The sequence below is a fragment of the Ranitomeya imitator genome, chromosome 1 (assembly GCF_032444005.1).
Source record: "Ranitomeya imitator isolate aRanImi1 chromosome 1, aRanImi1.pri, whole genome shotgun sequence".
In the NCBI taxonomy this organism is placed as follows: domain Eukaryota; kingdom Metazoa; phylum Chordata; class Amphibia; order Anura; family Dendrobatidae; genus Ranitomeya; species Ranitomeya imitator.
In genome coordinates this window covers 848,808,260-848,880,348 of record NC_091282.1, presented here as the reverse complement: position 1 = coordinate 848,880,348, position 72,089 = coordinate 848,808,260, and positions in this window count along the sequence as shown.

Sequence of the window (72,089 nt, the reverse complement as noted above, 5' to 3'; positions counted from 1 at the left end):
GATTTCTGCAATATGAACAGCGTTCAAGATCTTGCTCAACGTCTGCAAGTGTTAACTTTGGAAGTTGCCAGCTTACAACAGCACGTGAGTAATTGCCCTGGAATCCGCTCTGAAGAACCTAAGGTGGGTTTGCCTTAATGTTTTAATGGTAAACAACAGGAATTTTTTTCATTTAAAAATGCATGTTCACTTTATTTTCGGCTTAGATCCAGGTCTTCAGGGGCTGAATTACTGCGTGTGGGGATTATTATGTCATTATTGCGAGGTGACCCACAAGTTTGGGCATTTTCATTGTGTCCGGATGATCCTTGTTTGATGTCAGTAGAAGCGTTTTTTTCTGCTATGAGGGTATTATATGATGATCCTGATTGGGTCACTACAGCTGAGGCAGAACTCAGACGACTGAAACAGGGTTCCAGCAATGCTGAGACAGTTCAGAAGATGGTCTGCAGAAGTCAGCTGTAATGATCCAGCACACAAGAGTCAATTTTTAGCAGGTTTGAATGACAGGGTTAAAGATTTACTCATTGCATATCCTGCACCTGCTACGCTTGAGGCTGCTATGCAGTTAGCTATCTGGGTGGATAGAAGATTGAGAGATAGAATCAGGAGAAGTTTTCAATTTTTCTGGATCCAGTCTCTCAGGAGAGTCCCATTGACTGTGGGAAACCGATGTAACTTGGGGCAATGTCCTCTCATTCCCAGTGTGGCACCCCAGGATTTCACGTACCACAGTAGTGCTGTCTTCCTCACGGGGAGGATAGTGCTATGTCTGGAGACAAATTAGATTTCCTTTGGTAGGTTTACACACACATACAACACCTTCCACTTTCAGGCCAGGACAGGGAGCTCCAAGCCCTGTTTTAGGGCAGCTTACCTGAATAAAAATCTTGGTTTGAAGGTGGAGAGAGCTCAGTTGGAAGTAGAAGTCTGTGTGCGAGGACAGACAGGAGTGGAGCACAGAGGAAAGTGAGAGTTCTAAGGGGCCACAAGCAGGCCTCTGAAGAGCTACAGCGCAAGAATCCAGGAACCGGGAGCCCGAGGCTCACGTGGACTCTACGACACGGAGCAGAACCAGAGGACATTGCATTACCAAAACTCTGCCCACAATTTTCTGTGGCATAGCAGCACTTAGGTGACCAGAGTCACAGAGAACGGACCCCAAAACCTATGGCCCGAGCTGCCTGCCATACAGGTACCTATCCTAGGACAGCAGAATGATTAAAGACCTTGTTGAGACAATTAGTGGCAGCAGGGACTTAGAGACAGAAAGCGCAGAGTGGTAGGCTCCCACCTGACTTACCCAGGGGAGCTTGCTTGTCTCTGGACTGCTTGGACTTCTCTGCCTGCCCTGTGGTCTGGTGCTCTGGACTGTGGATGCTGAAGTCTTCAGTAAAGGTAAAGAGATTGCAATCTTGTGTCCTTGTTCTTCTCTGCACCTCTCACCATTCCACCATCTACACACCGGGAGCCCTGGGGATACACTTCACCTTTGGTAAGTTATACCATCTACCCGTCATAACATCACCCCAGTGGACCCCTTAAAGCAGTCGTTCTCCACTGACCGAAAAGCACAGGTGGCGTCATGAACACAAACTTTATCCCTTTAAAGACCTTTCCCTTTTATACGGACGTCCCAGGGCCATGGACCAGGTCAGCCACCGTGGCATTCCCACTGTGAACCGCAGGACCCGGTACCGAGTACCCCCTTGCCCTGATGGGGCGCTCCAAACTTGGCATCACGAACAGGATGGACTGACCCCGCAAATTGGGTTAAGTGAGCCTACAAGACTGTGCCAGAACTGTGCCTGAATCGTGCTTTATTGTGAGACTGTTACACTTTGCTGCCAAAATCCGCCATTGCCGCACCGCGTGGAGCGCGAGGGGAGGAGGAGACATACAGTACCTCTGTGGGCGGAGTCAGCCGTAAAGAGCGCAAAGCAGAAAAACAGGTGCCGCGCTGCTGCCTGGAGCGCCGGATGTGAAGACGTCGTACAGCAACGCCGGAAGAAAAGACTCTGCAAAGTGCCGAATGGAGCACCGGAGGAGCCACCGCAGATTCTGGAGAAGAAATCCGACTTCTATCAGGTTAGCGAGGGAAAAGAGCCATGTCTAACCCAGGAGGGGAGTTGGCGGCAGCCGCAGACCTCATAGTGCCCCCAGGCCTAGCAGCGGACGCACCTGCAAGCCTAGTGATGCCCCTGGGCCCCACGGAGAATGCTACCGCAGTCCCAGAACCGCTAGTCGAGGCCGCAGCTCCCATAAGGCGGCCGGACACCACCACAGCTTCAGCGGCCATCATGCCCTTGTCCATGCCGTACATACCTGGAGCAGCCTGGCTACGGCAATATTCTGTCGAATTACATATGTTCACCGATTTTAAAGAAAGACTTTGTAGCCTGTTTGAAGTGTATCCCAAGATTCAAATACTAACTGGCCAACTGATTGGAGCGGCCCTGAGGGAGGTAAAATCCTGGCCAGATGTGGATAAAGGGACTGTGCAGCAGATCTTTGCTAAGCTCAAAGGTACTTTTGAGACCTGCACCGCTGCAGAGATAAAAATGAAGTTCTTCGGTTGTAAGCAAAAAGCCCAAGACAGTATACGGTACTATGCACTTAATTTGCAGGAGGCACTCCGGGTAGTTAAACAAGTAGATCCTAACAGCATACAGGATGCATATAAACTTTTGAAAGAGCAATTCATTGAGGGGCTTCTATCTCATACTCACAAGGCTCAATAACGCATTCTGGCTTTGCAAAACCCCGACTTAGACTTGGCGTTGTTCTTAAATTGCGCAATCAGAGTGTTGCACGAACCTCCACCCAGCCGTGCAGTACCTCCTAAGCAGCCATCCCTCACGTACCACCAGGAGGTGGCATCATATCCTCAATTCCCTTCAGAGGCCGATGTCCAGGTCCTTGATGATGATGATTCTCTCGCAGGACTACGCCTCCAGATGCAATAGCTGACCAAGAACTTTGCTGCATTAGTCCGGACCGTGCAGTTCCTACAGGAGGCCCCCAAGGAAAAGATCAAGCTGGCTTCCAGACCAGAGGACGTCCCCTGGGGACGACAGAAGAGGATCCCGACGACCAGAGGAAGAGATGATGACCGCTATCACCAGGATGAGCGACCCATCTGCCATCGTTGTGATCAAGCAGGACACATTGCAAGGTACTGTCATTTAAACGGGCAACCCCTGGGGCAGAGGGCCAATTCCCAGGAGTAGGATGACCACGCCCAAACAACTGGAGAGCCAAATATGTTGGAGGATGACCTGTTCTCCCCATTGTGATCGACGGCATCCCCATGAACGCTTTGTTGGACACTGGTTCACAAGTTACAACTATACTTTATAATCGTTATTGGGCTGACACAGACATTACTCGTGGCCCCGATGATGCTTTCACTATAGTAGCCAGTAACAGTCAGCCGTTGCCACAAGTGGGATACAAAGAGGTCACCATTAAAGTGGGGTGGGTAGAATTAAAAGCCCAAGGGATGGTGATTGTTGACATTGATCGACGTGAATGTAATCCCATGATGACCATTGGTACTAATGTTATTGAAAATTGTTTGTCTGAGGTTATTGTCTTGTTGCAGCAGGTGGCAGAAACAGCTGATTCCAGTGAACAGAGAGTCCTACAGAAGGAAATCCGGGCTCTGGTACAAAGACAACAGGTAGAACTCTCTGGTGGAGAAATTGGCAGAGTCAAAGTGAGCGATCCAATCTCTATTGCCATACCCCCCAGAAGTGAAATGTTGATATGGTGTCGGGCATCAATGGGTATCAGAGGTAAAGACTCCCAGGCACTGGTAGAACCTGTGTATTCTGACAGTAGGCCTACAATCCTGACAGCCAGAGGGGTAGTTGAAGTCCACAAAGGGAGAGTACCAGTACGTGTTCTCAACTGCGGAGAGAAAGAAGTTCACTTAACCAGATATGCCACAATTGCCAAACTGTTTACTGTCCACAACGATAATACAGGTGGCAGAACCCTTGGTCCCGTCCACCCAGGCGGAGGACAATGGCTCTGCAGATCGAATGGAAGATTGGTGTCAAAAATTGCACGTGGGCACTGACTCTACACCTGCACACCAAAAACAAGGGGCTTACAGGGTGGTCCAAGAGTATGAACGAGTCTTCAGTAAACACCCCCTAGATTTTGGGCAGGTAAAAGGGGTACAACATCACATCCCCACGGGTAGTCATCCACCCATTAAAGAGAGGTACTGGCCTGTACCTCCAGCTCACTACCAGTGTGCAAAAAGTATGTTGCGAGAGATGAAGGAGGCTGGGGTAATCAGAGATAGTTGTAGCCCCTGGCCAGCTCTATTAGTCCTCGTCAGAAAGACGGCACCGTGAGGATGTGTTTAGATTTTAGGCAGATAAACCGCATTACACACAAGGATGCATATCCGCTACCCAGAATAGAAGGTTCATTGGCTGCATTAAAATCTGCTAATTACTTTTCTACCTTGGATCTCACCAGTGGGTACTGGCTGGTTCCCGTAGCAGAGGCGGACAAGGAGAAGACAGCCTTCACAACACCAATGGGTCTCTCTGAGTTCAATTACATGCCGTTTGGACTGTGCAACGCCCCAGGAACATTTCAGAGGATGATGGAGTGCTGTCTCGGGCACAAGAACTTCAACCATCTTGTTGTACCTGGACAATGCCATCGTCTTCTCCAAGACATGTGAGGACCATCTGAAGCACCTAGTCGAGGTGTTCGAAGCTCTGTCTAACTTTGGCTTAAAAGTAAATCCATCCAAATGCCATCTGCTAAAGCCCAAAGGGCAGTACCTGGGCCATGTGGTGAGCTCTGAGGGAGTGGCCCCAGACCCAGACAAGGTCACTGGTTGAAGATGGCTGTCATGGGAGAAGAGGTATTGGCCTACCCAGAATACGACCAACCATTTATACTGTACACTAATGCCAGCAATGTAGGATTAGGAGCGGTACTGTCCCAGGTACAAAGAGGCAAAGAGAGGGTGATCGCATACGCCAGCAGGATAGGAACCCCGAGAACTACAGTTCCGTCAAGCTGGAGTTCCTCACCATCGTCTGGGCAGTGACAGAAAGATTCAAGCACTACTTGGCCTCTGCAAGATTCACAGTCTACACGGATAAAAACCCGCTGACCAACTTAGATACTGCAAAACTCGGGGCTTTGGAGCAGCGATGGATGGATCGGTTAGTCAATTACGACTTCACTATCAAATACCGTGCAGGGCACAAGAATGCTAACACGGATGCATTATCCAGAATGCCCAACCTACTAGATGTGGGAGAGGATTCAGAGGAACTTGAAGAGGTGGAACTGCCAGGATTCCATCGCTCTGGAGCAACTCAAAACTCTCATTATGTGAGGAACCGGCGGAAAAACAAACACGAAACCATGCTGAATCCGTTGCCCCACCATGAATGGGCAGAAACGCAAGATAGCGACCCCACAATCGGTCTGGTGATGGAACTGCTGACACAGGCAGACTCGAACCCTGTTCCAGATCATCCACAAGAAACACAGCGACTCTGGAAGGAAAATGGCAAACTATTCATCTACGATGGTAAGCTGTGCAGAAGAAACATTGATCCATGCACACACGAGCTAATCTGGCAGATAGTGGTCCCAAGACGAGATGCGCCCATGGTTCTAGACGCGTACCACGACGACGGCCACCAGGACACTTTGGATGGAAGAAGTTGGAGATCCTGCTACGTGGAAGATTCTACTTGCCTGGCATGAGGAAAACCATCAAAGTGGTGCCGTGAGTGTGGCCCATGTAACCTACGCAGAAAGGACCGTGACAGCCAAAGGGCTCCCCTACAGCCCTTAGTCACCAAAATGCCACTTGAACTGGTGGCCTTAGACCATGTGAAGCTAACCCCAATCCGGTCAGGCTATGTCTACGCTTTATAGACAAAAAAAAACACCAGTACACAGGCAAAAGGTACTTTACCTGTCACGGCCACTGACCAATTGCACTATCAAATGTAGGCTGGCTGCCTCATCGGTAATAACGCACCTGTGATATTGCCATCTGAACTTGGGTCCGCTGCACCTTGATAGTGCAATTGGTCAGTGGCCGTGACAGGTAAAGTACCTTTTGCCTGTGTACTGGTGACTTTTTTTTTTTTGTCTATAGTTAGTGGAGGTTTTTCCTCTTATGGTGTTTTTTTTTTAGATTAGGACTGGCAAGTTGTAAGGACCCTTGACGTGGGTTGCCAGCTTAAGTATTGTGGCCATAATATCAACCAATGCCTTGCATATATTGTTATGTTTTTGTGCACTCTATATTTTTCGGGGTGCAGCTGGGCCCTAGATGGCTCTGTAAACTGTGGTCTCTGTTCAAACAGGATGCATTAGTCAGCACTGGTTAGCCCGCCACATGGCGTTAATAATAGGCTTTGAGCCATATGCTCTGCATTTTCTGTGTGAACATTCCACATACAGATTATCTTTTTTCACTGGTGTACCAAGCGGCCAATCCCTCATTGTAGGCTGGCTGCCTCATCGGTATTAATGCACCTGTGATATTGCCATCTGAACTTGGGTCCGCTGCACCTTGATAGTGCAATTGGTCAGTGGCCGTTACAGGTAAAGTACCTTTTGCCTGTGTATTGGTGTTTTTTTTTAATCTATAGTTAATGGAGGTTTTTCCTCTTATGGTGTTATTTTTTAGATTAGGACTGGTATGTCTACGCTGTGACTATTGTGGATCACTACTTCAGATTCCTGGTGGTTGTATCTGTCAAGGATCTGACAGCAAGAACAGCAGCCAGAGCTTTCCAACAGCACTTCTGTAGACCTCATGGTTATCCTGAAAAAGTGCTTACTGATCAAAGACCAGCCTTTGAAGCGGAGGTATTTGAAGAATTCTGCAACCTGTACGGATGCAAAAAGATTAGAACCACTGCTTATCATCCGCAAACCAATGGAATGAACCAAATAGTGACTGATCTACTAAAGACATTGCCTGTACTTGAAAGGAACTCATGGCCAGAAATGTTACCAGATTTGGTAGACTTGTACAACCATGTCCAAGTAAATTCCACCAACTGTACTCCAGCATACTTAATGAGGGGAAGATCGAGTCAACTACTTGTCGATCTAGACATGGGAGTCTTAACCCCAGAATATAGCTCACTAGATACAGATAGGGAAACTGAGAGAAAAGTATCGCCAGGTGCAAGAATGCGTAGAGAGAAGTTAATAATAATAATAATCTTTATATAGCGCTAACATATTCCGCAGCGCTTTACACACCTTATCATCACTGTCCCTGATGGGACTCACAATCTAAAATCCCTATCAGTATGTCTTTGGAATGTGGGAGGAAACCAGAGTGCCCGGAGGAAACCCACGCAAACACGGAGAGAACATACAAACTCTTTGCAGATGTTGTCCTGGGTGGGATTAGAACCCAGGACCCCAGCGCTGCAAGGCTGCTGTGCTAACCACTGCGCCACCGTGCTGCCCATAGTTTAGTTTAGCACAAGCCAGGCAAATGCAAGAAAGAGACTTTAATCAACATGCTCCTGCAAGTCCCTTGTCACCAGGTGAACAAGTGCTGAAACGTAAAAGATTACACAAACTTGATGACCAGTGGGAAGCAGAAGCTTACACTATTCTACCTTCCAACTTTGACAACACTCTGCCTTATCAGCAAAGATGGAGTAGAAACATCGATGGCAGTGTTCAGAGACCATCTCAAAATATTCCCTGATAAATTGAGAAACAGACCCAGGAACATCTCCACCCATTGAACCAGAGGAAAAGAAGATTTGCACTGTTCTTGGAGATTTTCCCCAGTCTTGGACTCAAGTACATCAGGTCATCATGATACCTGTCTTGACTTTTCCCCTGATGGAAATACCAGAACAAAATGTGATTCCAGACCATCCTGAACCAGGAGAGACTCTGCATCAACAGGTTCAAGCAGCAAATGTCACCCCAGCAGTGGAACCAGAAAATCCACCCTCTGCTATTGGTGAATCTGTTAGACCTATGGCGAATCTAAGAAGATGCAGACTCTTGCCCAATTTACCTACACAATGCAGGCCTACAGATAGTGTACACACTAGCGGGTCCAGTACTGTAGCAGCAGACATGTTAGATCAGGAACTACGCAAGTCTACTCATAGTACCAAAGGTCAAATCCCAGCTCGTTACAGGAACTAAAAAATGTTAATAATTGCTGTTATTTGGTTGAATTTCTTGCTTATCTTTGTTACAGGTTTAAAATGGACGTTGAGATAATGGACAATGCTTACCCAAAAACTTTCATTGTAAATAGTTTGGCAGTTGGCACCCTCATGGTGCACACTGGTACTGCCCATTTGCGGCGTGGGTAGAGCCTTTGTTTGTTTCATCTGACCAAAGACAATACCAGATGAACTTTTATAGACTTGTTTTTGCAACGTTCAAGTGTGCTTACCTCCCATAAAGGGATGCCAAAGTTTATTATTGTTAAAATGTTTGTAAAAATTGTTTGCATTATTTAACTTGTATTTTTGTTATTCTCTTTTCCCAGTCCAGGAGTACTGGATTAAATGGGGGGGGGGGGAGGGGGTAATGTGGCACCCCAGGAGTTCGAGTACAACAGTAGTCCTGTCTTCCTCACGGGGAGGATAGTGCTATGTCTGGAGACAAGTGGGATTTCCTTTGGTAGGTTTACACACACACAACACCTTCCACTTCCAGGCCAGGAGTTGGAGCTCCAAGCCCTGTTTTAGGGCAGCTTCCCTGAATAAAGATCTTGGTTTGGAGGCAGAGAGAGCTCAGTTGGTAGAAGAAGTCTGTGTGCGAGGACAGACAGGAGTGGAGCACAGAGGAAAGTGAGAGTTCTAAGGGGCCACAAGCAGGCCTCTGAAGAGCTACAGCGCAAGAATCCAGGAACCGGGAGCCCGAGGCTCACGTGGACTCTACGACACGGAGCAGAACCAGAGGACATTGCATTACCAAAACTCTGCCCACAATTTTCTGTGGCATAGCAGCACTTAGGTGACCAGAGTCACAGAGAACGGACCCCAAAACCTATGGCCCGAGCTGCCTGCCATACAGGTACCTATCCTAGGACAGCAGAATGATTAAAGACCTTGTTGAGACAATTAGTGGCAGCAGGGACTTAGAGACAGAAAGCGCAGAGTGGTAGGCTCCCACCTGACTTACCCAGGGGAGCTTGCTTGTCTCTGGACTGCTTGGACTTCTCTGCCTGCCCTGTGGTCTGGTGCTCTGGACTGTGGATGCTGAAGTCTTCAGTAAGTGAAAAGAGACTGCAACCTTGTGTCCTCGTTCTTCTTTGCACCTCTCACTATTCCACCATCTACACACCCGGAGCCCTGGGAATACACTTCACCTGTGGGAAGTTATACCATCTAGCTGCCATAACATCACCCAAGTGGACCCCTTAAAGCAGCGTCAGTCACCACTGACCGAATACCACAGGTCGCATCACGAACACAAACTTTATCCCTTTAAAGACCTTTCCCTTTTATACAGATGTCCCAGGGCCACGGACCTGGTCAGCCACCGTGACACTCCACCTGTGAACCGCAGGACCCGGTACCGAGTACCCTCTTGCCCTGACGGGGCGATCCACCAGGAAAGGGAAAGAAGGTTCTCTGAGGGGCTATGCCTTTATTGTGGTAAGGTTGACCATTTTATTAAGCAATGTGAAGGACGCATAAGCAAGGAAAAGAGAAAAAAAAGGTCAATCAGAGTAACCCTCCTGTCTGCATTGCATTTTTATGGTCCGCAGGAGTTTCTTCTTCTGATAGTTCTACCTGTTGTGGTCATTTGACTGATTTTCAAGTGATGGTAGACTGTGGTTCTGCATTTAATTTGATTGATCAACAATTTCTAGACAAATATGATATTGATTCTGTACCTTTATCATGCCCTTTTTCTTTAGTGGCGATTGATAACACTCCTCTAGAGCATGGGTGCGTTTCTTGGAAGGTTACTGGGTTTCCACTCACTGTGAATATGGTACACCAGGAATCTTTAGATTTGTTTGTACTTGATAAATTGCCTTTTCGAGTTGTCCTGGGGTTACCCTGGTTAAAAATGCACAATCTTGTACTGGACTGGTCATCAAGTACAATAAGATCCTGGGGTCAGGAGTGTTATGGGAAATGTTGTGATGTACACATTGCTGCTGTTGTGAAAAGTGAGTTACCTGAAGCCATTCAGGAATTCTGTAAAGTATTTTCAGAAGTGGAGTCACAAGCTCTACCACTTCATAGAGATTACGATTGCGCTATTGAGTTCGTCCCAGGTGCTACTCTCCCTAAGAGTCGTTTATTTAATCTGACGATTCCCAAGAGGGAGGCCTTAAAGGAATACCTGCAAACTAGTCTTGCTGCAGGTCATATATGACCCTCTAAGTCCCCTGTGGCTGTGGGATTCTTTTTTGCAAAAAAAAAAGATGGGGGTCTTAGGCTGTGTCTGGATTTCAGGGAGATTAATAAGATCACTGTGCGCAATCCTTACCCCTTGTTGCTATTTCCGGATTTCTTTAACCAATTAGTTGGAGCCAAGTGGTTCTCTAAGATCGATCTCCATTGGGCATATAATTTTCTGCGGGTAAAAGAAGGCGGTGAATGGAAGACAGCTTTTAATACCCCGGAAGGTCATTTTGAGTGTCTAGTAATGCCTATCAGCCTTACAAATGCTCCGGCGTTCTTTCAAAATGTCATTAATAACATTCTGAGGCCGTTGATCGGTAGAAGTATTATTGTTTATTTGGATGATATTTTGATATACTCGCCTGATCTGGAGATGCATTGGCAGAGAGTCCGCGAGGTTCTGCAGATTCTGAGAGAAAACACGCTTTTTTGTCAAACTGGAGAAATTCAAATTTGCGGTACAGAAAATTAGTTTTTTTGGGTACTTTATTTCCAGTAATGGTTTTGAGATGGACCCGGTGAAGGTTCAGGCGGTATTGAAGTGGCCTAGACCTGAATGCTTGAAGTCGATTCAGAGATTCTTGGGGTGTTCTAATTATTATAGAAAATTCATACAGAATTTTTCTGATATCGCAAAACCCCTTACTGATCTTACTAAGAAGGGTTCCAATACTGTCCAATGGTCCCCTGAGGCTGTTAAGGCTTTTGAGCATCTCAAGGAGAGGTTTAGCTCTGCTCCTGTTTTTGATCCAGACAGATGAGACTAAGCCATTTCTGGTAGAGGTGGATGCCTCATCAGTAGGAGTGGGGGCTGTTCTGTCTCAGGAAGGAGAGGATGGGGTTCATCCCTGTGCATTCTTTTCTAAGAAATTTTTGGAGGCGGAGATCAGCTACGATTCAGGGGAGCTTCCCTAAGAGTGTGAGAGGAGAAGGATCAAAGGATGAGTGAGGAGCTGGAGGGGGACTGCGGCTGAGCTCCCTCCAAGCTGAAGCGCAGGAAGCGGACACCGGGAGTCCGAGGCTGTGTGGGACTGTATGCTCCATAGCAGAAACCAGAGGACAGGAGATTTCAAGTTTCATGTTCACAAATACACCCGAAGGCACAGCAGCATATAGAGCCCGGAATCGCCGCAAGTAGGGACACCTGTAAAAAGGCTTGTGTTGCCTGCCATGTGGGTACTGTCCTGCTTGTAGGACAGACAGAGAGAGGACCTTGTGTGAAGCATCAGGTAGCAAGGGACACACACTTCAGAGCAGTAAGGAAGGCTTCCAACCCCACTTGGCTAAGGGGACTCCAAATCGCTTCCAGGCAGCCCTGATCCCAAGATAACCTGTGTCTTGGACCGTGAATGCATCAGTAAAAGGTAAAGAGACTGCAAAACCTGTGTCTTGCAATTCATTTCTGCACCCTAACACCCAACATCCTTTACCTGGGGACTAAGCTTCACCAGTGGGAAGCCATTCCAACTTTGCTGAAATTCCATCATCCCCCAGTGAACCCCCCTTCTGAGCAGCGTCGGTCATCCCTGACCGAGTACCACAGGTGGCGTCACGAACATTTTCCATTTTTCACAAAACTTCTCCTTTAAAGACGTTCCCTTTAACTTGGACGCCCAGGGCCACAGACCGGGTCACTGCCACCGTGACTACCTCTTTATTGACCACCAGACCCAGCCCGAGTACCCCAAGGTCCTAGCGGGTGCTCCATATGCAAGTACTCCTATAGCAATATTATTAAACCCTGACTATATCCCTGCTCTAAATAACAACTCTCCCTTAACTGTTTCCTGAACACACTGTGCCGAGCTTTGCATCACTGGGTCTTATATAAGACCCCATGATGCGATGCGGCAGGCCAATCACAATAATGCCAGTAGAAAAAAAGGATAAGTCATCACGGTGAGTGGTGTGCAATCACTGCATGTTTACTGGCTGTCTAACAGGCGCCAAACATGCGGGGTAGGAACTCGAGCATGGCGCTCAAGCAGTAGCGATACTTGATCAAGTGTTTAACATGCCCGAGCACCTCAATGCTCGATCGAGTACTGAGCAGTGGTGAGCATGCTCGCTGATCACTAATAATAATATTTTACCAGTAAAATGTTGTTTTAGACCCAAATTTTTAATTAAAAAATAGACCTCACAGTTTGTTGTGCAATTTCTCTTGAGCAGGCAATACCCTACATGTAATCAGGAACTACTTTTCAGACACAGTGGAAAGCTCAGAAGGGAAGGAGCATATTGTAGTGCAGATTTTAATGATATGATTTGCGAGTGCCATGACCCACGAGAAGAGCCCCTGAGCTGCCAGAACAGCAAAACCCTGACGTAAGAGACCCCTATTTTACAAACTACATAGCCCAAGGAATTCATCTAAGGGTTCAGTAATCACATTGACACCACGGGTGTGTCACGGAATTTTATACCATTGAACAGTGAAGAAAAAATAATTAGTTTTACCACAAAATTTTTGTTTTAGCCCAAGATTCTACGTTTTTCCACAGGAAAATGGGTGAAAATGGCACCAAAATTGTCACACAATTTCTGTACAGTACTATTTAGCCACATGGCGAGACTCGGGAGACTCTATGGGACTTTAACTTTTAGCTCCCTGATCGCTGGTATAATGCATTGCAATGCATTATACTTGTCAGTACTGCACAGAATCTGAGCATGGTCTAACAGGCTTTCTGTAGCAGGATGAGCCAGGTTTTGTCATGACGACCTTGGGTTGCCATGGCAAAGATCGGCCATCGCGATGATGTCCCGGGGCGCCGATTGGAGGGAACAGGGAGCCCCCTCTCTCTCCCAGCCTCCTAAATGTGTTGATCGATATTCATCATATATATTCATATATAACATATGTAAAAAGTGGTGAAAGGTCTTTTCTAACTTTCGCACTATGGCTATGAACGTGAATGTGAACATATTCAGCCAACAGCTAGCTAAGGTTCATGGCCAGCATTAGGTTTGAATGTAATTTTTTCTTGAGAACTGCCTCTTAACAGGTGGCAGCTGCGATTCTGCTTTTAATGAGCCAGCTTGGTGCAAGGACATGATGGTGCACACACATGATGTCGCCAGAGGCCGACTAATTAAAAAAGTCGGTAATATGCTGTCAAGTAAGAAGCTCCTTATGGCTCCCGTCCAGCGACCACCAATTACTGACGTGGCTAATGGACCAGGTCCTACAAATCGATTCACACCAACTCTAGCTGACCTAGATACAAGGTTATATAGATACAATAATGTGAAAATTTTAGGCAGAGATCACAAAATAATATTTTTGCTTGAATTAAATACATGAACATCACCAGAAATCCTTATTTGTCTGTTACAGATAATTTACTAAAATGTTTTAATATATAAGATAAACTTGCAGTAAATTTAGCTAATTGCCTGTCTGGATAAAATTACGGCAAATTCTGAGCTGTAATTTTACTTGTGCATCAGGATTCACCTCTAGAGTAAATGCTCAGATTAAGTGCTCATGCCCACTTGCGATGAAATCGACGAATGCAATTCGATAAAAAAATCGGATTGAATTTGGACCAATGTTTTTCTATAATTTTGTATTCATCTGCGTTTTTTTTTTCCAGCTCAGATCGCATAATGATCAGACTGGAAAACAAATCGCAGCATGCTGCGATTGTAATCATAAATTGGATCGCATCCTGAAATAGAAGTCAATGGGTGCGAGAAAAACCTTGCACAGCACTCGCACCATGCACCGGTGTCCTTTGAAAAGCCGGCAATTAATATGCGGGTACAATAAAATCACACTGACAGGTTAGAATAGAATAGATAGAATAGATATATATATACACATAGAATAGATATAGATACTGCTCAAAAAAATAAAGGGAACACTAAAATCCCACATCCTAGATATCACTGAATGAAATATTCCAGTTGTAAATCTTTATTCATTACATAGTGGAATGTTTTGAGAACAATAAAACCCAAAAATTATCAATGTAAATCACAACTAATATCCCACGGAGGTCTGAAGTTGGAATGATGCTCAAAATCACAGTGGAAAATGAAGTTACAGGCTGATCCAACTTCAGTGGAAATGCCTCAAGACAATGAAGTTATGCTCAGTAGTGTGTGTGGCCTCCATGTGCCTGTATGACCTCCCTACAACACCTCGGCATGCTCCTGATGAGGCGGCAGATGGTCTCCTGAGGGATCTTCTCCCAGACCTGGACTAAGGGTACCGTCACACAGTGGCATTTTGATCGCTACGACGGCACGATTTGTGACGTTCCAGCGATCTCGCAGTGTCTGACACGCTCCTGCGATCAGGGACCCCGCTGAGAATCGTACGTCGTAGCAGATCGTTTGAAACTTTCTTTCGTCGTCTAGTGTCCCGCTGTGGCGGCATGATTGCATGTTGTAATAAAGGTGTTCACGATATTGTATACGATGTGCGCATAGTAACCAACGGCTTCTACATCGCACATACGTCATGAAATTATCGCTCCAGCGTCGTACATTGCAAAGTGTGACAGCAGTCTACCACGCTGGAGCGATATTGTTACGATGCTGGAGCGTCACGGATCGTGCCGTCGTAGCGATCAAAATGCCACTGTGTGACGGTACCCTAAAACATCTGTCAACTCCTGGACAGTCTGTGGTGCAACGTGAGATTGGTGGATGGTGCGAGACATGATGTCCCAGATGTGGTCAATCGGATTCAGGTCTGGGGAACGGTCCATAGCTTCAATGCCTTCATCTTGCAGGAACTGTTGATACACTCCAGCCACATGAGGTCTGGCATTGTCCTGCATTAGGAGGAACCCAGGGCCAACCGCACCAACATATGGTCTCACAAGGGGTCTGAGGATCTCATCTCGGTACCTAATGGCAGTCAGGCTACCTCTGGCAAGCACATGGAGGGCTGTGTGGCCCTCCAAAGAAATGCCATCCCACACCATTACTGATCCACTGCCAAACCGGTCATGCTAAAGGATGTTGCAGGCAGCAGATCGCTCTCCATGGCGTCTCCAGACTCTGTCACGTCTGTCACAAGTACTCAGTGTGAACCTGCTTTCATCTGTGAATTATGAAAGCAGCATAAACCGGGTCATGCACAGTTCATTATATACATTTTATACGGCTTCAACTCAAAGACACTAAACATGCCGGACTTCTCAATTCGTCCAGTTATCATGGGTGACCATACGCCGAACAGTTCATCAGTTTCCATGGAACACGACAAGCAGCAACAGTCTGCTCCACTGACAGATACTTCTCTGCTGTTATGATAGCCCCCTTCCCGGGTGTTACCTTTCTGGAGCTCCTGCTCCACACGCTGACCTTCTGTCAGTCCTCTCTCCTCCAGGGAAAATGCCGAACTGGGATCACCAACTTGCCTGGGAGGCACACATCAGTCAGTCCAGATCCTCAGAGGGGCTGTAGCTCCCCCAATGCAGTGCCATGACAGACTTTGCATACACTCCTTCCCATGTGCTATTCAGGAAGTCCTACTCCCAGGACTTCCAACACAGGCCATTGCGTGTGCTGTTCAGGACGTCTGTCCCCACCTGGGACCATCCAACACACAAGTCTCCCAGTGTGTTTATCAGGGATCCGATCCTACTCCCAGGATCTCCCAACACACCAGTCTTCCAGATCCATGGCCTCTCAGTGCACTGTTCAGGGATCCGGTCCACACACAGGACCTCCCAACACACAAGCCGTCCAGGATCTACGCACTCTCCATTACAGAGAGCACAGAGACCATTTCAGACTCCATTGCAGAGACTATGGTCACATTATATAGTTGTAACCACTCCATAGATGGGAGGTGTGTGTGGCTAGTTCGACCCGCCCAGCTCTCAAACTAGCCCAGTAAGCCTCCCTTCACAACTATACAAACACTTGTGGGACTACAGATCCCAGAACAACAACATTACTTCAGGCTTACAGCGCAGACTCCCTCTGCGACACATATCGGTCATTTACAATCCTGCCGGTCACTGTTTCATTACCACTATTATAACCACAGATACGCCTCCATACATATCCTGGGCACACACAGCACCCCCTAGCTGTAACAGGGGTCACTGCATCACAGGGATTAACAGGAGACTTACTACACCGATCACAGAGACGATTCACTTTAGCCGAAGGAGTGCTTCGATTTGGCCGTCAATAACGGGGTCCCTATATACATGACATGTAACTCTCTTGTACGAACGCTGATGATAATTGGGATTGATCTTTTATCAGACCATGAGTCCCGCCCACACACCCATCTACGATGACCTCACAAGGGCCCGGTCGTGGGCTGGACTGAGTCCTTCATAATTTTAGGAAATCCCAATTTATGTAATAACTCCTCATAGAGTGATCACAGAAGGTTGAGACTGATGTCATATTTTGTATTGGGATCTACGCTTAGTATCCAAACATGGACTAGCTACTGGTGGTTATATGGCCCCTATGGATTTGGGGCTTTTTGGTGGGGGTTATAATTCTAAGAAAGTTTGTGTATATTTGCCCTAGTTATCCCGGTGCCAATAATGTACGTCTCATTAATATTGGATGTATAGAAAATCCAATATTCCATATTTTCTCCCGGAGCCATACTGTCTGCTCTCTCATTGTATTAGCTTGACCATGGCTAGGTGAAAATGGTGTCATATTTTCTTTGATCCACTTCAGACCCTAATAAGGCCTTTTTCCTGTCTCTCTGTGGGGATAATAGACATCCTCTGCAGTCACCTGAGCATAAAGAGAATCCTCACATTTTAATTAAACTTCTTCACATAGCTGTATCACTGCAATTTTACATAAAGACAGGGTTTATGAAAGGAAAAAGGGAGGGGAACAAGAGGGACCTCAAGGATTTTTAATATTTTCTATGACATGATATTGTTTCAAACTATGAGGATCCTTGAATGTGGGGCTGAAAGATTTTTGAGTGACCAAAAAGAGACTATGGTCTATGATTAATAAGGGATCCCATTAGGTGTGTTCCTTTACATGTGGTGAAGAGAAAAATTGGTCCTTAGCAAGATCAGAGAAGTGTGACTGTTCTTAACAGAGGACTTATTCACAGTAAGGTAGTCCTCTGAGTGTATTAATTGTCTCCTATAAATTGATAAGGGCACCCTCTTGAAAAAGGCGCTGAATGCAGCCTTAGGCCGGGATCACACATGCGAGAAATACGTCCGAGTCTCGCATGTAATAATAATCTTTATTTTTAATTATCTTTATTTTTATATAGCGCTAACATATTCTGCAGCGCTTTACAGGTTGCACACATTATCATAACTGTCCCCGATGGGGCTCACAATCTAAATTCCATATCAGTATGTCTTTGGAATGTGGGAAAAAACCGGAGTGCCCGGAGGAAACCCACACAAACACGGAGAGAACATACAAACTCTTTGCAGATGTTGTCCTTGGTGGGGTTTGAACCCAGGACTCCAGCGCTGCAAGGCTGCAGTGCTAACCACTGCGCCAACGTACTGCCCTTGTTAATGCCCTGCATTGCCGCCGTCACTCAGCAATACATGCAGCCGCACGCTCCACTCCTGAGTGACGGTGGCAATGCCAGGTATTAACATGTGAGACTCAGCCATATTTCTCACATGTGTGATCCCAGCCTTAGCCCGAATACAGCATGAGGATTTTATACCAGCAATTGTGGAGCATGGATTCAGTGACTGACGTATTGTAAAATTGTGTTGATGAATCAGAATAGTTGTTCTCCGTGCCTGTGCTTTGTTCTCTGTGAACTCAAGAGAGAAAATGTCATGCTAGGAGCAGTAGTCCATCCAGCCAGTATATCCAGACTGCAAAATAATAGCAAGAGAGGGGAGACCAGGGCCGTATTTGCCATTAGGCACTTGAGGGCACATGCCTAGGGCGGGACGAAGCCGGGGGGGGCAGCACCTGAGCAAGTTTTTTGTTTTTTTAACTAAAGTCCGGGATCACTTCCCGAGCCATGCATACGGGAGGGGAGGTGAGATGAGCCATGCATACAGGATGGGGGGGGGGTGAGATGAGCCATGCATACAGGATGGGAGGAGGGGGGTGAGAAAAGCCATGCATACAGGATGGGAAGGGGGTGAGATGAGCCATGCATACAGGATGGGAGGAGGGGGGTGAGATAAGCCATACATGCAGGATGGGAGGGGGGATGAGATGAGCCATGCACACAGGATGGGAGGGGGGAGATGAGCCATGCATACAGGATGGGAGGGGGGAGATGAGCCATGCATACAGGATGGGAAGGGGGAGATGAGCCATGCATACAGGATGGGAGGGGGATGAGCCATGCATACAAGATGGGAGGGGGCATTATACAGTATGGTGCATCATGTGTGGCCATTATACAGTATTGAGCATCATGTGTGGCCATTATACAGTATAGAGCACTGTGTGGCCATTATACAGTATGGGGCATCATGTGTGGCCATTATACAGTATAGAGCACTGTGTGGTCATTATAAAGTATGGAGCACTGTGTGGTCATTATACAGTATGGAGCATCATGTGTGGCTATTATACAGTATAGAGCACTGTGTGGTCATTATACAGTATGGAGCACTGTGTGGCCATTATACAGTATGGAGCATCATGTGTGGCTATTATACAGTATGGAGCACTGTGTGGCCATTATACAGTATGGTGCACTGTGTGGCCATTATACAGTATGGAATATCATGTGTGGCCATTATACAGCATTGAGCATCATGTGTGGCCATTATACAGTATGGAGCATCATGTGTGGCCATTATACAGTATGGAGCATCACTTTTAAGGGGTCCTTCTACCTGCAGCTCCAGGGGAAAACCATTGGTGCGGCCTTGGCGCCGGCCTATGCTAATCTGTTTCTGGGGCTGTGGGAGAGGGACCTCTTCCTGTCAGACAGGCTGTCATCGATAAACCGTGTCCCTTCTTGGATACGGTATATCGATGACATACTTTTGTCTGGCTGGGTACGGCCATCGACCTGGATCGGTTCATTGAATGTCTCAATGGCAGTGATCTCAACATTACCCTTACATGTGAGTGGGATGAGTCCAAAATTAGTTTTTTGGACGTTTTAATTAGGAAGGACCATGGTGAGAATATTCAGACAGATATTTTCCGCAATGCAATGAATACATTGTTACATGCCTCTTCTTGTCATCCACGTCATATGGTCTCATCTATACCCGTGGGGCAGTTCCTCCGCCTCCGCTGTATTTGTTCTATTGATGCTGATTTTGAGAGATGGGCGGGTGAGCTTTCCACACGTTTTTTTGAACGGGGTATAGTAGACGTACCATCAAAAAGGCATATCATAGAGCTAAATATTCCACCCGTAATCGATTGTTATATAAATCATAAGAAAGTGGGGTCAATAATGGAGAGGGCCAACTTAGATTTATTACTACTTTTCATCCACATGCTGATAAAGTGAGACTAGCGTTAATCAAGGCTTGGCCTATTTTACAAGTGGATCCCATTATTGGCAAATTCCTCCCTAAGAGACCATTAATTACATTTAGACATGCTAAGAACTTGCGGGACCACTTGACAAGAAGTCATTATACGGGACAGGGACCAAGGACATTCCTGGATAGGATACCAGTAGTGGGTGGCTGCACTTCATGTGGCCGCTGTGTTGCATGCCCAAATGTGGATAGATGTGACTCGTTCTTGAGTTCTGATGGCACGAAAACCTTTGCTATCAGAAGACGAATCACATGTACACCCAGATATATTATTTATTATGCCACATGCCCATGCGGTTATATCTATATTGGTATGACCACAAGACAATTAAAAGTTAGGATTAGGGAGCATGTTTTGGGGATCCAGGCAGCGACAACTCATGAGGATGTAGCCACCCTCAAAACCATCCCGAGATACTTCAAGTTTTTCCACCAGTCTGATAGCACTCTTCTTAGAGTACGTGGTATCGATGCATTGGACATTAATATCAGGGGGGGTAACCTTTTTAAACGGTTGGGTAAGTTGGAAACACGCTGGATTTGGACTCTTAACACTGTTCATCCAGCAGGCTAAATGAGAATATTAGTTTTGCACTGTTTCTCTAGTTATCCCACTGCTGTTCATGGATGTAATCCTGCATCATTGCTTTTATTCTAGTTTTTATTTCTTGTTTCTTATATTTAGGGTATCTTATAGTTACGAGATGAACCTTGAGCCTATTCAGCGGATGTCCGGATTACTGTTGAAGTGGAAGACAACTATTTATACATACTACTTTCAAATATTTGTGTTGCATTGGTTATGTCTATGATGTCGCTATGTCATATGGGGACTGTATTGTATACACATGGATATATGTATTTTATAGTATTGGTGGGTGAGAGTGGTATGTTTGTGTATATTCTTTGTATATCTGTGTTCATATGGGCTGGTAATATCTTTATTCCAGTTAATGTTGAGTGAGGGGTTGAAACTATAATACAACAACAACCTGGGCATTTATTGATTTTTACATGATATTTATGCATTATTTGATGTTTTTGTATCTATTCTGATATGCTTGTGTCCATTTTGTTTATGTACAGTACAGACCAAAAGTTTGGACACACCTTCTCATTTAAAGATTTTTCTGTATTTTCATGACTATGAAAATTGTACATTCACACTGAAGACATCAAAACTATGAATTAACACATGTGGAATTATATACTTAACAAAAAAGTGTGAAACAACTGAAATTATGTATTATATTCTAGGTTCTTCAAAGTAGCCACCTTTTGCTTTGATGACTGCTTTGCACACTCTTGGCATTCTCTTGATGAGCTTCAAGAGGTAGTCACCGGGAATGGTCTACCAACAATCTTGAAGGAGTTCCCAGAGATGCTTAGCACTTGTTGGCCCTTTGGCCTTCACTCTGCTGTCCAGCTCACCCTAAACCATCTCGATTGGGTTCAGGTCTGGTGACTTTGGAGGCCAGGTCATCTGGCGTAGCACCCCATCACTCTCCTTCTTGGTCAAATAGCCCTTGCACAGCCTGGAGGTGTGTTTGGGGTCATTGTCCTGTTGAAAAATAAATGATGGTCCAATTAAACGCAACTTGGATGGAATAGCATGCCGCTGCAAGATGCTCTGGCAGTCATGCTGGTTAAGTATGCCTCCAGTTTTGAATAAATCCCTAACAGTGTCACCAGCAAAGCACTCCCACACCATCACACCTCCTCCTCCATGCTTCACGGTGGGAACCAGGCATGTAGAGTCAATCCATTCACCTTTTCTGTGTCGCACAAAGACACGGTGATCGAACCAAAGATCTGAAATTTGGACTCATCAGACCAAAGCGCAGATTTCCACTGATCTAATGTCCATTCCTTGTGTTTTTTAGCCCAAACAAGTCTCTTCTGCTTGTTGCCTGTCCTTAGCAGTGGTTTCCTAGCAGCTATTTTACAATGAAGGCCTGCTGCACAAAGTCTCCTCTTAACAGTTGTTGTAGAGATGTGTCTGCTGCTAGAACTCTGTGTGGCATTGACCTGGTCTCTAATCTGAGCTGCTGTTAACCTGCGATTTCTGAGGCTGGTAACTCGGATAAGCTTATCCTCAGAAGCAGAGGTGACTCTTGGTCTTCCTTTCCTGGGGCGGTCCTCATGTGAGCCAGTTTCTTTGTAGCGCTTGATGGTTTTTGCCACTGCACTTGGGGACATTTTCAAAGTTTTCCCAATTTTTCGGACTGACTGACCTTCATTTCTTAAAGTAATGATGGCCACTCATTTTTCTTTACTCAGCTGCTTTTTTCTTGCATAATACAGATTCTAACAGTCTATTCAGCAGGACTATCAGCTGTGTATCCACCAGACTTCTACACAACACAACTGATGGCCCCAACACCATGTATAAGGCAAGAAATCCCACTTATTAAACCTGACAGGGCACACCTGTGAAGTGACAATTCCCGGTGACTACCTCTTGAAGCTCATCAAGAGAATGCCAAGAGTGTACAAAGTACTCATCAAAGCAAAAGGTGGCTACTTTGAAGAACCTAGAATATAAGACATAATTTCAGTTGTTTCACACTTTTTTGTTAAGTATATAATTCCACATGTGTTAATTCATAGTTTTGATGCCTTCAGTGTGAATGTACAATTTTCGTAGTCATGAAAATACAGAAAAACCTTTAAATGAGAAGGTGTGTCCAAACTTTTGGTCTGTACTGTATGTTACTGACATTTTGGGGTAATGGGGATATTTGTGGTATGGGTATGCTATATGATTGGGGTATATTGCGGCAGCAATTATGTATTGGTACCATTGTTTTCTATGTATCCTCGCCAGCCCTTATTATGTATATGGGGAAATTGTTCGGCTTTGCTCAATAATGCCCTATTACCTTGTATAGAGATGGATGCCCAGTACTTTGCCAAGTGACTGTTATGGCCCCTTGATATGTTATGTTGCATGTGCGGTGCTTTACCTTACTCGGCCGATGTCAGTGTCAGCGGTGTGCCAGCTTCCTGATCACGTGGGGCCCCACGTGTTCCCAGTTTTCGGCTGCCCGTTATGGCGCGTTTCGTCGGATGTGAGGTGAGACGCTTTGATGTGATGCTGCGTAGCTAATCTTGGATCCCCATTTAAACTTCATGCCCACATACATTCTTGTGCCCCTTGAGGAAGGTATCATTACCGAAATGCGCGTCGGGGTGAGCGGGTGTCCCTGTGTGATAGTTCCATCTTTTCTAAGGTAATATATGGAGTCATGAGTTTATGTTCGACTTATGCTTTGTTAGCAGGTACTTAGTAAAGAAAACATGTATATACTTTTATCCCCATTGATCTATGTATACTATTGAAACTTATATACATCTGTATATACCTTTTTCCAGGGATACACCTGACCTTGGGCTTTTTGTTTGATGTAGATAGCATCTGGTTGCCATCTTTTAGCCCCACACATTCGTTTGTCTGATATGATATGTTTTTATAGTATCTAATAAAGTTGTTATTTTGGATTCTAGGACTGCTTGGTGGTCTTTTGTATATTTATGTGATGTGGGCAGTTATCCATATATATACCGTATTTTCCGCTTTGTAAGACGCACTTTATTTCCCCCAAATTTGGGGGGGAAATGTGGGTGCGTCTAACAAAGCGGATATACCGCTTACCATTACAGGCTGGGAGGAGGGGGTGTCCGCCGCCGCTACCGCCTGCCGCCGCTGTCGTCCGCCGCCACTGCCGGGGTTGTCCGCTGCTGCCCCGGGTGATGCTGAAGGCTCCGGTGCTGCGGGGGGCTCTGGCGACATATTGTGAAAGACCAGAGCCCCCCGGCAGTTCTTCCATGCGTTCCAGTATGACTAATTCCGGGAAAATGGCCGCCGGAATCTCGGGAGATGAGATTTCAGCGCTGAGATCTCATCTCTCGAGATTCCGGCGGCCATTTTCCCGGAGTTAGTTCCAGTATGACTGACTCCGGGAAAATGGCCGCCGGAATCTCGGGAGATGAGATTTCAGCGCTGAGATCTCATCTCTCGAGATTCCGGCGGCCATTTTCCCGGAATTAGTCATACTGGAACGCATGGAAGAACTGCCGGGGGGCTCTGGTCTTTCACAAAATGTCGCCAGAGCCCCCCGCAGCACCGGAGACAGCCCTACAGCACAGGAGCCCCCTGCAGACCCCTCATCCCAGCCTGCAGCAAAGGAGCCCCCTGCAGACCCCTCATCCCAGCCTGCAGCAAAGGAGCCCCCTGCAGACCCCTCATCCCAGGCTGCAGCACAGGAGCCCCCCTGCAGCACAGGAGCCCCCTGCAGACCCCCTCATCCCAGCCTGCAGCAATGCTCCACTCCTGCCTCCGGCAACGAGCCTGGGACCCTGATCCACCACAACCACAACCCCTGGTAAGTAATAAGACGCATGGATTATAAGACGCCCCACCAATTTATTAAAAAATAGTTTTTTCCTATTTTTCTCCTCAAAATTTGGGGTGCGTCTTATAATCCGGAGCGTCTTACAAAGCGAAAAATACGGTATATATATATATATATATATATATATCCATACTTTAATGGTAGTGAAACAGGAACACTTTTTTGATGGTGTTTTTCTATATTTGACATCATATACCACATATAATGTTCATCGAAATTTGGTTTTGTATGGAGCATCATGTGTGGCCATTATACAGTATGGAGAATCATGTGTGGTCATCATACAGTATAGAGCACTGTGTGGCCATTATACAGTATTGAGCATCATATGGGGCCATTATACAGTATGGAGCACCGTGTGGCCATTATACAGTATAGAGCACTGTGTGGCCATTATACTGTACGCAGCATCATGTGGGGCCATTATACAGTATTGAGCATCATGTGGGGTTGTTATACAGTATGGAGCACTGTGGTCATATTTCTTTTTGTTTATAATTGTTTATGAAACAGTGTGATCAGCAGTGCTAAATGGGTGTGGTTGGGGCATGGATATGGGTGTGACAAGTTGTGAAATGGGTGTGGTCAGAGGCATGGCCTAAAATTTGCCACGTCGCTCATAGCGCCCGCAAACTTTGTCCCTCTTTCCCTTCTTCAAAAGTTGTGAGGTATGATACCGCATTTGCCAGATCGCAGCAAGTGCCGCAAATGTCCGCAAATCCCATAGGGAATGAATGAGGCCGAACAGTGTTGCCGTAAGTGATCTGTTACGCGGCAGATGTGGAAAAACTGCCTGATCTGCTGCAAAAGGCTACTTTCACATCAGCAATTTTTCACAAAGTCACTGCCGATAGTTTCATACTCACCAAAGGTGGAGGCAGCACTAAAAGTGCCTAGGGAAGCAGAAACTCTAAATATGGCCCTGGGGGAGACGTAACACAGACTTAATTGTCACGCTTTGCCCCCTGCAGGATGTTGAAGTTAACTTCTTGATTAAGTAGTTGAACTCTGCCATTATGCTCTGATTTAGGTAACCCCTCCACTTTTGTGCTAGATGTAATCTGTTTGAATCAGAGCAGGTGAAAAAAGGTTTTGTAGAAAAAGTACTTATTCTCCCATGACATGTTATATTGACTAGTGGAAGTAACTGCAATAACTGTTGGTTGTATAGTTTTTGGATTATTTTTTGTTTGTTTATTCAAAGTTGCACGGGTGCAAAGGCCTGGTTACCTGATGTTGATATTTCCTAGAAATTCCTCTCTTGCGAGAACAGTGGTTCTGGGGGTTGAAATCCTTCTCTTGCAAGCAAATTGGTGCTGTAGAAGGGTAGAAGAGTAGAGTCTTCTGCAGTTAGGACTATAAGATACCAGTCAGTTCTCTGGATAACTGTGGTCATTAAAGTTTCAGTGAGAGGACTGGCAACTGCAAGGAAATAAGTAACCTCAGAGGTACCTCCCTTGTCTCTGCATGTGATATAATAGAAAGACTGTGTATTTGCAATTGGGAAGGATTACTGGATTACTGCTGAGTATTTTGTAGATGGCTCCAAAGTTTGGTAAAATGATCAAGGATGATTCATCACCGGGTATACAGTAGTCCACAATGGTAAGGCAGTAATACATAAACCACTCCCCTCCAGCTTCTCTGCGTCAGAGGCTGAGCTGAAGGGTCTTGCTGCAGCATGCAATCTGGAAAAAGGTAAAGAGAATAATGTATTTTTGGACTCGAGATATATCTTAAAAGATTGCACATGACTTTGGTGCCATTTGGCGGAGCTATAATTTTTCTGGACTCTGATGGCAAACCTATCAGACGGTAGAGCAGCTACTCACCGCACTCACCCTTCCCTGAAGGGCAGTTATTGGCACACACAGGAACAAACTCCCCTTGTAGTAGAAATTGTCTTGGCCGACCAGCCAGCTATGGAAGCAGCATGAATACCCCATATTTCTCAAATTATCAATAACCCCTTGCCACACAGACGTAATTGATGATGAAAATCATTCTTCTTCAGGTATTCCAGAAGAACGATTCCTATTAACTGAGCTGAACTGAGGATGAAAAATGGGGACTTAAAAGTAGACTCATGACAACGATTATTTACCACAAATTAATCTAGATGTAAGTAGGTAACACAATCCTCCTGACTCTCAGACACAAAACACCAAAGATAAGTCTCAAGATTCTGGTTAACCCATTCAGTTTGCGGATTAGACTGCAGGTGAAATGCTGAAGAGAACGGCAGATGGATCCCCAAATAAGTGCAAAACACCTTCCAAAATTTGTAAATAAACTGCACCCCCCCCCCCCCCCGGTCAGAAACAATATCGGTAAAGATCCCATGTAATTTTACAATTTTTCTTATGAAAATTTGAGCCAAAGGTCTTAGCGTTACGTAAAGCAGGTAGCGCAATAAAATGTGACATTTTACTGAATCTGTCCACCAATCTGTCCACCACCACTAAAATTACAGAATTACCTGCCACAACAGGTAGATCAGTGATAAAATCAACCGATAAATGAGTCCAAGGTCTACTGGGAATCACCAATAGTTGGTGAGACCCAGACAGACGAGTATGAGAGGTTTTAGAACGCGCAGACACTGCTGGCGGCTACATACTCCCGGACATCCTGAAGTACCCACGACCACCAAAAGCACAGAGTAAGAAGATTTGTGGTGGTTTTACTACCGGCATGTCGGGCCAAGACCGAATCATGATGTTCACTAAGAACTGTCAAATTTAGATTCACAGATACGAACAGTTTCACTAATGGACAGGCAGCAGAGGCGTCCCCCTGAGCCTCAACAACCTTTTTCTCAAGATTGGAGCACATAGACACAATAACTGTTGTGAATTCTGTGGCAGAGCTCCCTCCTGTGGTCACAAGTGGTACTTCGGCTGATTCTCTCTGGGAGCTTCCGTTTGTGGAGGAAAGTGGTACTGCGGCTTCTGAGTTTCCTCCCTCAGGTGATCTTGTGAGGTCGTTAGGTGCTTCTCTACTTAACTCCACCTAATGCTTTGATCCTGGCTTCCTGTCAATGTTCCAGTGTTGGACTTGTTTTTCCCTGGATCATTCCTGTGGCCTGCTGCTCTGCATAGCTAAGTGCTTCTTTGCTATTTGTTTGCTATTTTTTCTGTCCAGCTTGTCTATTTGTTTTGCTGGAAGCTCTGGGACGCAAAGGGTGTACCTCCGTGCCGTTAGTTCGGTACAGAGGGTCTTTTTGCCCCCTTTTGCGTGGTTTTCTTTAGGGTTTTGTGTAGACCGCAAAGTTATCTTTCCTATCCTCGCTCTGTTTAGAAAGTCGGGCCTCACATTGCTGAATCTATTTCATCCCTACGTTTGTCTTTTCATCTTACTCACAGTCATTATATGTGGGGGGCTGCCTTTTCCTTTGGGGTATTTCTCTGAGGCAAGGTAGGCTTATTTTCTATCTTCAGGCTAGTTAGTTTCTCAGGCTGTGCCGAGTTGCATAGGCAGAGTTAGGCGCAATCCACGGCTGCCTCTAGTGTTGTTTGGAGAGGATTAGGGATTGCGGTCTGCAGAGTTCCCACGTCTCAGAGCTCGTTCTATGATTTTGGGTTATTGTCAGATCACTGTATGTGCTCTGACCGCTATGTCCATTGTGGTACTGAATTGCCTTTCATAACAGTACAGGAAGCCCAAAGTACTAATGATTCTCAATAGAGGGAAAAAAGAACTTCTGAGACCATTTTTTTTTTCTTTGCACTGTGTTTTGCCTTTTTTTTCCCCTAGACATTTGGGTGGTTCAGGACACAGGTGTGGACATGGAGATTCAGGGTCTGTGCTCTTCAATGGATAATCTCGTTATAAATGTACAAAAGATTCAAGATTTGGTGGTTCAGAAGCCTATGTTTGTACCAAGAATTCCTATTCCTGATTTGTTTTATGGTGATAGAGTCAAGTTTGTGAATTTCAAAAATAATTGCAAACTGTTTCTGGCCTTGAAACCTCACTCCTCTGGTGACCCAGCTCAACAAGTGAGAATTATTATTTCTTTTTTGCGTGGCGACTCTCAACACTGGGCATTTTCCCTTGCGCCAGGAGATCCTGTATTAAGTAATGTTGATGAGTTTTTCCTGGCGCTCGGATTGCTGTACGATGAGCCTAATTCAGTGGATCAGGCAGAGAAAAATTTGCTGGCTTTGTGTCAGGGTCAGGATGAGATAGAGGTACATTGTCAGAAATTTAGAAAGTGGTCTGTACTCACTCAATGGAATGAAGCTGCGCTCGCAGCGATTTTCAGAAAGGGTCTCTCTGAAGCCCTTAAAGATGTCATGGTGGGATTTCCTATGCCTGATGGTCTGAATGAATCTATGTCTTTGGCCATTCAGATCGGTCGACGCTTGCGTGAGCGTAAAGCTGTGCACCATTTGGCGGTATTACCTGAGATTAAACCTAAGCTTATGCAGTGCGATAGGACTTTGTCCAGAGTTGAACGGCAAGAACACAGACGTCTGAATGGTCTGTGTTTCTACTGTGGTGATTCCACTCATGTCATCTCTGATTGTCCTAAGCGCTCTAAGCGGTTCGCTAGGTCTGCCACCATTGGTACGGTACAGTCAAAATTTCTTCTGTCCGTTACCTTGATCTGCTCTTTGTCATCGTATTCTGTCATGGCATTTGTGGATTCAGGCGCTGCCCTGAATTTGATGGACTTGGAGTATGCTAAGCGTTGTGGGTTTTTCTTGGAGCCCTTGCAGTGTCCTATTCCATTGAGAGGAATTGATGCTACACCTTTGGCCAAGAATAAGCCTCAGTACTGGACCCAGCTGACCATGTGCATGGCTCCTGCACATCAGGAGGATATTCGCTTTCTGGTGTTGCATAATCTGCATGATGTGGTCGTGTTGGGGTTGCCATGGCTACAAGTCCATAATCCAGTATTAGATTGGAAATCCATGTTGGTGTCCAGCTGGGGTTGTCAGGGGGTACATGGTGATGTTCCATTTCTGTCAATTTCGTCATCCACCCCTTCTGAGGTCCCAGAGTTCTTGTCTGATTACCGTGATGTATTTGATGAGCCCAAGTCCGATACCCTACCTCCGCATAGGGATTGTGATTGTGCTATCAATTTGATTCCTGGTAGTAAATTCCCTAAAGGTCGACTGTTTAATTTATCCGTGCCTGAGCACACCGCTATGCGCAGTTATGTGAAGGAATCCCTGGAGAAGGGGCATATTCGCCCGTCATCGTCGCCATTAGGAGCAGGGTTCTTTTTTGTAGCCAAGAAGGATGGTTCGCTGAGACCTTGTATAGATTACCGCCTTCTTAATAAGATCACGGTTAAATTTCAGTACCCCTTGCCATTGTTATCTGATCTGTTTGCTCGGATTAAGGGGGCTAGTTGGTTCACAAAGATAGATCTTCGTGGTGCGTATAATCTGGTGCGAATTAAGCAAGGCGATGAATGGAAAACTGCATTTAATACGCCCGAGGGTCATTTTGAGTATCTAGTGATGCCGTTCGGACTTGCCAATGCTCCATCAGTGTTTCAGTCCTTTATGCATGACATCTTCCGAGAGTACGTGGATAAATTCCTGATTGTGTACTTGGATGACATTTTGATCTTCTCGGATGATTGGGAGTCTCATGTGAAGCAGGTCAGAACGGTTTTTCAGGTCCTGCGTGCTAATTCTTTGTTTGTGAAGGGATCAAAGTGTCTCTTTGGTGTGCAGAAGGTTTCATTTTTGGGGTTCATCTTTTCCCCTTCTACTATCGAGATGGATCCTGTTAAGGTCCAAGCCATCCATGATTGGACTCAGCCGACATCTCTGAAAAGTCTGCAAAAGTTCCTGGGCTTTGCTAATTTTTATCGTCGCTTCATCTGCAATTTTTCTAGTATTGCTAAACCATTGACCGATTTGACCAAGAAGGGTGCTGATGTGGTCAATTGGTCTTCTGCTGCTGTGGAAGCCTTTCAAGAGTTGAAGCGTCGTTTTTCTTCTGCCCCTGTGTTGTCAACCAGATGTTTCTCTTCCGTTCCAGGTCGAGGTTGATGCTTCTGAGATTGGAGCAGGGGCTGTTTTGTCGCAGAGAGGTTCTGATTGCTCAGTGATGAAACCATGCGCTTTCTTTTCCAGGAAGTTTTCGCCTGCTGAGCGAAATTATGATGTGGGCAACCGAGAGTTGCTGGCCATGAAGTGGGCGTTCGAGGAGTGGCGTCATTGGCTTGAAGGAGCTAAGCATCGCGTGGTGGTATTGACTGATCATAAGAACTTGACTTATCTCGAGTCTGCCAAGCGGTTGAATCCTAGACAGGCTCGTTGGTCGCTGTTTTTTGCCCGTTTTGACTTTGTGATTTCGTACCTTCCGGGCTCTAAAAATGTGAAGGCGGATGCTCTGTCTAGGAGTTTTGTGCCCGACTCTCCGGGTTTGTCTGAGCCGGCGGGTATCCTCAAGGAAGGAGTAATTGTGTCTGCCATCTCCCCTGATTTGCGGCGGGTGTTGCAAAAATTTCAGGCTAATAAACCTGATCGTTGTCCAGCGGAGAGACTGTTTGTCCCTGATAGGTGGACGAATAAAGTTATCTCTGAGGTTCATTGTTCGGTGTTGGCTGGTCATCCTGGAATCTTTGGTACCAGAGAGTTAGTGGCTAGATCCTTTTGGTGGCCATCTCTGTCGCGGGATGTGCGTACTTTTGTGCAGTCCTGTGGGATTTGTGCTCGGGCTAAGCCCTGCTGTTCTCGTGCCAGTGGGTTGCTTTTGCCCTTGCCGGTCCCGAAGAGGCCTTGGACACATATCTCTATGGATTTTATTTCAGATCTTCCCGTTTCTCAAAAGATGTCAGTCATTTGGGTGGTCTGTGATCGCTTTTCTAAGATGGTCCATCTGGTACCCTTGTCTAAATTGCCTTCCTCCTCTGATTTGGTGCCATTGTTCTTCCAGCATGTGGTTCGTTTACATGGCATTCCTGAGAATATCGTTTCTGACAGAGGTTCCTAGTTTGTTTCGAGGTTTTGGCGAGCCTTTTGTGGTAGGATGGGCATTGACTTGTCTTTTTCCTCGGCTTTCCATCCTTAGACTAATGGCCAGACCGAACGAACCAATCAGACCTTGGAAACATATCTGAGATGTTTTGTTTCTGCTGATCAGGATGACTGGGTGTCCTTTTTGCCTTTGGCTGAGTTCGCCCTTAATAACCGGGCCAGCTCGGCTACCTTGGTTTCGCCATTTTTCTGCAACTCTGGGTTCCATCCTCGTTTCTCTTCAGGACAGGTTGAGTCTTCGGACTGTCCTGGTGTGGATACTGTGGTGGACAGGTTGCAGCAGATTTGGACTCATGTAGTGGACAATTTGACCTTGTCCCAGGAGAGGGCTCAACGTTTTGCTAATCGCAGACGCCATGTGGGTCCCCGACTTCGTGTTGGGGATCTGGTTTGGTTATCTTCTCGTCATATTCCTATGAAGGTGTCCTCTCCTAAGTTTAAACCTCGTTTCATTGGTCCGTATAGGATTTCTGAGGTTCTTAATCCTGTGTCTTTTCGTCTGACCCTTCCAGATTCTTTTTCCATACATAACGTATTCCATAGGTCATTGTTGCGGAGATACGTGGCACCTATGGTTCCATCTGTTGACCCTCCTGCCCCGGTTTTGGTGGAGGTGGAGTTGGAGTATATTGTGGAGAAGATTTTGGATTCTCGTGTTTCAAGACGGAAACTCCAGTATCTGGTTAAATGGAAGGGTTATGCTCAGGAAGATAATTCCTGGGTTTTTGCCTCTGATGTCCATGCTCCCGATCTTGTTCGTGCCTTTCATGTGGCTCATCCTGGTCGGCCTGGGGGCTCTGGTGAGGGTTCGGTGACCCCTCCTCAAGGGGGGGGGTACTGTTGTGAATTCTGTGGCAGAGCTCCCTCCTGTGGTCACAAGTGGTACTTCGGCTGATTCTCTCTGGGAGCTTCCGTTTGTGGAGGAAAGTGGTACTGCGGCTTCTGAGTTTCCTCCCTCAGGTGATCTTGTGAGGTCGTTAGGTGCTTCTCTACTTAACTCCACCTAATGCTTTGATCCTGGCTTCCTGTCAATGTTCCAGTGTTGGACTTGTTTTTCCCTGGATCATTCCTGTGGCCTGCTGCTCTGCATAGCTAAGTGCTTCTTTGCTATTTGTTTGCTATTTTTTCTGTCCAGCTTGTCTATTTGTTTTGCTGGAAGCTCTGGGACGCAAAGGGTGTACCTCCATGCCGTTAGTTCGGTACGGAGGGTCTTTTTGCCCCCTTTTGCGTGGTTTTCTTTAGGGTTTTGTGTAGACCGCAAAGTTATCTTTCCTATCCTCGCTCTATTTAGAAAGTCAGGCCTCACTTTGCTGAATCTATTTCATCCCTACGTTTGTCTTTTCATCTTACTCACAGTCATTATATGTGGGGGGCTGCCTTTTCCTTTGGGGTATTTCTCTGAGGCAAGGTAGGCTTATTTTCTATCTTCAGGCTAGTTAGTTTCTCAGGCTGTGCCGAGTTGCATAGGCAGAGTTAGGCGCAATCCACGGCTGCCTCTAGTGTTGTTTGGAGAGGATTAGGGATTGCAGTCTGCAGAGTTCCCACGTCTCAGAGCTCGTTCTATGATTTTGGGTTATTGTCAGATCACTGTATGTGCTCTGACCGCTATGTCCATTGTGGTACTGAATTGCCTTTCATAACAAATAACCACCCCTTTTTTTGTAGTATAGGAACCAGTTCACAATTATCTCCACCCCCAGGAAAACAAAGAGATAAGGCATCCGCCTTAATGTTCTTGTTCCAAAAGCAGCAAAAAAGGATTTTGGGGTATGTCAAAAGCAAAAGAAAAGTCAAAGACAATATAGGATTTTTACAGGATGAAAAGGGTTGAAGTGGTCAAAAATGACGTTGAGAAGGCCGAACTTTTAAATTCCTATTTTGCATCCGTGTTCTCTAAGAAGGCAAATGCAATATCAACTGATCTTCACAATGCCATTGAAGGAATAAAATAATCCACTCGATCCATAAACAGAGAGATGGTGAGAGAACACTTTAAATCTCCTGATCCAGATGAATTACATCCTTTGATTCTGAAAGAGTTAGCAGCAGAAAATTGCAGAACCACTAGCCAGGATCTTTGAAAAATCCTGGAAAACAGGAGAAGTCCCAGAAGATTGGAGAATGGCAAATGTTGTCCATATCTTCAAAAAATTAAAGAAAACGGAGCACGGATATTACAGGCCCAGTGAGCTTTACTTCTATACCAGGAAAGATATTTGAACAAATTATTAAACAGCATGTATGTAAGTACTTAGATAAGAATACAGTAATTAACCAGAGCCAGCATGGGTTTCTAGCAAACAAGTCATGCCAGACTAATCTAATTTAATTCTATGATAGAATCACTGAGTGGGTGGATCAGGGAAATGCGTTAGCTATAGTATATCTTGACTTCAGCAAATAATTTGATAAAGTATCTCATACTATCCTTATTGAAAAAATGACCAAGTATGTAATTGACAAGGCTACGGTTAGGTGGATTCATAACTGGCTCAGTGATCATACTAAGAGTTGTAATAAATGGTTGCACATCCAATTGGAAAAGTGTTTCAAGTGGGGTACCACAATTCTCTGTCCTGGCCCCAGTGTTGTTCAACATTTTTATAAATGATCTAGATAAGGGAAGTGAAGCTAAAGTAAGCAAATTTGCTGACGATGCAAAGCTAGGAGGGATAGCTAACACTAGAGAGGACAGAGAAAGGATTCAGAAGGATCTAGATAAGCTTGGACAATGGGCAACGACTAATAGAATGGTATTTAATAGGGAGAAATGCAAAATTATACATCTGGGCAAGAAAAACTAAAATTACATATATAGAATGGGAGGAATAGAACTAAGCAACAGCACTTGAGAAAAAGACTTGGGTATACTAATAGATGACAGACAGCACATGTGTCAACAGTGTGATGCAGCATCAAAAAAGGCAAACACAGTTCTAGGATGTGTTAAGAGAAGCATAGAGTCTAGATCATTTGAAGTAATTATCCCCTCTTCTCCTCCTTGATCAGGCTTCATCTGGAATACTGTGTCCAGTTCTGTGCACCACGTTTAACCACTTCATGACCCAGCCTATTTTGACCTTAATGACCTGGCCATTTTTTGCAATTCTGACCAGGGTCCCTTTATGAGGTAATAACTCAGGAAAGCTTCAACGGATCCTAGCGATTCTGAGACAGTTTTTTCGTGACATATTGGGCTTTATGTTAGTGCTAAAATTTGTGAAAAAAACTGAAATTTGGCAAAAATTTTGTAAATTGCGCAATTTTCAAATTTTGAATTTATATTCTGTTAAACCAGAGAGATATATCACACAAAATAGATAATAAATAACATTTCCCACATGTCTACTTTACATCAGCGCAATTTTGTAAACAAAAAACTTTTTTGCTAGGAAGTTATAAGGGTTAAAATTTGACCAGCGATTTCTCATTTTTACAACAAAATTTACAAAACCATTTTTTTTAGGGACCACCTCACATTTGAAGTCAGTTTGAGGGGTGTATATGGCTGAAAATTCCCAAAAGTGACACCATTCTAAAAACTGCACCCCTCAAGGTGCTAAAAACCACATTCAAGAAGTTTATTAACCCTTCAGGTGTTTCACAGCAGCAGAAGCAACATGGAAGGAAAAAATGAACATTTAACTTTTAAGTTACAAAAATGATCTTTTATCAACATTTTTTTTATTTTCCCAAAGGTAAAAGGAGAAACTGGACAATGAAAGTTGTTGTACAATTTGTCCTGAGTATGCTGATACCTCATATGTTGGGGGAACTACTGTTTGGGCACCCGACAGGGCTCGGAAGGGAAGGAGCGCCATTTGACTTTTTGAATGAAAAATTGGCTCCAATGTTTAGCGGACACCATGTCACGTTTGGAGAGTCTGTGTGCCTAAACATTGGAGCTCCCCCACAAATGACCCCATTTTGGAAACTAGACCCCCCAAGGAACTTATCTAGATCCATAGTGAGCACTTTGAACCCCCAGGTGCTTCACAAATTGATCTGTAAAAATTAAAAAGTACTTTTTTTTCACAAAAAAATTCTTTTAGCCTCAATTTTTTCATTTTCACATGGGCAACAGTATAAAATGGATCCTAAAATTTGTTGCGCAATTTCTCCTGAGTACACCAATACCTCATATGTGGGGTAAACCACCGTTTGGGCACACGGCAAGGCTCGGAAGGGAAGGAGCGCCATTTGACTTTTTGAATGAAAAATTAGCTCCAATCTTTAGTGGATACCATGTCGCGTTTGGAGAGCCCCTGTGTGCCTAAACATTGGAGCTCTGCCACAAGTGACCCCATTTTGGAAACTAGACCTCCCAAGGAAATAATCTAGATGTGCAGTGAGCGCTTTAAATCCACTAGTGCTTCACAGAAGTTTATAACGCAGAGCCATGAAAATTTAAAAAAAAAAATTTCTTTCCTCAAAAAATTTTTAGGCCGAAATTTTTTATTTTCACAAGGATAACAGGAGAAATTGGACCCCAAAAGTTGTTGTCCAGTTTGTGCTGATTACACTGATACCCCATATGTGGGGATAAACCACTGTTTGGGCACACGTCGGGGGCTCGGAAGGGAAGTAGTGACGTTTTGAAATGCAGACTTTGATTAAATCACGTCGCGTTTGCAAAGACCCTGATGTGCCTAAACAGTAGAAACCCCCCACAAGTGACCCCATATTGGAAACTAGACCCCCCAAGTAACTTATCTAGAAGTGTGGTGAGCACTTTGAATCCCAAAGTGTTTCACAGAATTTTATAACGCAGGTCCGTGAAAATAAAAAATAATTTTTTCCCACAAAAATAATTTTTTAGCCCCCATTTTTTTTATTTTCCTAAGAGTAACAGGAGAAATTAGACTTTTGAACGAAAGATTGGCTGGAATCAATGGTGGCACCATGTCGCGTTTGGAGACCCCCTGGTGTGCCTAAACAGTGGAAACCCCTAAATTCTAAATCCAATACTAACTCCCACACACCCCTAACCCTAATCCCAACTCTAACCATAAACCTAATCACAACCCTAACCCCAACACACCCCTAACCCTAATCCCAACCCTAACCATAACCCTAACCACAAGCCTAACCCTAACCCCATCACACCCCTAACCTTAATCTTAAAGCTAATTACAACCATAACCCTAATTCCAACCCTAACTCAAATTCTAACCCTAAACTTAAGGCTATGTGCCCACGTTGTGGATTCGTATGCGGATTTTTCTGCACCGTTTTTGAAAGATACGCAGGTAAAATGCATTGCGTTTTACCTGCGGATTTCCAGTGTTTTTTGCGTGGATTTCACCTGCGGATTCCTATTGAGGAACAGATGTAAAATGCTGTGGAATTGGCACAAAGAATTGGCATGCTGCAGAAAAAACAACGCAGCATTTCCGTGCCGTATTTTCTGCACCATGAGCACAGCGGATTTGGTTTTCCATAGGTTTACATGGTACTGTAAACGTGATGGAAAACTGCTACGAATCTGCACCGTGTGCATATAGCCAAATTCTAACCCTAATTGCAGCCCTATCCCTAATTGCAACCCTAACCCTAATTGCAACCCTAACTCTAATCCTAATTCTAGCCCTAACCCTAGTGGAAAAATAAAAATAAGTATATTTTCTTTTTTTCATTATTTTCCCTACCTATGGGGGTGATAATGGGGGGATATATTTACTATTTTTTTAATTTTGATCACTGTAATAGGTTCTATCACACTGATCAAAATGTACCTGGAATGAATCTGCCGTCGGTAGGTACAGGGGGGGATGAGATCGGACCGCAGGGGGGAGAGGAGGGGAGGATGGAGTGCAGAGGAGGGCAGCGGAGGACAGGACAGGGGGAGGAAAGACTGACAGTGGCGGCAGACCGCCGCCGTCAGTCGGTGGCAGATCATGGTCTCCAGCCATGGCCGATAATATTGCAGCATCTGCCATGGCTGGATTTTAATATTTCCCCAATTTGCCAGGATGGTAAGCGGACTGCAAAGTATATCCTACGAGGAACGGTTAAAGGATCTGGGAATATTTATGTTCTGTCCTCACTAAACAAGGCAGGCTCATGTAGCTATACAGGCAGCTAAACTGCTATACTGGAGTCCAATAAGAAGACTGTGGTTGAGTCTGTGCTTTTATTGAACGTGATAGTATATGGAGTGGTGAAACTGGGAACAATCAGAATACATACAATTAGTGCATGATACAGCAGAAATACATATTACACATTAAACATTGTGCGTGAACATTTACAAACCTAGTAACTGAACTAGGGATACAATTGACTAAGCTAGGCTAATATTAGAGCAGAAATTGCCTATAGAAAGCATGAATACCTACTGGAAATGCAATCGCAAGGGGACAGCAATGGATGAGCTCCTTTCTGGATACAGGATGAAGGAAAATGGAGGGAGATGGAGGTTGAGCTACCATAATGCATTGCAAAAAGAGGAGCGGAGAATCAGACATAGAAAAAAAACAAAAAAACAGAAAATAGGACCGTGAACATGACTGATCGCTAGAGGGAGCCAAAACACTACAGACAAATAAAGTTTATGAATATGTGAGTTTCTCTATTTTCATACTAATGAATAACTGCAATATTATGCAAACAGATAATCAGATGTAACAAATTATATGTCGGAGACAGAACAGTTAACTTGCAAAAAAAGAAGGCTAAGAGGAGAAGCAATGGCATGAAACTGAAAGGGAGAAGATATTGATTAGATATTAGAAAAAACTTTTTCTCAGTGAGGGTGATCAATAAGTGGAACAGGCTGCCACGAGAGGTGGCGAGTTCTCATTCAATGGAAGCCTTCAAACAGAGGCTGGACAGACAGTGAATCCTGCATTGAGCAGGGGGTTCGACACGATGACCCTTGAGGTCTCTTCCAAGTCTAACATTCTATGACTATGATTCCTCGACCTATATGCAGCAAAAAAATTAAGCCTGGTGAAGAACAATGCCCATCTTGCCTGTCGAGGCATTAGACATTTTGCAGACTCTAGATATACAAGATTCCTATGATTTGTGATTACCATAACCGGATGAACTGCCCACTCCAAAAAATTACGCCACTCTTCAAAGGCCTACTTGATTGCCAAGAGTTCCCTGTTACCAATGTCATAATTTCTCTTTGCAGATTAGTTTTTTAGAAAAATATGCACATGGACGCCATTTACCAGGAGATGCACTTTGCGACAATACAGCCCCCATTCAGACACGTCAACTAATACAATAAAAGGCTGAATGATGTCAGACGGTATGAGAATCGGTGCAGAAGCAAAATACTCCTTCAAGTTATCGAATGCCTCCCTGGCTGGACTGGACCACTTGGAAAAGTCTGTCCATTTCCTGTTCATATCCATTAGAGGTTTGGCCACTACCAAAAAGTTTTTGTTGAAGATACGGTATTAGTTTTTGAACTACAAAAACCTTTGTAACATCTCCAAATCCTCAGGATGATCCCAATTCAGTATTACCCAGACTTTTGCCGGATCCATGCAAAAACCATTGGACAATAAAACATATCCTAGAAAAGGGATCTCCTGAACAGAGAACCTACATTTCTCTAGTTTGACAAATAATTTGTTGTCTCTGAGTATTTGTAAGACCTGACTGGCATGTACCTGATGTGACTCAAGGTCAGGTGAATGAATGACTACAACATATCTACCTACCAGGTGACTAAAAATGTCATTTACAAAGTGCTGAAAGATGGCAGAAGCATTATTCAACCCAAATGGCATCACAAGATTCTCATAGTGATAGTGTCCCTCAGGCATATTAAAAGTTGTTTTCCACTCATCCCCCTCTTTAATACAAAAGAGATTATACGCCCCCCTAAAATTCAGGTGAGAAAACCATTTTGCTCCTACAATCTGATTAAAGAGGTCTGGGATGAGAGAGGGGGGAGGTGGATCCCGGACCGTGATCTGATTGAGTTAGTGGAAATCTAAGCAGGGGCCCCCCTGTTGTGAGTTCTGTTGTCGGGCTCCCTCCTGTGGTCATGAATGGTACTTCGGCTGGTTCTGTCCATGGACTTTCTCTGGTGGCTGTGGGTGTTTCTGAGTTTCCTTCCTCAGGTGACGAGGTTAATTCGTTAGCTGCTGCTCTATTTAACTCCACTTAGATCTTTGCTCCAGGCCACCTGTCAATGTTCCAGTATTGGTCTAGTTCACTCCTGGATCGTTCTTGTGACCTGTCTTCCCAGCTGAAGCTAAGTGACTGCTTGTTTTTCTCTGGTTTGCTATTTTTCTATCCAGCTTGCCATTTCGATTGTTCTTGCTTGCTGGAAGCTCTGGGACGCAGAGGGAGCGCCTCCACACCGTGAGTCGGTGCGGAGGGTCTTTTTGCACCCTCTGCGTGGTCTTTTTGTAGGTTTTTGTGCTGACCGCAAAGTAACCTTTCCTATCCTCGGTCTGTTCAGTAAGTCGGGCCTCACTTTGCTAAATCTATTTCATCTCTGTGTTTGTATTTTCATCTTTACTCACAGTCATTATATGTGGGGGGCTGCCTTTTCCTTTGAGGAATTTCTCTGAGGCAAGGTAGGCTTTATTTTTCTATCTTCAGGGCTAGCTAGTTTCTTAGGCTGTGCCGAGTTGCATAGGGAGCGTTAGGCGCAATCCACGGCTAATTCTAGTGTGGTTGATAGGATTAGGGATTGCGGTCAGCAGAGTTCCCATGTCCCAGAACTCGTCCTATATTATCAGTAACTATCAGGTCATTCCGTGTGCTCTTATCCACCAGGTCTATTATTGTCCTGACCACCAGGTCATAACAGTACAGGTGGACAAAGTACTAATGCATCTCAGTAGAGGGATAAGAGAAGTTCTGAGACCACTTTCTTTGTAGTGTGTTTTGTCTCTCTTTTCCCCTTTACATCTGGGTGGTTCAGAACACAGGTGTAGACATGGACATTCAAGGTCTGTCCTCTTTGATGGATAATCTCACTATAAGTGTACAAAACATTCAAGATTTTGTGGTTCAGAATCCGATGTCAGAGCCTAGGATTCCAATTCCTGATTTGTTTTTTTGGTGATAGATCTAAGTTCTTGAAATTCAAAAATAATTGTAAATTGTTTATTGCCTTGAAACCTCGCTCCTCAGGTGACCCTGTTCAACAAGTAAAGATCATTATTTCTTTGTTACGCGGTGACCCTCAAGACTGGGCATTTTCCCTTGCGCCAGGAGATCCGGCATTGCGTGATGTTGATGCATTTTTCCTGGCGCTTGGATTGCTTTGACGAACCTAATTCAGTGGATCAGGCAGAGAAAATCTTGCTGGCTCTGTGTCAGGATGAAGCGGAGATATATTGTCAGAAGTTTAGAAAGTGGTCTGTGCTCACTCAGTGGAATGAATGTGCCCTGGCAGCAATCTTCAGAAAGGGTCTCTCTGAAGCCCTTAAGGATGTCATGGTGGGATTTCCCATGCCTGCTGGTCTGAATGAGTCTATGTCTTTGGCCATTCAGATCGATCGACGCTTGTGTGAGCGTAAAGCTGTGCACCATTTGGCGGTACTATCTGAGCATGGACCTGAGCCTATGCAATGTGATAGGACTTTGACCAGAGCTGAACGGCAAGAACACAGACGTCGGAATGGGCTATGTTTTTACTGTGGTGATGCCACTCATGCTATCTCCAATTGTCCTAAGCGCACTAAGCGGTTCGCTAGGTCTGACACCATTGGTACGGTACAGTCTAAATTTCTATTGTCCGTTACTCTGATTTGTTCTTTGTCATCCTATTCTGTTATGGCATTTGTGGATTCAGGCGCTGCCCTGAATTTGATGGACTTGGAGTATGCTAGGCGCTGTGGTTTTTTCTTGGAGCCCTTGCAGTATCCTATTCCATTGAGAGGAATTGATGCTACGCCTTTGGCCAAGAATAAGCCTCAGTACTGGACCCAATTGACCATGTGCATGGCTCCTGCACATCAGGAGCATATCCGCTTTCTGGTGTTGCATAATCTGCATGATGTGGTCGTTTTGGGGTTGCCATGGCTACAGGTTCATAATCCAGTATTGGACTGGAAATCTATGTCTGTGTCCAGCTGGGGTTGCCAGGGGGTACATGGTGATGTTCCATTTTTGTCTATTTCGTCTTCCACTCCTTCTGAAGTTCCAGAGTTTTTGTCGGATTATCGGGATGTATTTGATGAGCCCAAAGCCAGTGCCCTACCTCCTCATAGGGATTGCGATTGTGCAATTAATTTGATTCCTGGTAGTAAGTTTCCTAAGGGCCGATTGTTCAATTTATCTGTGCCAGAACACGCCGATATGCGGAGTTATATAAAGGAATCCTTGGAGAAGGGTAATATTCGCCCGTCGTCGTCACCATTGGGAGCAGGGTTCTTTTTTGTGGCCAAGAAGGATGGTTCTTTGAGACCTTGTATTGATTACCGCCTTCTCAATAAAATTACAGTCAAATTTCAGTATCCTTTGCCGTTGCTGTCTGATTTGTTTGCTCGTATTAAAGGGGCTAGTTGGTTCACCAAGATAGATCTTCGAGGGGCGTATAATCTTGTGCGTATTAAACAAAGCGATGAATGGAAAACAGCATTTAATACGCCCGAGGGCCATTTTGAGTACCTGGTTATGCCATTCGGGCTTTCCAATGCTCCATCAGTATTTCAATCCTTTATGCATGACATCTTACGAGAGTACCTGGATAAATTCCTGATTGTATATTTGGATGACATTTTGGTCTTTTCGGATGATTGGGAGTCTCATGTGAAGCAGGTCAGAATGGTGTTCCAGGTCCTTCGTGCGAATTCCTTGTTTGTGAAGGGGTCAAAGTGTCTCTTTGGAGTTCAGAAGGTTTCATTTTTGGGGTTCATTTTTTCCCCTTCTACTATCGAGATGGACCCTGTTAAAGTCCAGGCCATTTACGATTGGACTCAGCCGACATCTGTGAAGAGCCTGCAAAAGTTCCTGGGCTTTGCTAATTTTTATCGGCGCTTCATTGCTAATCTTTCTAGTGTTGCTAAACCTTTGACTGATTTGACCAAGAAGGGTGCTGATGTGGTCAATTGGTCTTCTGCAGCTGTAGAGGCTTTTCAGGAGTTGAAGCGTCGTTTTTCTTCTGCCCCTGTGCTGTGCCAGCCAGATGTTTCGCTCCCGTTTCAGGTTGAGGTTGATGCTTCTGAGATTGGAGCTGGGGCTGTTTTGTCGCAAAGAAGTTCTGATGGCTCGGTGATGAAGCCATGTGCTTTCTTTTCTAGAAAGTTTTCGCCTGCTGAGCGCAATTATGATGTTGGTAATTGAGAGTTGTTGGTCATGAAGTGGGCATTCGAGGAGTGGCGTCATTGGCTTGAAGGAGCCAAGCATCGCGTGGTGGTCTTGACAGATCACAAGAATTTGACTTATCTTGAGTCTGCCAAACGGTTGAATCCGAGACAGGCTCGATGGTCGTTATTTTTCTCCCGTTTTGATTTTGTGGTTTTGTACCTTCCGGGCTCTAAGAATGTGAAGGCTGATGCCCTGTCAAGGAGTTTTGTGCCTGACTCTCCGGGTGTTCCTGAGCCAGCGGGTATTCTCAAAGAGGGGGTAATTTTGTCTGCCATCTCCCCTGATTTGCGGCGGGTGCTGCAAAAATTTCAGGCTGATAGACCTGACCGTTGCCCAGCAGAGAAACTGTTTGTCCCTGATAGATGGACTAGTAGAGTTATCTCTGAGATTCATTGTTCAGTGTTGGCTGGGCATCCTGGAATCTTTGGTACCAGAGATTTGGTGGCTAGATCCTTTTGTCACGGGATGTGCGTTCTTTTGTGCAGTCCTGTGGGACTTGTGCTCGGGCTAAGCCCTGCTGTTCTCATGCCAGTGGGTTGCTTTTGCCCTTGCCGGTCCCGAAGAGGCCCTGGACGCATATTTCTATGGATTTTATTTCGGATCTCCCCGTCTCTCAAAAGATGTCGGTCATTTGGGTGGTTTGTGATCACTTTTCTAAGATGGTCCATTTGGTACCCTTGTCTAAATTGCCTTCCTCCTCTGATTTGGTGCCACTATTTTTCCAGCATGTGGTTCGTTTACATGGTATCCCGGAGAACATCGTTTCTGACAGAGGTTCCCAGTTTGTTTCGAGGTTTTGGCGATCTTTTTGTGCTAGGATGGGCATTGATTTGTCTTTTTCCTCGGCTTTCCATCCTCAGACAAATGGCAAAACCGAACGAACTAATCAGACTTTGGAAACATATCTGAGATGCTTTGTTTCTGCTGATCAGGATGATTGGGTGTCCTTTTTGCTGTTGGCTGAGTTTGCCCTTAATAATCGGGCCAGCTCGGCTACTTTGGTTTCGCCGTTTTTCTGCAATTCTGGTTTCCATCCGCGTTTCTCTTCAGGGCAGGTTGAGTCTTCGGACTGTCCTGGTGTAGATACTGTGGTGGATAGGTTGCAGCAGATTTGGACTCATGTGGTGGACAATTTGACATTGTCCCAGAAGAAGGCTCAACGTTTCGCTAACCGCCGGCGTTGTGTGGGTCCCTGACTTCATGTTGGGGATTTGGTTTGGTTGTCGTCTCGTTATGTTCCTATGAAGGTTTCCTCTCCTAAGTTTAAGCCTCGTTTCATTGGTTCGTATAAGATTTCTGAGGTTATCAATCCTGTGTCATTTCGTTTGGCCCTTCCTGCTTCTTTTGCCATCCATAATGTGTTCCATAGGTCATTGTTGCGGAGATACGTGGTGCCTGTGGTTCCATCTGTTGATCCTCCTGCCCCGGTGTTGGTTGAGGGGGAGTTGGAGTATGTGGTGGAGAAGATTTTGGATTCTCGTATTTCGAGACGGAAACTCCAGTACCTGGTCAAGTGGAAGGGTTATGGTCAGGAAGATAATTCCTGGGTTTTTGCCTCTGATGTTCATGCTGCCGATCTGGTTCGTGCCTTTCATTTGGCTCGTCCTGGTCGGCCTGGGGGCTCTGATGAGGGTTCGGTGACCCCTCCTCAAGGGGGGGGTACTGTTGTGAGTTCTGTTGTCGGGCTCCCTCCTGTGGTCATGAATGGTACTTCGGCTGGTTCTGTCCATGGACTTTCTCTGTTGGCTGTGGGTGTTTCTGAGTTTCCTTCCTCAGGTGACGAGGTTAATTCGTTAGCTGGCTGCTCTATTTAACTCCACTTAGATCTTTGTTCCAGGCCACCTGTCAATGTTCCAGTATTGGTCTAGTTCACTCCTGGATCGTTCTTGTGACCTGTCTTCCCAGCTGAAGCTAAGTGACTGCTTGTTTTTCTCTAGTTTGCTATTTTTCTGTCCAGCTTGCTATTTCGATTGTTCTTGCTTGCTGGAAGCTCTGGGACGCAGAGGGAGCGCTGTTGTGAATTCTGTGGCTGAATTCACTCCTGTGGTCACAAGTGGTACTGCAGCTTCTGAGCTTCCTCCCTCAGGTGTTCTGGTGAGCTTGTTGGCTGCTTTGTTATTTAACTCCACCTGATTCTGTCTTCCTTGCTCCTTGTCAATGTTCCAGTGTTGGACCTGAGCTTCTGGATCTTTCCTGTGGCCTGCTGCTCTGCTTAGATAAGTGCTTTTTGCTTTTGTTGCTACTTTTTCTGTCCAGCTTGTCTATTTGTTTTTGCTGGAAGCTCTGAGACGCAAAGGGTGCACCGCCGTGCCGTTAGTTCGGCACGGTGGGTCTTTTTGCCCCCTTTGCGTGGTTTTTTGCTTTAGGGTTTTTTGTAGACTGCAAAGTTCTCTTTGCTATCCTCGCTCTATCTAGAATATCGGGCCTCACTTTGCTGAATCTATTTCATCCCTACGTTTGTCTTTTCATCTTGCTAACAGTCATTATATGTGGGGGGCTGCCTTTTCCTTTGGGGTATTTCTCTTAGGCAAGTCAGGCCTGTTTTTCTATCTTCAGGCTAGTCAGCTCCTCAGGCTGTGCCGAGTTGCATAGGTAGTGACAGGCGCAATCCACAGCTGCCTTTAGTTGTGTTTAGGATAGGTTCCGGTATTGCGGTCTACGGAGATTCCACGTCTCAGAGCTCGTTCTATTGTTTTTGGGTTATTGTCAGATCACTGTATGTGCTCTGATTGCTGGCACACTGTGTCACTGGATTGCCTACATAACAGTACAAGGAGCCAAAACCTAATGATTCTCAATAGAGGGAAAAAAGAAGTTCTGACATCATTTTTTTTTCTCAGCTCTGTGTTCAGTCTTTTTTTTCCCCTAGACATTTGGGTGTTTCAGGACACAGGTGTGGACATGGATATTCAGGGTCTGTGCTCTTCAATGGATAATCTCGTTACAAATGTACAAAGGATTCAAGATACTATTGATCAGAAATCTATGTTAGAACCAAGAATTCCTATTCCTGATTTGTTTTTTGGTGATAGAACTAAGTTTCTTAATTTCAAAAATAATTGTAAGCTATTTCTGGCCTTGAAACCTCATTCTTCTGGTAATCCTATTCAACAGGTTTTGATTATTATTTCTTTTTTGCGCGGCGACCCTCAGGACTGGGCATTTTCTCTTGCGCCAGGAGACCCTGCATTGAGTAATGTCAATGCGTTTTTCCTGGCGCTCGGATTGCTTTACGATGAGCCTAATTCAGTGGATCAGGCTGAGAAAAATTTGCTGGCTTTGTGCCAGGGTCAGGATGATATAGAAGTATATTGTCAGAAATTTAGGAAGTGGTCAGTACTCACTCTGTGGAATGAATCTGCGCTGGCAGCTTTGTTCAGAAAGGGTCTCTCTGAGGCTCTTAAGGATGTCATGGTGGGTTTTCCTATGCCTGCTGGTTTGAATGAGTCTATGTCTTTGGCCATTCAGATCGGTCGACGCTTGCGCGAGCGTAAATCTGTGCACCATTTGGCGGTATTGTCTAAGATTAAACCTGAGCCTATGCAGTGCGATAGGACTATGACCAGAGTTGAACGGCAAGAACATAGACGTCTGAATGGTCTGTGTTTCTACTGTGGTGATTCCACTCATGCTATTTCTGATTGTCCTAAGCGCACTAAGCGGTTCGATAGGTCTGCCGTCATTGGTACTGTACAATCCAAATTCCTTCTGTCCATTACCTTGATATGCTCTTTGTCTTCGTATTCTGTCATGGCGTTTGTGGATTCAGGCGCTGCCCTGAATCTGATGGATTTGGATTATGCTAAACGTTGTGGGTTTTTCTTGGAGCCTTTGCGGTGTCCTATTCCGTTGAGAGGAATTGATGCTACACCTTTGGCCAAGAATAAACCTCAGTACTGGACCCAGCTGACCATGTGCATGGCTCCTGCACATCAGGAAGTTATTCGCTTTCTGGTGCTACATAATCTGCATGATGTGGTCGTGTTGGGGTTGCCATGGCTGCAAACCCATAATCCAGTATTGGATTGGAACTCTATGTCGGTATCCAGCTGGGGTTGTCAGGGGGTACATGGTGATGTTCCATTTTTGTCTATTTCGTCATCCACTCCTTCTGAGGTCCCAGAGTTCTTGTCTGATTATCAGGATGTATTTGAAGAGCCCAAGTCCGATGCCCTACCTCCGCATAGGGATTGTGATTGTGCTATCAATTTGATTCCTGGTAGTAAATTCCCTAAAGGTCGATTATTTAATTTATCCGTGCCTGAACACGCCGCTATGCGCAGTTATGTGAAGGAATCCCTGGAGAAGGGACATATTCGCCCATCGTCATCACCACTGGGAGCAGAGATCTTTTTTGTAGCCAAGAAGGATGGTTCGCTGAGACCATGTATTGATTACCGCCTTCTTAATAAGATCACTGTTAAATTTCAGTATCCCTTGCCATTGTTATCTGACTTGTTTGCTCGGATTAAGGGGGCTAGTTGGTTCACTAAGATAGATCTTCGTGGTGCGTATAATCTGGTGAGAATCAGGCAAGGAGATGAATGGAAAACTGCATTTAATACGCCCGAGGGTCATTTTGAGTATCTAGTGATGCCGTTCGGACTTGCCAATGCTCCATCAGTGTTTCAGTCTTTTATGCATGACATCTTCCGTGAGTATCTGGATAAATTCCTGATTGTTTACTTGGATGACATTTTGATCTTCTCAGATGATTGGGACTCTCATGTGAAGCAGGTCAGAATGGTTTTCCAGGTCCTGAGTGCTAATTCTTTGTTTGTGAAGGGATCAAAGTGTCCCTTCGGTGTGCAGAAAGTTTCATTTTTGGGGTTCATCTTTTCCCCTTCTACTATCGAGATGGATCCGGTTAAGGTCCAAGCCATCCAGGATTGGACTCAGCCGACATCTCTGAAAAGTCTGCAAAAATTCCTGGGCTTTGCTAATTTTTATCGTCGCTTCATCTGTAATTTTTCTAGCATTGCCAAACCATTGACCGATTTGACCAAGAAGGGTGCTGATTTGGTTAATTGGTCTTCTGCTGCTGTGGAAGCTTTTCAGGAGTTGAAGCATCGTTTTTGTTCTGCCCCTGTGTTGTCTCAACCAGATGTTTCTCTTCCGTTCCAGGTCGAGGTTGATGCTTCTGAGATTGGAGCAGGGGCAGTTTTGTCACAGAGAGGTTCTGGTTGCTCAGAGTTGAAACCATGTGCTTTCTTTTCCAGGAAGTTTTCGGCTGCTGAGCGTAATTATGATGTGGGCAACCGAGAGTTGCTGGCCATGAAGTGGGCATTCGAGGAATGGCGTCATTGGCTTGAAGGAGCTAAGCATCGCGTGGTGGTATTGACTGATCATAAGAACCTTACTTATCTCGAGTCTGCCAAGCGCTTGAATCCTAGACAGGCCCGTTGGTCGTTATTTTTTGCCCGCTTCGATTTTGTGATTTCGTACCTTCCGGGCTCTAAAAATGTTAAGGCGGATGCTCTGTCTAGGAGTTTTGTGCCCGACTCTCCGGGTTCATCTGAGCCGGCGAGTATCCTCAAGGAAGGAGTCATTGTGTCTGCCATCTCCCCTGATTTGCGGCGAGTGTTGCAAAAATTTCAGGCGAATAAACCTGATCGTTGTCCGGCGGAGAAACTGTTCGTCCCTGATAGGTGGACTACTAAAGTTATCTCTGAACTTCATTGTTCGGTGTTGGCTGGTCATCCTGGAATATTTGGTACCAGAGAGTTGGTGGCTAGATCCTTCTGGTGGCCATCTCTGTCACGGGATGTACGTACTTTTGTGCAGTCCTGTGGGATTTGTGCTAGGGCTAAGCCCTGCTGTTCACGTGCCAGTGGGTTGCTTTTGCCCTTGCCGGTCCCAAAGAGGCCTTGGACACATATTTCGATGGATTTCATTTCTGACCTTCCCGTTTCTCAAAAGATGTCAGTCATTTGGGTGGTCTGTGATCGCTTTTCTAAAATGGTCCATCTGGTGCCCTTGGTTAAATTGCCTTCCTCCTCTGATTTGGTGCCTTTGTTCTTCCAGCATGTGGTTCGTTTGCATGGCATTCCTGAGAATATTGTTTCTGACAGAGGTTCCCAGTTTGTTTCGAGGTTTTGGCGAGCCTTTTGTGGTAGGATGGGCATTGACCTGTCTTTTTCCTCGGCTTTCCATCCTCAGACTAATGGCCAGACCGAACGAACCAATCAGACCTTGGAGACATATCTGAGATGTTTTGTTTCTGCAGACCAGGATGATTGGGTGTCGTTTTTGTCGTTGGCTGAGTTCGCCCTTAATAATCGGGCCAGCTCGGCTACCTTGGTCTCTCCATTTTTCTGCAATTCTGGGTTCCATCCTCGTTTCTCTTCAGGACAGGTTGAGTCTTCGGACTGTCCTGGTGTGGATTCTGTGGTGGACAGGTTGCAGCAGATCTGGACTCAGGTAGTGGACAATTTGACCTTGTCCCAGGAGAAGGCTCAACTTTTCGCTAATCGCAGACGCCGTGTGGGTCCCCGACTTCGTGTTGGGGATCTGGTTTGGTTATCTTCTCGTCATATTCCTATGAAGGTTTCCTCTCCTAAATTTAAACCTCGTTTTATTGGTCCGTATAGGATTTCTGAGATTCTCAATCCTGTGTCTTTTCGTCTGACCCTCCCAGACTCCTTTTCCATACATAATGTATTCCATAGGTCGTTGTTGCGGAGATACGTGGCACCTATGGTTCCATCTGTTGAGCCTCCTGCCCCGGTTTTGGTGGAAGGGGAATTGGAGTATATTGTGGAGAAAATTTTGGATTCTCGTGTTTCTAGACGGAAACTCCAGTATCTGGTTAAATGGAAGGGTTATGCTCAGGAAGATAATTCCTGGGTTTTTGCCTCTGATGTCCATGCTCCAGATCTTGTTCGTGCCTTTCATGTGGCTCATCCTGGTCGGCCTGGGGGCTCTGGTGAGGGTTCGGTGACCCCTCCTCAAGGGTGGGGTACTGTTGTGAGTTCTGTGGCTGAATTCACTCCTGTGGTCACAAGTGGTACTGCAGCTTCTGAGCTTCCTCCCTCAGGTGTTCTGGTGAGCTCGTTGGCTGCTTTGTTATTTAACTCCACCTGATTCTGTCTTCCTTGCTCCTTGTCAATGTTCCAGTGTTGGACCTGAGCTTCTGGATCTTTCCTGTGGCCTGCTGCTCTGCTTAGATAAGTGCTTTTTGCTTTTGTTGCTACTTTTTCTGTCCAGCTTGTCTATTTGTTTTTGCTGGAAGCTCTGAGACGCAAAGGGTGCACCGCCGTGCCGTTAGTTCGGCACGGTGGGTCTTTTTGCCCCCTTTGCGTGGTTTTTTGCTTTAGGGTTTTTTGTAGACTGCAAAGTTCTCTTTGCTATCCTCGCTCTATCTAGAATATCGGGCCTCACTTTGCTGAATCTATTTCATCCCTACGTTTGTCTTTTCATCTTGCTAACAGTCATTATATGTGGGGGGCTGCCTTTTCCTTTGGGGTATTTCTCTGAGGCAAGTCAGGCCTGTTTTTCTATCTTCAGGCTAGTCAGCTCCTCAGGCTGTGCCGAGTTGCATAGGTAGTGACAGGCGCAATCCACAGCTGCCTTTAGTTGTGTTTAGGATAGGTTCAGGTATTGCGGTCTACAGAGATTCCACGTCTCAGAGCTCGTTCTATTGTTTTTGGGTTATTGTCAGATCACTGTATGTGCTCTGATTGCTGGCACACTGTGTCACTGGATTGCCTACATAACAGAGCGCCTCCGCACCGTGAGTCGATGCGGAGGGTCTTTTTGCGCCCTCTGCGTGGTCTTTTTGTAGGTTTTTGTGCTGACCGCAAAGTAACCTTTCCTATCCTCGGTCTGTTCAGTAAGTCGGGCCTCACTTTGCTAAATCTATTTCATCTCTGTGTTTGCATTTTCATCTTTACTCACAGTCATTATATGTGGGGGGCTGCCTTTTCCTTTGGGGAATTTCTCTGAGGCAAGGTAGGCTTTATTTTTCTATCTTCAGGGCTAGCTAGTTTCTTAGGCTGTGCCGAGTTGCATAGGGAGCGTTAGGCGCAATCCACGGCTATTTCTAGTGTGGTTGATAGGATTAGGTATTGCGGTCAGCAGAGTTCCCATGTCCCAGAACTCGTCCTATATTATCAGTAACTATCAGGTCATTCCGTGTGCTCTTATCCACTAGGTCTATTATTGTTCTGACCACCAGGTCATAACACCCCCCCTTCTTTCTTCTTTCCAAAGAATAACTCTGCAACAATGGGGATGAACAGGTAGAAAAAAAATAGTGTCCTACTGACAGAGGAGGTATGTACACCCGGGTTGCTAACCTCCCTGCAACCCGGGCTCCTTATTTTTCTCGAGGCTGTTTATATGAGACTAGATGGCAGCCCGATTCTAAAGAATCGGGAGTCTAGAATCCATATATACTTTATTTATTCAAATGTAAGAATAATACAATTAATAAATAATAGTAAGAAAGAACAAAAATAATAGGCAGTATATGGAGAAAACACCAAACAAAAGTTCAAAATTGGTGTGAAAATGTCACTGAACCACTTCACAACTAAATATATATAGTTTTGGTAAATGGTATTATCATTTTTTGACGAAATTTGGCAGGAGCTTGAAGAGCAACGTCACTGGGCCCGCCTCCACGCAGTAGAAACTTGCTGTGAGGTAAAAATTCAAAAATCACACCAAAATGGCGGGCGGAGTGTGTCACAGTACGGCACGTTTCTGATTGGTCGCTCGCAGCAGGCGGCAACCAATCAGACACTGGACACTGTTGACGTCACTTATCTCCGGACATTAGCTCCGGACATTATCTCCGCACATTAGCTCCGGACATTAGCTCCGGACAAAGCCACGGAAGTTGGCACAAATTGCAGGAAGTAGTATTCTAGGCAATTAATCTCCGGACATTAGCTCCGGACATTAGCTCCGGACAAAGCCACGGAAGTTGGCACAAATTGCAGGAAGTAGTGTTCTAGGCAATTATATATTAGATAGGGAAGGACATGCAATCACATAATGATCCTTTCCACCACAGTAAAAACATTCTCCCCCTTTGCGCTGAACAATAGACTGCTTTCCAGAATGAGTTGCCCCACCCAACTGCATAGGTTCCTCTGATAACTCAGACCAAATTTCCTTTGGCCCCTCCCACACATTGGGGAATCTCTTTATGTCTATGACAAAGACAGCGATCCACCTGGATAGCCAGAGACATTGCCACCTCATGGGAAACTGGAGTCTCATAAGGCATCCTTCACCCTTACTGATAACCCTTCACAGAACTGGCTACGGAGGGTGGAGTCATCCCACTTCGTGTTAATGGACCACTTCCAAAACTCCTCCACCAGTCTTTCTCCCTGCTGAAGCTGATGTATTGTGGACTCAGCCAGGGAGACGAGGTCAGGGTTGTCGTATATATGACCCAGCACCAGAAAAAACTCCTCCAATATTTGGAGCAACTGGGAGTCAGATGGGAGAGAGAATGCTCATGCTTGGGGGTCACCCTGAAGGAGAGAGATTATTATCTCCACCTGTTGTTTCTCGGTTCCTGAGGAACAAGGACGTAACCTGAAGTATAGTTTACAGGCCTCCCTGAAAACAACAAACTTGTCATGCCCCCCCAGAGAACCTGTCAGACAAAGCGATCTTGGGCTCCACTAAGGGTTGCCTGGGAGTCATGGTCTCAAAATCTGATGGGTTATGGTGCTGCAAAATAAGTGTGTAGCTCTGTCACCTCCAGGTTGAGCTGCTGCGGTTGCCCTGTTAGAGCAGTGATAGGATCCATAAGAGATCCAAAAATGGTTTCGGTCAGAGACAATGTCAAGTTTCTATTGTCGGGTGTCACAGCCCAAGGTGCTCCTTCCCAGTCTCTAATGGTAGGGGAGCCCTAGCTCTCCCTGTTCCCCGGACTACTTCTGATGTTAAAGATGCCGGGGTCACATATATTGCCTTAGCTCCTGAATTCACCCTCAGTCTGTATTCCTCCCCCACCCAGGGAAGAGGGGAGTAGTAGTGTACCATAATACACCAACCAGACTAACTAAGTAATACAAACAGGGATAGCCGAAAATACCAAACATACAAATATTTTCAAACATACAACAGAGGAATGCATTGGGGAGTGGAGGATGGGGTTTACCCAAAGTAGGAGAAGAAAGGGAATTATCACACACTCAAAACCTAGCAACAGTCACAGATAAATTCATCAAACGCCTTCTACAATAATTACCACCAATAACAACCACCAGCCATGCTATCTCCCTGACAATGAGTGCTAGCCAGGGACCAGATTATAAAGACGGGAGTGGCTAACCTTAATGCAGGAAAGCTTCCAGGAGTTCTTAACATAGTAACATAGTAACATAGTTAGTAAAACTGATTAGATTGGTTTGACAGGAGCGATTTCTCATAAACCCATGCTGATATGGAGTTAAACAGTTATTCTCATTGAGATAATCCAGAATAACATCCCTCAGAAACCCTTCAAATATTTTACCAACAATAGAGGTTAGACTTACTGGCCTATAATTTCCAGGTTCACTTTTAGAGCCCTTTTTGAATATTGGCACCACATTTGCTTTGCGCCAGTCCTGCGGAACAGACCCCATCGCTATAGAGTCCCTAAAAATAAGAAATAATGGTTTATCTATTACATTACTTAGTTCTCTTAGTACTCGTGGGTGTATGCCATCTGGACCCGGAGATTTATCTATTTTAATCTTATTTAGCCGGTTTGAGCAGATTAACCCCTGCAATGCTAAAAGAAACTTACACCGTTTAATATGAAGGTGAATTGCTTGTAATCAGTGCACGAAAAATTAGACTCTGGGGTTTTCTGGCTCCTCTCTGTCACAGTAGACCTGTGGCAACAGGGCTAAGAAGTTTCCAGTAGGTGATATTCCAGTAAAAAAACTTAAGGTAAGCCTGCGATGCACACACTCCAAGGACTAGGAAAGGTGTGAGAGCACGTCTATGATTTGTGATGAAAGATATTTTCAGGAAATAACCATAGATATATGGACAATATTGAGTTGTTGCTTACAGATTCTTCCCAGACTCGTGAACAACTTGACCCATTTGATTACCCTGTTGAGTCTGAGACATGCCGAAGGAATGATGTCAGTTTTCAAAACAACCAAACTTGGTGTGCCCAACCTCCAATGCAAGGACTTTTGACATATAAATGTTGTCTTGAGAGGCCCACTGACGTCATACCCTGCATACTACCTAAGGATTTATATCTATCATATGGTCACCAGGCATATTAATGGCTTCTCCTGGTTGTGCAGAAGTAAACCGCACCTTAGCACACCTTATGCCTTCTATCTTCATACTTCCGGATGGCAATCTAGACATAAATGCTGTCCCCAAACATTCCCTATATAAATGAGCTGCAGACAACGGCCTCAGACCGAATGGAAGACGTCATATCGTGGAAATGGGGAAAGGGAATAAGTGTATATTCATTTACCCTTTCATTAGATTAATGTTGGTACCATTAGTGTATGTAACCAATAGAACTGGTATATTTGTAATGATGACACTATGTTGAGAGACATAAGATCAAGCATCATAGATTGTCAGTTATCACATCTGCAAAATATCACAGTGCCTTTCCAGTAAACATATATGACAAGATTGACAAAGAAGGTGTCCATCGGTGAATGGTATTCGTCCCCTCCAAGCTATAATAGCATGGGAAGTAACTGATGAATTCTTATGGTAAATATTTATACTTTGCTTTGATTATTATTAAGACAAATATACTATATATCTCTGATAATTTTGTATTTTAGTATTAGATTTATAAGTGTTATTCATAAAAAATAACACAGGGCGTTGACTCTGATTTAGAGGTGTCTGTGTATTAAACATTCCTTTGTTTCTGAAAGTATAGTAAGCTGTGTAGAAATAGTTTGAAAGGAATTTGACAGAATCCATAATTTACAACTTTGTTATTCCCAACTTAAATACAGTTATATGAAAAAGTTTGGGCACCCCTATTAATGTTAAGCTTAATGTTTTATAAAAAATTTTTTTTTTTGCAACAGCTATTTCAGTTTCATATATCTAATAACTGTTGGACACAGTAATGCTTCTGCCTTGAAATGAGGTTTATTGTACTAACAGAAAATGTGCAATGTGCATTCAAACAAAATTTGACAGGTGCATAAGTTTGGGCACCCTTATCATTTTCTTGTTTTAAATACTCCTACCTACTTTTTACTGACTTACTAAAGCACTTTTTTTGGTTTTCTAACCTCATTGAGCTTTGAACTTTATAGCCCGGTGTATGCAATCATGAGAAAAGCTACTTAAAGTGGCCACTTGCAAGTTGTTCTCCTGTTTGAATCTCCTCTGAAGAGTGGCATCATGGGCTCCTCAAAACAACTGTCTAATGATCTGAAACAAAGATTATTCAACATAGTTGTTCAGGGGAAGGATACAAAAAGCTGTCTCAGAGAGTTAACCTGTCAATTTCCACTGTGAGGAACATAGTAAGGAAATGGAAGAACACAGGTACAGTTCTTGTTAAGGCCAGAAGTGGCAGGCCAAGAAAAACATCAGAAAGGCAGAGAAGAATGGTGAGATCAGTCAAGGACAATCCTCAGACCACCTCCAGAGATCTGAAGACACAAAAGAGAATGGTAAAACCAAAAACACTCAGTTTGAAAAAATGTTTGCAGTAATCCGCAAGTGCTAGTAAAAGATGTAAATAACAGGGTATTTGGTTGATACGTTTTTTGCAAAAAATGTATACTAAGCTGCTCTACCAATCTTCACGGTATACCCATATCAGAGCAGTCCTAACTAATGTATGCAATCCCTATCTGATGTATTTAAAAACCTGATCATCTGTATATTACCTGTGTGAACAGGGTTCAGAGAGGAAAAATCCATGTGTGCATACAGGACAGAACAGCTTTTGTGCAGCTAGCCCAAGAGGAGTGGTGGAACTCCCCAGTCTTGTAGACACAAGAGAACAATCATGGAAACAGAAACACATGGGCTACTTGCACAGTGAACAAGTCTGTAAGAACATGTTCACACACCACCAAGAAACCTGAAGACACAAAAGAGAATGGTAAAACCAAAAACACTCAGTTTGAAAAAATGTTTGCAGTAATCCGCAAGTGCTAGTAAAAGATGTAAATAACAGGGTATTTGGTTGATACGTTTTTTGCAAAAAATGTATACTAAGCTGCTCTACCAATCTTCACGGTATACCCATATCAGAGCAGTCCTAACTAATGTATGCAATCCCTATCTGATGTATTTAAAAACCTGATCATCTGTATATTACCTGTGTGAACAGGGTTCAGAGAGGAAAAATCCATGTGTGCATACAGGACAGAACAGCTTTTGTGCAGCTAGCCCAAGAGGAGTGGTGGAACTCCCCAGTCTTGTAGACACAAGAGAACAATCATGGAAACAGAAACACATGGGCTACTTGCACAGTGAACAAGTCTGTAAGAACATGTTCACACACCACCAAGAAACCTGAAGACACAAAAGAGAATGGTAAAACCAAAAACACTCAGTTTGAAAAAATGTTTGCAGTAATCCGCAAGTGCTAGTAAAAGATGTAAATAACAGGGTATTTGGTTGATACGTTTTTTGCAAAAAATGTATACTAAGCTGCTCTACCAATCTTCACGGTATACCCATATCAGAGCAGTCCTAACTAATGTATGCAATCCCTATCTGATGTATTTAAAAACCTGATCATCTGTATATTACCTGTGTGAACAGGGTTCAGAGAGGAAAAATCCATGTGTGCATACAGGACAGAACAGCTTTTGTGCAGCTAGCCCAAGAGGAGTGGTGGAACTCCCCAGTCTTGTAGACACAAGAGAACAATCATGGAAACAGAAACACATGGGCTACTTGCACAGTGAACAAGTCTGTAAGAACATGTTCACACACCACCAAGAAACCTGAAGACACAAAAGAGAATGGTAAAACCAAAAACACTCAGTTTGAAAAAATGTTTGCAGTAATCCGCAAGTGCTAGTAAAAGATGTAAATAACAGGGTATTTGGTTGATACGTTTTTTGCAAAAAATGTATACTAAGCTGCTCTACCAATCTTCACGGTATACCCATATCAGAGCAGTCCTAACTAATGTATGCAATCCCTATCTGATGTATTTAAAAACCTGATCATCTGTATATTACCTGTGTGAACAGGGTTCAGAGAGGAAAAATCCATGTGTGCATACAGGACAGAACAGCTTTTGTGCAGCTAGCCCAAGAGGAGTGGTGGAACTCCCCAGTCTTGTAGACACAAGAGAACAATCATGGAAACAGAAACACATGGGCTACTTGCACAGTGAACAAGTCTGTAAGAACATGTTCACACACCACCAAGAAACCTGAAGACACAAAAGAGAATGGTAAAACCAAAAACACTCAGTTTGAAAAAATGTTTGCAGTAATCCGCAAGTGCTAGTAAAAGATGTAAATAACAGGGTATTTGGTTGATACGTTTTTTGCAAAAAATGTATACTAAGCTGCTCTACCAATCTTCACGGTATACCCATATCAGAGCAGTCCTAACTAATGTATGCAATCCCTATCTGATGTATTTAAAAACCTGATCATCTGTATATTACCTGTGTGAACAGGGTTCAGAGAGGAAAAATCCATGTGTGCATACAGGACAGAACAGCTTTTGTGCAGCTAGCCCAAGAGGAGTGGTGGAACTCCCCAGTCTTGTAGACACAAGAGAACAATCATGGAAACAGAAACACATGGGCTACTTGCACAGTGAACAAGTCTGTAAGAACATGTTCACACACCACCAAGAAACCTGAAGACACAAAAGAGAATGGTAAAACCAAAAACACTCAGTTTGAAAAAATGTTTGCAGTAATCCGCAAGTGCTAGTAAAAGATGTAAATAACAGGGTATTTGGTTGATACGTTTTTTGCAAAAAATGTATACTAAGCTGCTCTACCAATCTTCACGGTATACCCATATCAGAGCAGTCCTAACTAATGTATGCAATCCCTATCTGATGTATTTAAAAACCTGATCATCTGTATATTACCTGTGTGAACAGGGTTCAGAGAGGAAAAATCCATGTGTGCATACAGGACAGAACAGCTTTTGTGCAGCTAGCCCAAGAGGAGTGGTGGAACTCCCCAGTCTTGTAGACACAAGAGAACAATCATGGAAACAGAAACACATGGGCTACTTGCACAGTGAACAAGTCTGTAAGAACATGTTCACACACCACCAAGAAACCTGAAGACACAAAAGAGAATGGTAAAACCAAAAACACTCAGTTTGAAAAAATGTTTGCAGTAATCCGCAAGTGCTAGTAAAAGATGTAAATAACAGGGTATTTGGTTGATACGTTTTTTGCAAAAAATGTATACTAAGCTGCTCTACCAATCTTCACGGTATACCCATATCAGAGCAGTCCTAACTAATGTATGCAATCCCTATCTGATGTATTTAAAAACCTGATCATCTGTATATTACCTGTGTGAACAGGGTTCAGAGAGGAAAAATCCATGTGTGCATACAGGACAGAACAGCTTTTGTGCAGCTAGCCCAAGAGGAGTGGTGGAACTCCCCAGTCTTGTAGACACAAGAGAACAATCATGGAAACAGAAACACATGGGCTACTTGCACAGTGAACAAGTCTGTAAGAACATGTTCACACACCACCAAGAAACCTGAAGACACAAAAGAGAATGGTAAAACCAAAAACACTCAGTTTGAAAAAATGTTTGCAGTAATCCGCAAGTGCTAGTAAAAGATGTAAATAACAGGGTATTTGGTTGATACGTTTTTTGCAAAAAATGTATACTAAGCTGCTCTACCAATCTTCACGGTATACCCATATCAGAGCAGTCCTAACTAATGTATGCAATCCCTATCTGATGTATTTAAAAACCTGATCATCTGTATATTACCTGTGTGAACAGGGTTCAGAGAGGAAAAATCCATGTGTGCATACAGGACAGAACAGCTTTTGTGCAGCTAGCCCAAGAGGAGTGGTGGAACTCCCCAGTCTTGTAGACACAAGAGAACAATCATGGAAACAGAAACACATGGGCTACTTGCACAGTGAACAAGTCTGTAAGAACATGTTCACACACCACCAAGAAACCTGAAGACACAAAAGAGAATGGTAAAACCAAAAACACTCAGTTTGAAAAAATGTTTGCAGTAATCCGCAAGTGCTAGTAAAAGATGTAAATAACAGGGTATTTGGTTGATACGTTTTTTGCAAAAAATGTATACTAAGCTGCTCTACCAATCTTCACGGTATACCCATATCAGAGCAGTCCTAACTAATGTATGCAATCCCTATCTGATGTATTTAAAAACCTGATCATCTGTATATTACCTGTGTGAACAGGGTTCAGAGAGGAAAAATCCATGTGTGCATACAGGACAGAACAGCTTTTGTGCAGCTAGCCCAAGAGGAGTGGTGGAACTCCCCAGTCTTGTAGACACAAGAGAACAATCATGGAAACAGAAACACATGGGCTACTTGCACAGTGAACAAGTCTGTAAGAACATGTTCACACACCACCAAGAAACCTGAAGACACAAAAGAGAATGGTAAAACCAAAAACACTCAGTTTGAAAAAATGTTTGCAGTAATCCGCAAGTGCTAGTAAAAGATGTAAATAACAGGGTATTTGGTTGATACGTTTTTTGCAAAAAATGTATACTAAGCTGCTCTACCAATCTTCACGGTATACCCATATCAGAGCAGTCCTAACTAATGTATGCAATCCCTATCTGATGTATTTAAAAACCTGATCATCTGTATATTACCTGTGTGAACAGGGTTCAGAGAGGAAAAATCCATGTGTGCATACAGGACAGAACAGCTTTTGTGCAGCTAGCCCAAGAGGAGTGGTGGAACTCCCCAGTCTTGTAGACACAAGAGAACAATCATGGAAACAGAAACACATGGGCTACTTGCACAGTGAACAAGTCTGTAAGAACATGTTCACACACCACCAAGAAACCTGAAGACACAAAAGAGAATGGTAAAACCAAAAACACTCAGTTTGAAAAAATGTTTGCAGTAATCCGCAAGTGCTAGTAAAAGATGTAAATAACAGGGTATTTGGTTGATACGTTTTTTGCAAAAAATGTATACTAAGCTGCTCTACCAATCTTCACGGTATACCCATATCAGAGCAGTCTTCTTCTTCTTCCACCTCCAGAGATCTGCAGCATCAACTTGCTGCAGATGGTGTCACTGTGCATCGGTCAACTATACAACGCACTTTGCACAAGGAGAAGCTGTATGGGAGAGTGATACGAAAGAAGCTGTTTCTGCAAGCACGCCACAAACAGAGTCGGCTGAGGTATGCAAAAGCACATTTGGAGAAGCCAATTTCTTTTTGGAAGAAGGTCCTGTGGACTGATGAAACCAAGATTGAGTTGTTTGGTCATACAAAAAGGCGTTATGCATGGCGGCCAAAAAACACAGCATTCCAAGAAAAACACTTGCTACCCACAGTAAAATTTGGTGGAGGTTCCATCATGCTGTGGGGCTGTGTGGCCAATGCAGGCACCGGGAATCTTGTTAATGTTGAGGGACACATGGATTCCTCTCAGTATCAGCAGATTCTTGACAATAATGTTCATGAATCAGTGACAAAGTTGAAGTTACGCAGGGGATGGATCTTTCAGCAAGACAATGATCCAAAACACCGCTCCAAATCTACTCAGGCATTCATGCAGAGGAACAATTACACTGTTCTGGAATGGCCATCCCAGTCCCCAGACCTGAAAATCATTGAACATCTGTGGGATCATTTGAAGAGGGCTGTCCATGCTCGGCAAACTTAACTGAACTGGAATTGTTTTGTAAAGCGGAATGGTCAAAAATACCTTCATCCAGGAACTCATTAAAAGCTACGGGAAGTGACTAGAGGCTGTTATTTTTGCAAAAGGAGGATCTACTAAATATTAATGTCACTTTTTTGGTGGGGTGCCCATACTTATGCACCTGTCAAATTTTGTTTGAATGCAGATTGCACATTTTCTGTTTCCTCTTTTAAAGGCATAAACATTACTGTGTCCAACAGTAATTTTTATAAAACATTAAGCTTAAGATTAATAGGGGTGCCCAAACTTTTTCATATAAATGTATCTTCAGTCTTAGGTAATGTAATGTAAGAAGCAATTCCCACTTCTCCTTTTATTTGTGGTTGTAATAAAAACTTGTGACTGGGCATCTGAGTCAGACAAGCCAGCACACTAACAGACACTGGTTGTGTTCCCTTGTCTCCAAATGATAAACTCTATCAAAACTGGCAAACATGTGAAACCTTTTGAGTTTCTACTAAAACTTTCCATATAGGTTTCCATGTGACCATATATTGGTTTGCACTGGGATGACATCTGAGTGCAACCCAATGTTTCACTTACACTCATAGACTTGTATGGGTGAGAGTGAGCCAAGTCTCTCTGCCAATCGCAGCATTGTTCTCTCATGACGAATCAGCATGAGAAAATAATCACAGATGTGATCTGCCCCACAGAGTAACACTGGTCCGAATGCTATGGGATGTTTTATCGCATAGCTCTCAGCCGTGTTATACGGTAATGTGACACCAACCTTACACTCATGTCCCGAGCTCTGCTGCCTTCATCCCAGTCCATTGCCCTCTCTTGTCCTCCAGGTCAGGTTTTACAGGTTGCATGGTTCAGTGACGTCATCTGCCTAGTCCTATTTAGGACACACACATTCAGACTCAAGTTTTGTTTGGTGAACTCCACCTTCTGTGCACACCATGCTTAAACTTGCTTCAACCTTTGCTTGGTTCCAATGTTTAACAAGAATCAGGGGTACCTCCAAGTGTAATAATAATATTAGTTATTTAGATTGTTCATATATACAGTGTGTGTGTGTGTGTGTATATATATATATATATATATATATATACACATACATACATACATACATACATACACATATATATATATATATATATATATATATATATACACATATAGAATATAAGTAGGTAAGAATAATTGGGACAGCCGGTGATGCAAGCAATAACCTCACGAAACCAAAAGAAAACCGACCAGAAAAAGTCCAAACAGTATTATAAGAATAAAATGTATAGTTTTTATTGGGTACCAGTTTAAAAACAATGAGATCACATGATATGTACAAAAAATTAAAATCAATATAAATATACTTAATTTATTGTATATTATTATAGGAACGCCACCAAATCCAGAGAAAACAGTAATGTAGTGGAATATACTGAAATTATAAATGGCTCATAGATGTATATAAAGTGCATATAGAACAATATGTGTATATATATATTGTAGCATGGCTAATGGGTGTGTAGTCGACGGGAGGTATGTGCCACATAAGTGCCTTGTTGCTGTAATGTAGCCCGGAGTATTTCTTTGTTGTACATAACCATGTATATATATATATGTTTCAGGACCTGTGGTGATGTCAGACCACATGGCTAATCATGTGATGGGTTCCTGGGTGTGGTTAGCTTTTTATAAGACAGGCTAATGCTTAACACAGCAGAGATGTGTGGAGGTGAAAACCCTCCTGAGTGTGTGAAGGCTCCAGGACTGAGCCTGATGGACTGAACACTTTGTTTTCTTTTCCTGAGCTAAAGGCTATTTGTTTGCTGTTATTTTGCCATGTAGTTTATGAAGTAATAAACCCTGTGAACTTTTAAAGGAACATGCCTCCTGAGTGTCAGCCGTCGCACCTGAGTGAGTGAAATCCCTACAATTGGTGGTAGACGTGCGGGCAGCGTTCCCAGCGGAAGACGTAAGTCTATTATTGAATGTCCTGGGTCAAGTCTGTTGTAAGCCAGCAAGCATTGCCGGGGAAAATGGAGGACCTGCTGAAACACTTGGTCCAGTTGCAGTCACAGCAGGAGCAACGGCAGCAAGAGACCAACAGGCTGTTGATGCAGCAGATACAACAGAGCCAGCAGCAGATACAACAGAGCCAGCAGGAGCAACGGCAGCAGATGCAACAGAACCAGCAGGAGCAACGGCAGCAGATGCAGCTTCTGGCAACCGCCATCCAGGGCAGGACGAGCGCCCCAACCCCAGGTTTGGCTGATGACACCCAAGTCCGGAAGACGGTAAGACGCGCATTGCAGAAAATGACTCCCGGGGATGATGTTGAGGCCTTCCTGACGGTGTTTGAGAGGGTCGCTGAGAGGGAAAAACTTCCGCCAGAGCAGTGGGCAGAGGTACTGGCGCCATACCTGACGGGAGAACCCCAGAAGGCGTACTATGATTTGACCTTGCAGGATGCCAAAGAGTATCATAAATTGAAAGTTGAGATTCTCGCACGTTTGGGGGTGACACTGACTGTCAGGGCACAGCGAGTTCACTGCTGGGCCTATCACCGGGACAAACCGCCTCGCTCTCAAATGTTTGACCTGTTGCACCTGGTCCAGATATGGCTGCAGCCAGAGTCGTGTACACCTGCACAGATGGTGGAACGAGTGATGATGGATCGGTTTGTGCATTCCCTCCCGAGGTCCATACAGACTTGGGTTGCCCAGGGTGATCCCCAGAATGCCGATGAGCTGATCGGACTGGTTGAGAGATACCAAGGGTTGGAAGGCTCCTCCGGGAGACAACCCATGCCGTACTGGGGGTCCCAGAAGGGAGCTGAGTCCCAAAAAGGGGTGGCGCGTCCAAGGTCACAAAGGGCGGGGGAGGTGGTGCCCAAGGTCCCTACGGGTGATATTATTTGTTGGAGGTGCCACGGGCCAGGACATATAGCTGCCCGTTGTTCCCAGACCACTGAGCAGATGGACTGCAGCATGGGACGCCGTTGTTCATACTATGCGTATCCAGCCTGCAGTGTGAACTCTCCGCCCAACGAGGGACCTCAAGCGTGTCCTGTAAAGGTGAACGGTCGAGCAGTAATGGCACTGTTAGACTCGGGGAGCCTAGTGACCTTGGTGAGGGCCACTTTTCCTCTCCACCTGCTCCCAGGAAAGAAGGTCAGAGTGCGGTGCATACATGGTGATGCAAAGGACTACCCTATGGCCAGGGTGGACATTGAAACGGCATGTGGCACTGAGTCCCACATAGTCGGCGTCGTGCAGGACTTGTTGCACCCTATAATTATTGGCCGGGATTTCTGTTTGTTTTGGGATTTGTGGGGAAAAGGTTCTGAGCTCCCTAGCAAGAGTAGGGAACCAATGAACCCAGGAAGGGTGTCGCCACACCCGGAGTCAGACAGGTTTCCCTTTTGTGTTCTGGTTGGGGATGAGGAGGAAGTGTCCCCTGCATCTGACATTCTGGAGTTAGAGGTAACCGGTGAAAATTTTGGGACTGCCCAACATAGGGACCCCACTCTGAGGGAAGCTTTTAATAATGTCAGTTATTGACGGGGTGGTACAGGAGCCGGGGGCAGACAAAAGATTTCCCCATTTTCTGATGAGTGGGGAGTTGTTGTACCGGGTCACGAAAATAAGGGAGGAGTTGGTAGAGCAGTTGGTAGTGCCGGGTCCATATAGACCAGTGGTCCCCAACTCCAGGCCTCGAGGGCCGCCAACAGTGCAGGTTTTCAGGATTTCCTTAGTATTGCACAGGGGTTGGAATCATCACCTGTGCAGATGATCACATTACCTCCGATGCAATACTAAAGAAATCCTGAAAACCTGCACTGTTGGCGGCCCTCGAGGCCTGGAGTTGGGGACCCCTGATATAGACGGAAGGTGTTGGACATGGCCCATTCACACATCTTGGGTGGACACCTGGGGGTGAAAAAACGCAGGAACGGGTTGTGCAGAGGTTCTATTGGCCTGGGTGTCACCGGGAAATAGTGAACTATTGCAGGTCCTGCCCTACATGTCAGCTAACTGCTCCCACTCATTTCCGGAACCCCCTTGTGCCACTGCCCATTATTGAGGTGCCGTTCGAGAGAATTGCCGTGGACTTGGTTGGTCCCTTAGTTAAATCAGCCCGGGCCATCAGTATATATTAGTCATCCTGGACTATGCCACACGCTATCCTGAGGCAATTCCCTTGAGAAATCCTTCCTCGAAGAGTATAGCCCGCGAGTTGGTCCATGTCTTTTCCCGGACAGGTCTGCCGAAGGAGATCCTGACTGACCAGGGGACACCTTTCATGAGCAAGGTAATGAGGGAGTTATGCAAAGCCCTGAAAATCTCCCAGTTGAGGACCTCTGTGTACCATCCCCAGTCAGATGGCCTTGTTGAGAGATTTAACAAGACACTGAAGAGCATGCTGAGAAAAGCTATAGAGAAAGATGGTAGAGACTGGGATTGTCTCTTACCCTATCTGATGTTTTCCATTCGTGAAGTTCCACAGGCCTCCACAGGGTTCTCACCGTTTGAGCTTCTATATGGCTGACATCCGCGAGGACTCCTGGATATAGCCAAGGAAACCTGGGAAGCCGAAGTCACATCTCACAGAAGCGTCATTGAGCATGTGGCCCTGATGCAGCAGAGGATTGCAAAGGTGATGCCTATCGTGAAAGAACACCTCCTCCAGGCACAAGAAGCTCAGGCCAGAGTCTACAACCGGTCTGCAAGAGTGAGGCAGTTCAATCCGGGAGACCGAGTTCTTGTGTTAGTTCCGACGGTGGAAAGCAAGTTCTTGGCCAAATGGCAAGGGCCATATGAGGTTGTTGAGAAGCTTGGTGAAGTAAATTATAAAATTCACCAAACAGGAAGACGGAAACCATTCCAAGTATACCATGTCAACCTCATCAAGCCATGGCAAGATAGAGAGCCGGCAGTAACTCCATCTTTGTTAAGCAACCCAGAAGGTGAGGTTGGAGCGGTTACTATAGCGGAGACACTAACGAAGACACAGAAACAGCAGTGCTGGGAGTTACTCCAGAAAAACAGGGACCTGTTTTCAGAGTTGCCAGGACACACGAAGGTCATAGAGCACGAGGTCCTAACAGAGCCACATGTGCGGGTGAACGTGAAGCCCTATCGTATTCCTGAGGCTCGTCGAGAAGTTATCTCCAAGGAGGTGGAGCGTATGTTGAAGCTTGGAGTCATTGAGGAATCCAAGAGCGGTTGGTCGAGCCCAATTGTCCTGGTCCCAAAACCTGATGGAGAGTGGAGGTTTTGCAACGACTATCGGAAGTTGAATGAGGTCTCCAAGTTTGACGCTTATCCCATGCCCCGCGTTGATGAGCTCATTGAAAGGCTTGGGCATGCCAGATATATATCCACCTTGGATTTGACAAAGGGGTATTGGCAGATCCCCATGGCACAGGAAGCCAAGGAGAAGACGGCGTTTTCGACACCTGATGGATGCTTCCAGTATGTCCGGATGCCGTTTGACCTACAGGGAGCTCCGGCGACCTTCCAGAGGGCTATGGATAGAGTCCTTGCACCCCATAAGGCTTACACTGCTGCGTACCTAGATGATATCGTCATCTTTAGCCCGGACTGGGAGAGTCATCTGGAGAAAGTCCAAGCGGTGTTTGATGCTCTAAGAGAGGCGGGGTTTACAATAAACCCGAAGAAGTGTGCCTTGGGTAAGGAAGAAGCTAAATACCTAGGCTATATAGTGGGTCGTGGAGAAATAAAGCCCCAAATTAGGAAAGTGGAGGCAATCCAAACATGGCCGAAACCACTCTCCAAAAAGCAAGTTAAAGCCTTTCTAGGAATCGTGGGATATTACAGGAGGTTCATCCCGAACTTTGCCACAGTGGCTGCGCCTCTGACTGATCTGCTAAAGGGGACAAAATCGGTGATGGTTAAATGGTCTGAAGAGACAGAGTCAGCCTTCCAAGAGTTGAATGGGACTCTATGTAAGCAGCCCATTCTGATGGCCCCAGACTTCAAGAAAGAATTTATTCTTCAGACAGATGCCTCAGATGTTGGGGTAGGAGCAATCCTTTCCCAAGAGCTACATGGGGATGAGCATCCTGTTCTCTATCTGAGTAGAAAGCTGTCCTCATCTGAGAGGAACTACTCAATCATAGAAAAAGAGTGTTTGGCCATAAAGTGGGCGGTGGACACGTTACGGTACTATCTGCTTGGTCGTAAATTCAGACTAATATCTGACCATGCCCCACTTAGATGGATGAGGGAAACAAAGGGTAGAAATGCTAGGGTCACCCGTTGGTTCTTAGCCCTGCAGGACTTCAGTTTCCATGTGGAACATAGGGCCGGAAAGCTGCACGGTAATGCGGATGCCCTATCAAGAATCCCTTGTTTAGTGGGGGAAAGTGCCAAGCCCCACGGCTTTAGGCAGAGGGGGGAGGTATGTAGCATGGCTAAAGGGTGTGTAGTCGACGGGAGGTATGTGCCACATAAGTGCCTTGTTGCTGTAATGTAGCCCGGAGTATTTCTTTGTTGTACATAACCATGTATATATATGTGTTTCAGGACCTGTGGTGATGTCAGACCACATGGCTAATCATGTGATGGGTTCCTGGGTGTGGTTAGCTTTATATAAGACCGGCTAATGCTTAACACAGCAGAGATGTGTAGAGGTGAAAACCCTCCTGAGTGTGTGAAGGCTCCAGGACTGAGCCTGATGGACTGGACACTTTGTTTTCTTTTCCTGAGCTAAAGGCTATTTGTTTGCTGTTAATTTGCCATGTGGTTTATGAAGTCATAAACCCTGTGAACTTTTAAAGGAACGTGCCTCCTGAGTGTCAGCCGTCGCACCTGAGTGAGTGAAATCCCTACAATATATATATTCTTTTTTATTTTTTGTACAGATCATGTGATCTCATTGTTTTTAAAGTGGTACCCAATAAAAACTATACATTTTATTCTTATAATACTGTTTGGACTTTTTCTGGTCGGTTTTCTTTTGGTTTCGTGAGGTTATTGGTTTCAATGTGTCCATTCTGCTGCTCCCAAGACTCCTGAGTGTGCCAAGTCCTTGCTTCCCACTTGCCTTCCTTCTTGCTACACTAATGCCTGGGGTCTGTGTGCCCACACCCATATCTGAGGCCTAGAGGATCAACTAGGAGAGCTTAACCCCTTAATACCATATGACGTACTATCCCGTCAAGGTGACCTGGGACTTAATTCCCAGTGATGGGATATTACGTCATATGCGATCGGCCGCGCTCACGGGGGGAGCGTGGCCAATCGCAGCTGGGTGTCAGCTGACTATCGCAGCTGACATCCGGCACTATGTGCCAGGAGCGGTCACGGACCGCTCCCAACACAAAAAAAAACCGCTATAAAAGTAAATCAAACCCCCTTCACCACCCCTTAGTTAGAAAAACATAAAAAAATTAAAAAAATGTATTTATTTCCATTTTCCCATTAGGGCTAGGGCTAAGGTTGGGGTGGGGCTAGGGTTAGGGCTACAGTTAGGGTTAGGGCTACAGTTTTGGTTGGGGCTAAAGTTAGGGTTAGGGCTGGGGCTGTAAGGATTCCGGACTTTCCTGGTGTCTGTTCGCCCTGATCCAAGATGGAGTCTTGGATCTCGCCCTGTCATGGAACTTCCTGTCTGTCCTGACTATTTAAGTCCGGGTCTTCTGTTCACCTGTGCCTGAGTATTTTGTGCTGCTGGCTCCTGAGCATCTGCCTGTTTGCTGACTAACTCCCTGCTTCTGCTGCTCTCTACTCAGTGGTCTGCTTCACCCCATTCAGCTACCTCTCGCCCCTGGAACTGCTGCGACTTGCAGCACACCAGTGGAAGGATCTCCTTTGTTTACAAAACTTTTTCCAGTGTTGCGCCTCTTTGCACAACCACACTAGGTGAGCAAGATTCAAGCTATGCTTTTCTCTCCAAGATGTACTCATTTACTACGCTTAGATAGCGCTCTCCCTCTTTCTCCCCTCGTCCTCTCTTTTCCAGGACGTCATTCACATGACACACCATCTGTGAACAATTGGACTCCTACTAACAAGTACTGTGCACACGTGTGAGCAAGTTTTGCTGGACTTCTTCATTTAAGTACTGTGTGCATTTGCACTATAACTTTATTGGACTTCCTCGTTCAAGTGTATAGTTTGCTTCCACATTATTTCCCTGCTGGACTGGTTCACATTAGCGGTCACGCCCCGCTTCTCAGTTTGCTGTGATTTTCTATATAGAGCGGAGGACCTCGTTACTATTGCAGGAATATCTGTACCATGTTTTGTTCGCTATTCTGTTTGCTGTGATTCTCTATATAGAGCTGAGGACCTTGTTACAATTGCAGAAATATCTGTTAGTTCTGTTTACATTTCTGTTTTTGAGTAAATACATCTTTTGTTGCAACTTCACTCTCAGACTGGCTTTATCCCATGCTATCAGATTCTGTAGTACCCATATAATTATTACAGGGGCTAAAGTTAGGGTTAGGGTTAAAGTTAAGGTTAGGGCTACCGTTAGGGTTGGGGCTAAAGTTAGGGTTAGGGTTGGGGCTAAGGTTAGGGTTTGGATTATATTTACGGTTGGAATTAGGGTTAGGGGTGTGTCAGGGTTAGGGGTGTGGTTAGGGTTATGGTTGTGATTAGGGTTAGGGGTGTGTTTTGGATAGGGTTTCAGTTAGAATTGGGGGTTTCCACTGTTTAGGCACATCAGGGCTCTCCAAACGCGACATGGCGTCCGATCTCAATTCCAGCCAATTCTGCGTTGAAAAAGTAAAACAGTGCTCCTTCCCTTCCGAGCTCTCCCGTGTGGCAAAACAGGGGTTTACCCCAACATATGGGGTATCAGCATACTCAGGACAAATTGGGAAACAACTATTGGGGTCTAATCTCTCTCATTACCCTTGGTAAAATAAAAATTTGGGGGGCTAAAAAAACATTTTTTTGGGAAAAAAATTAATTTTTATTTTCACGACTCTGCGTTATAAACTGTAGTGAAACACTTGGGGGTTCAAAGTTCTCACAACACATCTAGATAAGTTCCTTGGGGGTCTAGTTTCCAATATGGGGTCTGTCATGATCCCAATGGCAGGGGATCACTAAAGGACAAGCACAGATACAAACAAGCTCTAGGGCGATGGAACCTGAGCTGACCGCGACCCTGAACCTAACACACAAATAAAAGTAGCCGGGGAACGTGCCTACGATGATCCTAGACGTCTCGCTCCAGCCGAAGATCTAACTACCCCTATTAGAAGAAACACAGACCTCTCTTGCCTCCAGAGAAATACCCCACAGAAATAGCAGCCCCCCACATATAAAAACGGTGAAATGAGAGGAAAGCACATACGCAGTATGAAAACAGTTTCAGCAAAATGAGGCCCGCTAAAGCTAGATAGCAGAGGATACAAAAGTGAACTGCGCGGTCAGCGAAAAACCCTTCAAAAAACCATCCTGAAATTACTTGAACTCATGTGCCAACTCATGGTACATGAGGAGCAATTTCAGCCCACTAGAGCAACCAGCAGCAGAGAATCACATATCTGCAGGCTGGACTAAAAACCAAATAAAGCAAAACACCAAAACAGGAAAATCCAAACTTAGCTTGACCAGAAGGTTCTAGGAGCAGGGAGCAGAGGTAACAAGACACACTGGATACATTGATAACCGGCGAGGAAATGCCAGCAAAGCCAGGTTAAATAGGAAACTCCCATATCCTGATGGAACAGGTGGAACCCAGAGACCCAGGAAAGACAAGTCACCCAGTACCATCAGTAACCACCAGAGGGAGCCCAAAAACAGAACTCACAACAGTACCCCCCCCTTGAGGAGGGGTCACCGAACCCTCACGAGAACCACCAGGGCGACCAGGATGAGCCCCATGAAAAGCGCGAACCAAATCATCAGCATGAACATCAGAGGCAACCACCCAAGAATTATCCTCCTGACCATAACCCTTCCACTTGACCAAATACTGGAGTTTCCGTCTGGAAACACGAGAATCCAAGATCTTCTCCACAACATACTCCAATTCTCCCTCCACCAGCACTGGAGCAGGAGGCTCAAGCGAAGGAACAACAGGTACCTCATACTTCCGCAACAACGACCGATGGAACACATTATGAATAGCAAACGATGCCGGGAGATCCAAACGAAACGACACAGGGTTAAGAATTTCCAAGATCCTATAGGGACCGATGAACCGAGGCTTGAACTTAGGAGAAGAGACCTTCATAGGAACAAAACGAGAAGACAACCACGCCAAGTCCCCAACAAGAAGTCGAGGACCCACGCGGCGACGGCGATTAGCAAACTGCTGAGCCTTCTCCTGGGACAACTTCAAATTGTCCACCACATGACTCCAAATCCGATGCAACCTATCCACCACCATGTCCACTCCAGGACAATCAGAAGGTTCCACCTGACCAGAGGAAAAACGAGGATGAAACCCCGAATTACAAAAGAAAGGAGAAACCAAGGTAGCAGAACTAGCCCGATTATTAAGGGCAAACTCGGCCAGCGGCAAAAAGGTAACCCAGTCATCCTGATCAGCAGAAACAAAACACCTTAAATAAGTTTCCAAGGTCTGATTAGTTCGTTCAGTCTGGCCATTCGTCTGAGGATGGAATGCAGACGAAAAGGACAAATCAATGCCCATCTTAGCACAGAACGTCCGCCAAAATCTAGACACAAACTGGGATCCCCTGTCAGAAACGATGTTCTCAGGAATCCCATGCAAACGAACCACGTTCTGAAAAAACAGAGGGACCAACTCAGAGGAGGAAGGTAACTTAGGCAAGGGGACCAGATGAACCATTTTAGAAAAGCGATCACACACAACCCAGATGACGGACATTTTTTGAGAGACAGGGAGATCCTAAATAAAGTCCATGGAAATGTGCGTCCAAGGCCTCTTCGGGATAGGCAAAGGTGACAACAATCCACTGGCCCGAGCACAAACCTCACAAGACTGCACAAAAGAACGCACATCCCTCGACAAGGAAGGCCACCAAAAAGACCTGGCCACCAAGTCTCTAGTACCAAATATTCCAGGATGACCTGCCAACGCAGAAGAATGGACCTCGGAGATGACTCTACTGGTCCAATTATCCGGAACAAACAGTCTCTCAGGCGGACAACGATCAGGTTTACCCGTCTGAAACTCCTGCAAAGCACGTCGCAAGTCTGGGGAGACAGCAGACAAAATCACCCCATCCCTAAGGATACCAGTGGGTTCAGAATTTCCAAGGGAGTCAGGCACAAAACTCCTAGAAAGAGCATCCGCTTTCACATTCTTTGAACCTGGCAGGTATGAAACCACAAAATTGAAACGAGAGAAAAACAGTGACCAACGAGCCTGTCTAGGATTCAGACGCCTGGCAGACTCAAGGTAAATCAAATTTTTGTGATCAGTCAAGACCACCACACGATGTCTAGCACCCTCTAGCCAATGACGCCACTCCTCAAATGCCCACTTCATGGCCAAAAGTTCCCGATTACCAACATCATAATTCCGCTCAGCCGGCGAAAACTTTCTAGAAAAAAACGCGCATGGCTTCATCACTGAGCAATCGGAGCTTCTCTGTGACAAAACCGCCCCCGCTCCAATCTCGGAAGCATCAACCTCAACCTGAAAAGGGAGCGAAACATCTGGCTGACGCAACACAGGAGCAGAAGAGAACCGGCGCTTAAGTTCCTGAAAGGCCTCCACAGCC